This window comes from Schistocerca gregaria, chromosome 6 (assembly GCF_023897955.1).
Source record: "Schistocerca gregaria isolate iqSchGreg1 chromosome 6, iqSchGreg1.2, whole genome shotgun sequence".
Classification (NCBI taxonomy): domain Eukaryota; kingdom Metazoa; phylum Arthropoda; class Insecta; order Orthoptera; family Acrididae; genus Schistocerca; species Schistocerca gregaria.
The window spans coordinates 460770457-460842545 of NC_064925.1; the positions used below are offsets into that span (position 1 = coordinate 460770457).

Below are 72089 nucleotides of genomic sequence, written 5' to 3' on the forward strand. Positions count from 1 at the left end.
GTTATGGGCATTTATGTAGATAAGTACCATTTTGCATGGGCATTCTTGCAGAGACCAGTTACCAGAGGATCACTTTAAAATTCGATATTAAAAAAAAGTTTCAGCCTGAGAGCAAAAACATTTTGGCACAAGTTATAAGCATAAGCAAATGTACAAAGTTGCTATTCGCCATATAACAGAGACACAGATAGGTAGAACAAAAAGACTGCCACAAATAAAGCTTTCGGCCATTAAGGCCTTCATCAACAATCACACAAATGCGCGCGCGCCTGCAGTCTCAGGCAACTGAAACCACACTGCAAGCAGCAGAACCAGTACATAATGGGAGTGGCGACTGGATGAGGTATGAACAAGGCTTGGGAAGGGAGGGGGAGGGATAGTATGGTGGGGGTGGTGGACAGTGCTGCAGGTTGGACAGAGGGCAAGGGGGGAGTAGCGGAAAAGGAGACAAGTAAAAAAGACTGGGTGTGATGGTGGAATGACAGCTGTGTAGTGCTGGAATGAGAACAGGGAAGGGGCTCGATGGGTGAGGACAGTGACTAATGAAGGTTGAGGTCAGGAGGGTTATGGGAACGTGGGATGTATTGCAGGGTGGGAAGCATCCATATGGTAAAGGCTGTGAAGCAATCATTGCAATGAAGGATGTTATGTTTGGCAGCATGTTCAGCAACAGGGTGGTCCACTTCTTTTTGGCCACAGTTTATCGGAGGCCATTCATGTGGACAGACAGCTTGTTGGTTGTCATGCCAACATAGAATTCAGCACAGTGGTTGCAGCTTAGCTTGTAGATCACATGACTGGTTTCACAGATAGCCTTGACTTTGATGTGATAGGTGACGTTCGTGACCGGACTGGTGTAGGTGGTGGTGGGATGATGTGTAGAACAGGTCTTGCATCTTGGTCTATTACAGGGATATGGGCCATGAGGTAAGGGTTGGAAGCAGGGGTTGAGTAGGGATGGACGAGTATATTGTGTAGTGGGCGGCAGGGGGTTTGGAAGGATAGTAGACAGGACACTTCTCATTCCAGGGCACGGTGAGAGGTTGTCGAAACCGGGCGTAGAATGTAATTCAGTTGATCCAGTCCTAGGTGGTACTGAGTTATGAGGGGAATACTCCTCTGTGACCAGGGGTTGAGGAGGACCAGGTGAAGCAAATGGAGAAGTTGTTGAGGTTCTGGAGGAAAGTGGACAGGGTGTCCTCACCATCAGTCCAGATCGCAAAGATGTCATCAGTGAATCTGAACCAGGTGAGGGGGTTAAGGATTCTGGGTTTTTGAAAAGAATTCCTCTAGATGGCCCTTGCATAGGTTGGCGCCATGCGGGTGTTGTGCCTATCTGCGACTTCATCTCCGCTATATGGTGAGTAGCAACTTTCCTTTTCATAATATTGTTACATTCTATCCTGGATTTTCCATTATTTGAGCATATGTGAAAAGTTTTACGAAAATCTGAGATGATGGGTGACACGATAGCTATTGATCTAAAAACAAGGAACTAAATACAGCTGAAGTGGACTATTAATACCCAATAACCATGAGTGAATAGCCAACAGCAGGAGACAACAGACACTAAGTGCACTTCAACCTGGAACAGTTGTTCTTCCAATTTGTTTCATACTTTAGTTACATCTACATGCGTGTCTCAATATTTTGTGGGTAGTATTCGACATATAGTGCACCTTTTTCAAATTTGACCGTAAAGTGCCGAGGCACCAATTTTAGATGTTCAGTCTAGAAGCATACAGAGACATTTAACTAAAAATTTGGTATAAAGTGTAAATTATAGTATTATGTAAAAACAATGATAGCCATAAATTAATAACTAATGCAGTGCCGGGTCATCTTCTTGCATTCTGTGAAATTTTACATCTTGATTATGTATAATAATATACATATCCTTGTCAGACATCTAACACACTAATGTTGAGCAATTATATTTATAATTGCTCAACTTTAGTGTGTTATATGTCTCACAAGGCTCTGTATTTTAGCTAAACGTTTCATGAATTAGTTGTTGAAGTCTGTCATAATTCTAAAGTCTGATGCATGAATGATGGCGGCTGCATTGTTGCTGGTTCCAAGTGACAGTTGTGGTATGAGCATACATGTGCTTTGCACTCGATGAAAGAACTTATCCCACAAATTATGTCTCTCACTTGCTTGTGTAGAATTTGTCACTTAAATACCACCACCAATAGTCCCGATGTATAGCAACAAATGGAATAAAAATTGACAAAATAGCTTCTGTCAGAGAATGTGTGACATAGGTGTGTGGAACAAGCTTAAACTCATCTGCCATCATTCGTATCTCCAACTATAATCAGACCTTTGCAGATACTTAGCACTCTATTTTCATTCTATTTGTGACGATTTGTTCAAATGCCAAGTGAAGCATTCAGCATCTACACAGCAGTACTATTTGGAGGTTTGCAGCTCCTTCACTAAATAAGATACCTATAGATATAGTCTGACTCATACTGGTGGAACAAATGTAACTTGTTTTCTTATTGAACACACAAGTTATCAGTTTACCTCCATCTTGAGTTTTTATCACGATACTTCATGAGGATACACTGAACCACTTGAGAGTATATCTACAACTGTCTTGAAATTATTCACAGTACGATGCATTTTCTGATAACAGCCATGGGGTGGTCAAGTGCAATAATGTTGTGGTCGTGCAGTACAAAGAGTTCAAAATAGTGTGTGTAATTGGAATTCCATGTGCTGTGGATTGGTAGTATATTAAGGGATATCTTACTTGGCATACATAATTGGCCTTTGTTTTACTGTATAAAGGTTTCACATTCTTATTTAGGATTCCATACCAACACTTATGTGAATATAATTCTTTTGGACAGTTATAAATTTTGGCTATTTTTTGAAAAAGTGTGGCTTTATGAGATTCCTATTGTGTGCAGTCAGTATCAAGCCTCTTATGGTTACTCTTGTGTATCCTTGTATTTCTTTGGTCTGGGAGTAGCACTGTGTAGCATACTCATAGCTGCAGTCTGGGGCAGGCCTTCTTTGAAGCTTCTTAGGATCCATTTGCAAACCAGAGGCCCCAGATGTGATTTTGGTGGCATTATGTTAAGTTATGTGAACAATCTTCACCGCTCACAATTAATGTTCAGTTGAGACAGACATGGCTTTAATGTAATTGTTTTCATTATCAAACAATGAAGGCCCAGGTTGGAATATCAACAACATTATGAAAAGGATAGATTGCTACTTACCATGAAGATGATACGTTGAAGTCAAACATTCACACAACCAAGCGCCACCCCTCCCGCACGCACGCGCGCGCACAAACACACACGCACATACACACACACGCACAAACACACACACACACACACACACACACACACACACACACACACACACGCATGCACCGCACGCACGCGCTGCTTAGTGTAGTCATGTCTTGGTCTCCATCTACGATTTTTACGCTCCACGCTACCCTCCAATACTAAATTGGTGATCCCTTGATGCCTCAGAACATGTCCTACAAACCGATCCCTTCTTCTGGTCAAGTTGTGCCACAAACTTCTCTTCTCCCCAATCCGATTCAGTACTTCCTCATTAGTTATGTGATCTACCCATCTAATCTTCAGCATTCTTGTGTAGCACCACATTTCGAAAGCTTCTATTCTCTTCTTGTCCAAACTATTTATCATCCATGATTCACTTCCATACATGGCTACACTCCATACAAATGCTTTCAGAAATGACTTCCTGACACTTAAATCTATACTCGATGTTAACAAACTTCTCTTCTTCAGAAACGCTTTCCTTGCCATTGCCAGTCTACATTTTATATCCTCTCTACTTCGACCATCATCAGTTATTTTGATCCCCAAATAGCAAAACTCCTTTACTATTTTAAGTGTCTCACTTCCTAATCTAATTCCCTCAGCATCACCCGACTTAACTCGACTACATTCCATTATCCTCGTTTTGCTTTTGTTGATGGTCATCTTATATCCTCCTTTCAAGACACTGTCCATTCCGTTCAAGTGCTCTTCCAAATCCTTTGCTGTCTCTGACAGAATTACGATGTCATCAACGAAACTCAAAGTTTTTATTTCTTCTCCATGGACTTTAATACCTACTCCGAATTTTTCTTTTGTTTCCTCCACTGCTTGCTCAGTATACAGATTGAATAACATCAGGGATAGACTACAGCCCTGTCTCACTCCCTTCCCAACCACTGCTTTCCTTTCTTGTCCCTCGACTCTTATAACTGCCATCTGGTTTCTGTACAAATTGTAAATAGCCTTTCGCACCCTGTGTTTTACCCCTGCCACCTTCAGAATTTGAAAGAGAGTATTCCAGTCAACATTGTCAAAAGCTTTCCTAAGTCTACAAATGCTAGAAACGTAGGTTTGCCCTTCCTTAATCTAGCTTCTAAGATAAGTCGTAGGGTCAGTATTGCCACACGTGTTCCAACATTTCCACGGAATCCAAACTGATCTTCCCCGAGGTCGGCTTCTACTAGTTTTTCCATTCGTCTGTAAAGAACTCGAGTTAGTATTTTGCAGCTGTGACTTATTAAACTGATAGTTCGGTAATTTTCACATCTGTCAACACCTGCTTTCTTTGGGATTGGAATAATTATATTCTTGCTGAAGTCTGACGGTATTTCGCCTGTCTCATACATCTTGCTCACCAGATGGTAGAGTTTTGTCAGGACTCACTCTCCCAAGGCCGTCAGTAGTTCCAATGGAATGTTGTCTACTCCAGGGGCCTTGTTTCGACTCAGGTCTTTCAGTGCTCTGTCAAACCCTTCACACAGTATCGTATCTCCCATTTCATCTTCATCTACATCCTCTTCCATTTCCATAATATTGTCCTCAAGTACATCGCCCTTGTATAGACCCTCTATATACTTCTTCCATCTTTCTGCTTTCCCTTCTTTGTTTAGAACTGGGTTTCCATCTGAGCTCTTAATATTCATACAAGTAGTCCTCTTTTCTCCAAAGGTCTCTTTAATTTTCCTGTAGGCAGTATCTATCTTACCCCTAGTGAGATAAGCCTCTACATCCTTACATTTGTCCTCTAGCCATCCCTGCTTAGCCATTTTGCACTTCCTGTCGATATCATTTTTGAGACGTTTGTATTCCTTTTTGCCTGCTTCATTTACTGCTTTTTTATATATTCTCCTTTCATCAATTAAATTGAATATTTTTTTCTGTTATCCAAGGATTTCTACTAGCCCTCGTCTTTTTACCTACTTGATCCTCTGCTGCCTTCACTACTTCATCCCTCAAAGCTATGCATTCTTCTTCTATTGTATTTCTTTCCCCCATTCCTGTCAATTGTTCCCTTATGCTCTCCTTGAAACTCCATACAACCTCTGGTTCTTTCAGTTTATCCAGGTCCCATCTCCTTAAATTCCCACCTTTTTGCAGTTTCTTCAGTTTTAATCTACAGGTCATAACCAACAGATTGTGGTCAGAGTCCACATCTGCCCCTGGAAATGTCTTACAATTTAAAACCTCAGGTCCAAATGTTGTAGAGCTATATTAACTTTTTCAGATCCACAGTCTGACATTACGATTTTCCGCTACAGTTCCAATGCTGGATGATGTCCGAAACATTTCCATTATTGTGTTTATAAATAAGAGGGGGGAAGAATGCAGTGAACAGAAAAATTGGGTTGGAAAGGCTTAAGGGATAAACTGTGTTCAGGAGGGGGGTTAACAGGGTGACGGAGTGGATGTGTGACGTAGAAGCATGAGGGAAGGCAGACCACTGGATTATGTTGATGCAGTTCCCCCGCTTCACATGTCTGCAAACTGAAGATCAAGAAGGTGATACCACACTTTATCTACTCCACCACATCACCAGAAGCAACTACAGGGTGTCTCAAAAAGTTATGCCAACCCTCCACAGAGCATTGTATGAATCACTGGTGATGAAGTGTGCAGAGACATGCCAGCGGAGCTGTTCATTTCCCATAGAATGCATTCATACTACATTGAGCAAGTATATAGTAATAATACTAACACAAGTAACTCATATGGACAGAATCTCCCTAAAGCCCTATATGCTGTTCAACACCGCTAGAGAGGAAATTATTCTTACAAGGGTCACTCCAAAAGAAATGCACACTATTTTTGTAAAAATACAGTTTTCATTCTGCATGTATGTAAGTTTTACAGTGTGTAGATACACCCTTCCCGCTTGTTTTCAAACTTAGTTCAACCTATTCCCGTGAGTGGTGCCGTCACAGCATGTCTTCAAGATGGCTGCTACACTTGACATTCATCAGAAGGAACGTGCTGTCATAGAATTCCTGTGCTGTGAAAATGAGACAGTGGGGAACATCCACAACAGGTTGAAAAAGAAGTATGGAGATGCTGCTGTCGATCGCAGTACAGTTAGTCGGTGGATGAGCAGGTTACATGATGAAAGTGGGCACGACAATATTGAGGATTGTCCTCGCAGCGGCAGGCCTCATGCTGCACACACTCCAGACAATGTGCAAAGAGTTAATGAATTGGTGACTGCTGACAGTCACAGTAAACGAATTGTCACGCTAAGTTGGGATAGGGGAAAGAAGTGTTTGCAGAATACTGAAAGTGTTGGCATTGAAAAAGGTTTGTGCTAGGTGGGTTCCTAGAATGTTGGCAGTGACTCACAAAGAAACAAGAAAAACGGTATGCAGCCAATTTTTGGAACAGTACGAGAATGGTGGAGATGAATTACTTGGAAGAATTGTGACAGGTGATGAAACATGGCTCCATCATTTTTCACCAGAGACAAAGAAGCAATCAATGGAGCGGCATCATGCAAATTCCCCCAAGAAAAGAAAATTCAAAACCACACATTCTGCTGGAAAAGTTATGAATACGGTGTTTTTCGATTCGGAAGAGCTCTTGCTTGTGGACGTCATGCCAAGTGGAACCACCATAAATTCAGATGCCTATGTGACGACACTGGAGAAACTTCAAGCTCGACTGAGTCGTGTTCGACCACATCGGCAAAACCAGGATGTTTTGCTGTTGCACGACAATGCATGGCCACATGTCAGTCAAAAAACCATGGAAGCGACCACAAAACTCGGATGGACAACACTGAAACACCCGCCTTACAGTCCTGACCTGGCTGCATGCGAGTATCATCTCTTTGGGAAACTGAAAGACTCTTTTCATGGAGCAAGGTTTGAAGTTCATAACTCCATTGTGCACATTGTCAAACAGTGGCTCCAACAGGTTGGTCCAGAATTTTACCGTGCGGGTTAAGGCGCTGGTTCCAAGATGGCGTAAGGCAGTTGAGAGGGATGGAAATTATGTGGAGAAATGAAAATATTGTTCCTAAAGGATATATCTACACACTGTTAAACTTTCAAACATGTAGCATAAAAGATGGATTTAAAAAAAAAAAAAAAAAATAGTGCCCGTTTCTTTTGGGGTGACCCTCGAAGTAATCTTGTATGGCACCTGTACTGTTCCTCCTGGAAAGACAACTACCCCCACTATGAGCACTGTTTGATTTTCAGTTTACAGACAAGACTACACCTCCCAAGCAATGCCTGTCCAGTTCTCTTAGGTGAGTAGAGAAAATAACTTCACTGGAATTGTGTTTATATAGTGGAACTGTTCTCAGTTTGTTAATTGAGTATTTATTCACAGCTGTTAAGTTAACTATTGTGTGAAACAGCTCAACAGCTGGAGCAGTCAAATGTGTACAACACTGAAGAACCTGTCCATAGTGTGGCATGCTGTCGATTTCATTGTCCCTACTATTACTGTCTGGAATATTGTTCACAGCATGATGTGTATCCAATGCATCACCTTGGCCCCAGCTCTCCCAACATCTGAAGAGACTCGGAGACTTAAACTGCATCTCTCCACAACAGAAGATCACCTAGGTGTTACGGAACTTCAAATATTTCATCATAAGTAAAACAATACATTACAACAGATAACTGAACATGATCAGTCCCATTCCATCAGACATATTCACACCTATCTTGGAAGATACACTGTTTATGTGTGGCAAGTGGCTCCACTCATTGCAGTGCACCCTACAAGTGTCGGCAATTCCTGGACGGAAAAGATTTATCCAGCCTACACAATTAATGGTGAGTGGGGAGGAATGGCTGCAACAAAATTACATGGCATTACAATACATTGCCAACAACAGACATCAGCAAAGTGTCACATTTACCAGTCCAATCCCTCTCCCAACAACACTATATAGGTCATTTACAACATCACATTTACAAATTAATACACACCTTGGCCATTGTTCACTTGAAAGTATTTTACATAAAAGCTTACTTAACAGCTATAATAAATACTAATAATAAACTGAAAATAACTCCACTATATAGACACGAGCCCACGGAAGTTATTTTGTCTATTCATGTAACAGAATGCATTCTATGTAGTGTTAACATATTTTGTGGGAAATAAACACCCCTGGGCATGTCCCTGCACACTGCATCACCAGTGATTCATAAGGTGCGCTGTGGAGGGTAGGCATAACTTTTTAAGACTCCCTGTAGTTGCTTCTGGTATAAAGTAAGGAATCATCTGCTTGATCTTCAGTTTGCAGACCTATAAAGGAGAAGAGCACTAACACAATCCCTCACACTTCTACCCCGCTCATCGGCCCCTTCATCCTGTTGCCACCTGGAACACAATTCATCCTTTAATAAGGCTATATGGCACGTATACTTGGTACACATATTTAATATCTGTTTTCAGCACACTTTATCTATAAATGAACATTAATAGTATACCATTAAAACAATATTTTTAATAATCTAATGATGGAAATCCCAGGTAGGGACATCAACAATGTAGAAAAAGATCAGTTGCTATGTACCATAAAGAAGAGACATTAAGTTGCAGATAGGCACAAATAAAAGGCACTTGCACAAAGCTTTCGGCCACAGCCTTCACCAGCAAAAGAGAAACACACACCATTCATACACACAAGTAAGCACACCTCATGCATGGGGCACATGACCCCCAACTTCAGCAGCTCGGACCAGACGCCAACTACAATACAACATGGGCAGCAATCTGGAGGGGACGGGGAAGGGGGACAGATAGCAGTGTACAGATTGAGGCTGAGAGAAAGGCTGTCTGGTGGTGTATGCAGGGACTAGAATGCCAACAGGCACAGTGTCAGGAGGTAATAGACCAAGGAGGTGGGGGGTAAGGATCGAAAAAGCAGAAGAGAGGAAAAGATGGGCAGCTGCATTAGCAGAGGGTGGTACCCTCTGTCAGTGGACTCTGCCTTCTAAATCCTGGTGTGGTGGTTAAGCTTTTAGTTTGTTCCTTCACTGATTGAACTAACGAAGATGACAGTGAAAATTCCTGGTGGAAAGATTAAACTGCTTGAGGACAAACAACTCACTTTAGAGGCTGAAATAAGCTGCATAAATATTCAGTCAGGTTTTGATAAGATTTCAAACTGGTGCAAAGATTGGCAACTTGCATTAAATGTTCAGAAATGTAAAATTGTGCGCTTCACAAAATGAAAAAAAAGAAAAAAGAAAATAAATGTGATATCTACAACTATAAAATCAATGAATCACTGTTGGAATCGATGAACTCATACAACTATGTGGGTACAACACTTTGTACGGATGTGAAGTGGAATGATCACATAAGCTCAGTTATTGGTAAAGCAGAAGGTAAGACTTCAGTTTATTGGAAGAACACTGGAAACATGTAATCAATCTAAAGAAGAGATTGCTTAAAAATGACTTGTGTGACCCATCCTAGAATACTGCTCAAGTGTGTGGGACCCTTACCAGATGGGACTAACAGGAGGTATTGAAGGGCAGTGCAAATGGTTACTGGTTTGCTTGATCTGTGGGAGTGTGTCACAATGATTCTGAAGGAACTGAACTGGAAGACACTTGAATATATATGTCAACTACCCGAGGAAGTGTGTTAATAAAGTTTCAAAAACTGGCTTTAATTAATGACTCTGGGAATATACTACAATCCTTTATGTATTGCTTGCATAGGAGTAGTGAGGATAAGATTAGAATAGTTACTGCATGCATAGAGGCATTCAAACAAATTGTTCTTCCTGTGCTCCATACATGACTGGAGCAGGAAGAAACTCTAGTAACTTGTTGTTGTTGTGGTTTTCAGTCCTGAGACTGGTTTGATGCAGCTCTCCATGCTACTCTATCCTGTGCAAGCTTCTTCATCTCCCAGTACCTACTGCAACCTACGTCCTTCTGAATCTGCTTACTGTATTCATCTCTTGGTCTCCCTCTACGATTTTTACCCTCCATGGTGCCCTCCAATACTAAATTGGTGATCCCTTGATGCCTCAGAACATGTCCTACCAACCGATCCCTTGTTCTGGTCAAGTTGTGCCACAAACTTCTCTTCTCCCCAATCCTATTCAATACTTCCTCATTAGTTATGTGATCTACCCATTTAATCTTCAGCATTCTTCTGTAGCACCACATTTCGAAAGCTACTATTCTCTTCTTGTCCAAACTATTTATCGTCCATGTTTCACTTCCATACATGGCTACACTCCATACAAATACTTTCAGAAATGACTTCCTGACACTTAAATCTATACTCGATGTTAACAAATTTCTCTTTTTCAGAAACGCTTTCCTTGCCATTGCCAGTCTACATTTTATATCCTCTCTACTTCGACCATCATCAGTTAATTTTGCTCCCCAAATAGCAAAACTCCTTTACTACTTTAAGTGTCTCATTTCCTAATCTAATTCCTTCAGCATCACCTGACTTAATTCGACTACATTCCATTATCCTCGTTTTGCTTTTGTTGATGTTCATTTTATATGCTCCTTTCAAGACCCTATCCATTCCGTTCAACTGCTCTTCCAAAATTACGATGTCATCGGCGAATCTCAAAGTTTTTATTTCTTCTGTATGGATTTTAATACCTACTCCAAATTTTTCTTTTGTTTCCTTTACTGCTTGCTCAAGATACAGATTGAATAACATCGGGGAGAGGCTACAACCCTGTCTCACTCCCTTCCCAACCACTGATTCCCTTTCATGCCCCTCGACTCTTGTAACTGCCATCTGGTTTCTGTACAAATTGTAAATAGCCTTCCGCTCCCTGTATTTTACCCCTGCCACCTTCAGAATTTGAAGGAGAGTATTCCAGTCAACATTGTCAAAAGCTTTCTCTAAGTCTACAAATGCTAGAAACGTAGGTTTGCCTTTCCTTAATCTTTCTTCTAAGATAAGTCGTAGGGTCAGTATTGCCTCACGTGTTCCAACATTTCTACGGAAGCCAAACTGATCTTCCCCGAGGTCGGCTTCTACTAGTTTTTCCATTCATCTGTAAAGAATTCGTGTTAGTACACTCCTGGAAATTGAAATAAGAACACCGTGAATTCATTGTCCCAGGAAGTGGAAACTTTATTCACACATTCCTGGGGTCAGATACATCACATGATCACACTGACAGAACCACAGGCACATACACAGGCAACAGAGTATGCACAATGTCGGCACTAGTACAGTGTATATCCACCTTTCGCAGCAATGCAGGCTGCTATTCTCCCATGGAGACGATCGTAGAGATGCTGGATGTAGTCCTGTGGAACGGCTTGCCATGCCATTTCCACCTGGCGCCTCAGTTGGACCAGCGTTCGTGCTGGACGTGCAGACCGCGTGAGACGACGCTTCATCCAGTCCCAAACATGCTCAATGGGGGACAGATCCGGAGATCTTGCTGGCCAGGGTAGTTGACTTACACCTTCTAGAGTACGTTGGGTGGCACGGGATACATGCGGACATGCATTGTCCTGTTGGAACAGCAAGTTCCCTTGCCGGTCTAGGAATGGTAGAACGATGGGTTCGATGACGGTTTGGATGTACCGTGCACTATTCAGTGTCCCCTCGACGATCACCAGAGGTGTACGGAGAGTGTAGGAGATCGCTCCCCACACCATGATGCCGGGTGTTGGCCCTGTGTGCCTCGGTCGTATGCAGTCCTGATTGTGGCGCTCACCTGCACGGCGCCAAACACGCATACGACCATCATTGGCACCAAGGCAGAAGCGACTCTCATCGCTGAAGACGACACGTCTCCATTCGTCCCTCCATTCACGCCTGTCGCGACACCACTGGAGGTGGGCTGCACGATGTTGGGGTGTGAGCGGAAGATGGCCTAACGGTGTGTGGGACCGTAGCCCAGCTTCATGGAGACAGTTGCGAATAGTCCTCGCCGATACCCCAGGAGCAACAGTGTCCCTAATTTTCTGGGAAGTGGCGATGCGGTCCCCTACGGCACTGCATAGGATCCTACGGTCTTGGCGTGCATCCGTGCGTCGCTGCGGTCCGGTCCCAGGTCGATGGGCACGTGCACCTTCCGCCGACCACTGGCGACAACATCGATGTACTGTGGAGACCTCACGCCCCACGTGTTGAGCAATTCGGCGGTACGTCCACCCGTCCTCCCTCATGCCCACTATACGCCATCGCTCAAAGTCCGTCAACTGCACATACGGTTCACGTCCACGCTGTCGCGGCATGCTACCGGTGTTAAAGACTGCGATGGAGCTCCGTATGCCACGGCAAACTGGCTGACACTGATGGCGGCGGTGCACAAATGCTGCGCAGCTAGCGCCATTCGACGGCCAACACCGCAGTTCCTGATGTGTCCACTGTGCCATGCGTGTGATCATTGGTTGTACAGCCCTCTCACAGTGTCCGGAGCAAGTATGGTGGGTCTGACACACCGGTGTCAATGTGATAGTTCGGTAATTTTCACATCTGTCAACACCTGCTTTCTTTGGGATTGGAATTATTATATTCTTCTTGAAGTCTGAGGGTATTTCGCCTGTCTCATACATCTTGCTCACCAGAAGGTAGAGTTTTGTAAGGACTGGCTCTCCCGAGGCCGTCAGTAGTTCCAATGGAATGTTGTCTACTCCGGGGGCCTTGTTTCAACTCAGGTCTTTCAGTGCTCTGTCAAACTCTACACGCAGTATCGTATCTCCCATTTTGTCTTCATCTACATCCTCTTCCAATTCCATAATATTGTCCTCAAGTACATCGCCCTTGTATAGACCCTCTATATACTCCTTCCACCTTTCTGCTTTATCTTCTTTGCTTAGAACTGGGTTTCCATCTGAGCTCTTGATGTTAATACAAGTGGTTCTCTTATCTCCAAAGGTCTCTTTAATTTTCCTGTAGGCAGTATCTATCTTACCCCTAGTGAGATAAGCCTCTACATCCTTACATTTGTTCTCTAGCCATCCCTGCTTAGCCATTTTGCACTTTCTGTCGATCTCATTTTTGAGACGTTTGTATTCCTTTTTGCCTGCATCATGTACTGCATTTTTATATTTTCTCCTTTCATCAATGAAATTCAATATTTCTTCTGTCACCCAAGGATTTCTACTAGCCCTCGTCTTTTTACCTACTTCATCCTCTGCTGCCTTCACTACTTCATCCCTCAAAGTTACCCATTCTTCTTCTATTGTATTTCTTTCCCACATTCCTGTCAATTGTTCCCTTATGCTCTCCGTGAAACTCTGTACAACCTCTGGTTCTTTCAGTTTATCCAGGTCCCATCTCCTTAAATTCCCACCTTTTTGCAGTTTCTTCAGTTTTAATCTACAGGTCATAAACAATAGATTGTGGTCAGAGTCCACATCTGCCCCTGGAAATGTCTTACAATTTAAAACCTGGTTCGTAAATCTCTGTCTTACCATTATATAATCTATCTGAAACCTGTCAGTATCTCCAGGCTTCTTCCATGTAGACAGCCTTCTTTTATGATTTTTGAACCAAGTGTTAGTTATGATTAAGTTGTGCTCTGTGCAAAAATCTACCAGGCGGCTTCCTCTTTCATTTCTTAGCCCCAGTCCATATTCACCTGCTACGTTTCCTTCTCTCCCTTTCCCTACTACCGAATTCCAGTCACCCATGACTATTAAATTTTTATCTCCCTTCACTATCTGAATAATTTCTTTTATTTGATCATACATTTCTTCAATTTCTTCATCATCTGCAGAGCTAGTTGACAAATAAACTTGTACTACTGTAGTAGGTGTGGGCTTCGTATCTATCTTGGCCACAATAATGTGTTCACTATGCTGTTTGTAGTAGCTTACCCGCATTCCTGTTTTCCTATTCATTATTAAAGCTACTCCTGCATTACCCCTATTTGATTTTGTGTTTATAACCCTGTAGTCACCTGACCAAAAGTCTTGTTCCTCCTGCCACCGAACTTCACTAATTCCCACTATATCTAACTTTAACCTGTCCATTTCCCTTTTTAAATTTTCTAACCTACCTGCCCGATTAAGGGATCTGACATTCCACGCTCCGATCTGTAGAACGCGAGTTTTCTTTCTCGTGATAACGACATCCTCTGAGTAGTCCCCGCCCGGAGATCCGAATGGGGGACTATTTTACCTCCGGAATATTTTACCCAAGGGGACGCCATCATCATTTAATCATACAGTAAAGCTGCATGCCCTCGGGAAAGATTACAGCTGTAGTTTCCCCTTGCTTTCAGCCGTTCGCAGTACCAGCACAGCAAGGCCGTTTTGGTTAGTGTTACAAGGCCAGATCAGTCAATCATCCAGACTGTTGCCCCTGCAACTACTGAAAAGGCTGCTGAGCCTCTTCAGGAACCACACGTTTGTCTGGCCTCTCAACAGATACCCCTCCGTTGTGGTTGCACCTACGGTACGGCTATCTGTATCGCCGAGGCACGGAAGCCTCCCCACCATGGTTCATGGGGGGAAGTAGTAACTTGTACCATGGGATATATCCTCTGCCATGTATCTCACGGTGGTTTGCAGAGTATAAATGTAGATGACAAAGTCTTGAGCAGGAGAACATATAAAAATAAAGAGAGAAGGGAAACGTAAAAGATATATAACTGTTTCAAAATTATTTACTGAAACTTAAGTATAGTTTTATGATTAGGACATCACTACAGTGGTTTTATTACTCAATACTGTTTAGTCTTTACTCTTATTATAGTTACAAATTATTAAAAAAAATTATTACAAAATGTACATCACACCCTATGTATCCCAATAAAAATGTAGCAGTGCATTGTACACTTACAAAATTTGAATAAAACAGTAGTCGCAACAAAGAACTATCCACTCTTGCACAAATGTAATGAGTTCCAATCATAGTTTTGCCTTCCTTTCCACATAGTTACAATCACTAATTCTCTGCTCTGCTTCTACAAATGTTCATGTTTAATGACATCAAGGCAGGAATGAATTAAAGAAGAAGCAGCAGTGATCTCCCTTTTTCATTCAACAAACTATTCTGTCAGCACTCGTATTTAACAGAACGTCCATTTTCTTCTTTGACATCCTTGCAACATGTTTAACTAAACATTGTTTTGAAAGAGGATACACAGCTTCACACAGTTTCATCAGAATATTAATAGCATCAGTAACACTATCAATGTCCATTATTCCACTTTGGGTGTATTCTGATATCTGCTGATGTGTTGGTAACAGAGTAGCTGTAACTGTACCATGGTTTAAGTTGGTCCCATCTTGAGGAGTTGTGTTGCATAAATCTTCCTCTTCAGCTGTAGGATCAGTGAACTTCAGGTCACCATGAATCCCCTGAAAGAAATCCATAATGAGTAAACAATGCTTTATCAATGTGTAAAAGCTATGCTATAAAAGTTTTACGTCACAGTACAGTAAAGTGTGTAAACTTTTAAAACGATCTAGTTCACAGCAGCAAATTATCATTATACTTTTCTTGGAGCACATGAGAAATTTTGTTTGCACAATAAACAGCAGATCTGGGTCCAAACCTCCAAACATCAAGCACTTAAGCAGCTAAGAAATATGTCAATTGTACTTGCCGCTATTTACTTGAAGCAAAGCATAATGGGAGGACTACTGGGAACACATTTCATGACTAATAGTTCCAAACCAACAGATACTGCTTAATTAAAGTTTCTTTAAATTTATAAGGCTGGACAATTTCTTAGCTGAATAAAACTAGGAATATCTCACCTTGTCGCTAAACTGTATCCCACTTACTCACTCTATTAAGGTTATCAGTTTGTCCTATATAACGAATGAGAATGTAGAGCAAGGCATATGAGAGTTCTTTGATACTTCCAGATTCACAATGTAATGGCAGAATGCATTTTCACTACCTAACTTTAAAAACAAATAAAAAAATAAATAGTAGTTTAGATGACAAAAGAGAGACTAGAAATGAAATAGCGAATCGAACTGCATGAACCATCAAGTATGGTTTTGGCTGCAGTTTGCTCATTTTGGTGGGAGTGGTCATTGTGTTAATAATACAAGAAAACTGCTTTTGAAACATGGCCTGATCAGTTACCTAGGAAGTTCTGCTCATACAGTGTCTTTTAATGCCTTTAAGTATTTATTTTTTGGTATGGCATATAATATAATCAAAATAACTACTTCAGGTCTCCATATCACCAAATCTAAAACACAGCCAGAAATCTGCTATTAGCGATACAAAATAGTTGCACAAAAGTGCACCAAATGTCGCACAAGGTATTGGCAGTTACAATGGTAGATCTGACAATAAGTAGTTGCATGGGTGGAGGATGTGTCAGACAAGGTTAAAAGTCTTCAGCATTCCACTTATCAGAATGGAAAAATCAGAGAGAGATACAAACCACTGGATAAGCTACAATTAGGATAGCAATTGCAGCTGCTGAAGGTGAAATCATTTTTTAAAGATAAACAGGGCAGACTGACAACAAGTCCATGGAAATGGCCTGAAGAATAGGTTGTGGCACACCTGGTGATAAGAATATTGTACTAATGCATAAGGACAGGAAAATTTTGCAAAAACAATAATGTAAAAAGACATGAAACTAGAGGTTTTTATTGAAATAATATGAATCAATGATTTTACCAAATACTGTGAAATATATAATGTTTCTGTAAAAATAGTTAAACATCAAAGGTTCAGGACAATGAGCACAAAGTAATGGGGGGATTACCATTTAAGTGCTGGTTAAAAAGACATTGCCCAGTACGCAACCTAGTTAAAATGATCTCATCGCAGGGAGAGGGTGCAGTTGGCCAAGCAGTTGGGCGAGGTTTAATTCTCTGGAGCTTGTTCCCATGAAGGTACAACCAGTGGTGATGCTAAAGTGACACCACCTGCTCACGATGCCACGATGATGGACTGTATTGAGGCGGCATAAGATGAACGAAATTGCAAATGCGTAAACGAAACACCAATACCCTAGTTTTGAATGGGTAAGGGACTGGCAAAAAAATGCAGGAGGGTGCTGTGATCAGCTCCCCAAGAAGTACTGCTGGGCACATGTAACATCAAGGGACCGCGTACAGCGGTTGGCCAGGTAAGAAGTGGGAGGACGAAGCAAGTTTCCTATTGAGCATGAGCCCCAGAAATTTCGTATTTTCAACGAACAGAAGAGCAACAGGTCCACAATGTAAAGATGGCGGAAGAAATCCACTGCACCATCAGAAAGTCACACAAATGGTTTTGTCAATGGAAAAGCAAAAGCTATTGTCAATGCTCCACGAGTAAAGATGATCAAGACAATGCTGAAGACACCACTCAAGGAAACCTGCAAGAGATGGCAAAATCGTCAACGAAAAGGGAGCTGGAGATGCCTGCTATGAGACAGGCCATAACAAGGTTAATGGCAATAGCAAAGAGGACGACACTCAGGATGGAACACTGAGGCACACCGTTTTCCTGAACAAAGTTGTCCAAAAATTTATAAAAGGCCCACTTAGCTGTGCCAGGCAATCTGTAACAGGTTTCAGATAGCCTAGCACAGCTAAGCAGGCCTTTTATAGATTGTTTAATTTAAGGAAGTGTATAGGTAGGATAAGTGCCATTATCCAATTTAACAGACAGTGTTTAGCAGCAAAGGTCATTCCAAATTACGTCTGGTGTTTGTTTCGTAAAAATGCTCATGGCACTGGAAAATACTTAAGAAATACTATGTTATTTTGCCTGCACAATGAGATTCGTTCCTTGTATATTAAAAAAGACTGTGTAAATAAGGAGCTATATATGGCTCATTTGTATTTAGCTGGCATGTTAAAGGGACAATAATTCCAATGGGTTTCTGACCACATCAATGCGTACCTGGATTCATTTAAGCAAAGTCTCACCGAAAATCAGGGTAAAAAGTTGCAGAAGCTTCAAAATTTGAAGCAACGGGGTCCTAATCCTCAAGTCACTGAATGTGATTTAAAATTTTTTTTTTCCAAAGACGTGTAAACATGTAACTTAATCGACATTGTCTTCGATTGGAAATAGAAACGGTTATTGGATAAGGGTTTATCCTATAATACATCACACAAAATATCGCAGCAGCAACTGGATCGGTTGGTCTCCCACACTGTTTCTGCTTTGGATGGAAAACTGATGATGATGGCTCTCAGTGTAATGAAGTGGCTATAGGGGTAAACAAAATAGCAGAGATTTACTCTAACAGCCAAGGTCATCCTAGTGGTAGTTCTCTTATAGCGTCTGAGGAGAACATTGCAGCACGTAGGATCAGTGAAAAGCTCCGGGATAATGGTGCGATTATAGTGCAAGCGGATGAGTCTAAATCGGTCATAGTTATTTCGGAGGAACAGTACGTTGAAAATGTCAAGCATTTTATTGACACCAACCACGTTGAGAAAAGTTATGACCTAACTGCTAAATACGTAGCGAGTACTAAAAAGATGACTAGGAATACAAGTATCTTTCTAAGACTTTTTAATAAGAGATCAATTATTCTGATGAACCCATCGGCTCCTAGACTTCGTGGTGTAATAAAGCTACATAAGGAAGGTTTGCCTATCTGACCCATTATTAACTGCAGGAATTGCCCAGCTGTTCAACTTAAGAAACATTTGGCTGAATATTTGAATAGAAACCTCAAGCATCCAGTAAACTTCAGTATCTCAAATGAAGAGGAATTGATTAGCAAACTTTTAGCCTTGACAGTACCAAAGGGTACTTCCCTGGTTTCATTTTATGTAAAAAATATGTATGCAAGCATCCCAACCGATCAGCTCCATGAAATAATTAGTGAAATTTTTTTAAAAAAATAGTGGCAGACCATTAGAAGAGATAGAAGAGGTATTGCAGCTTCTCGAACTGGTATTAAGTTATAACTATTTTAAACTTGGGGATAGTACATACATCCAAAAACAGGGCTTGGCGATGGGATCTCTAAAGTCTTATTGCCTTGCCAACATTTTTATGACTTTTTTGAGCATAATATGATGGTCGACTTAAGCAGGTACTCTGAAAGGATAATTTTTTGGGCTAGATATGTGGATGACATAATTTTGCTATATAACAGTTCTTTCCAGGATTGTAACGCCTTCCTAGGTGAACTAAACAAAATACACAAGAGGATCCAATTTACTATGGAACAGAGCATTAATGGCACCCTTCCCTTATTAGATCTATTGGTCAAAATCGATGGGAACTCTGTTAATTTTGATTTTTTCAGAAAGCCCACCACTTCTGATGTCGCGATACACAGATCGTCTAATCATCCTATGCAATTCAAAGAGGCCACTGGATGCATAAGGTCCCAAGAAGCCAGGGATCGTGAATTTAAAGTAATACAGTTTATTGCCTTTTCGAATGGATACGATGCAGATTTTGTTGGTAAGATTAACAGTGGTGTATTACGGAAGATAAACATGAAACATAACACTGCTCACACCCCACTCACACCCGGAACATTCACTTCCCTACAACCAGCAAACAGAGGATTAGCTATTGGGCGTAAACTTCACAGGATACCTTTCTATGGTAACATTTCAAGCCGAATTGGCAAATGCTTAAGTTCTAAGGGAATAAATCCGGCCTTTTATACTCCTAAAAACAATGGGCAGAAGTTCAAACACAAGGAGGCTGCAACATGGAATAGTTTTAAGTCGTTGGGGATATGTGATGATTGTGATGCGGAGTACATAGGCCAGGCAGGAAGAAGTTCTGAGACCTGCTTTAAGGAGCACATCTGCGACCCAGGCTCAAAATCGGCCATAGGTACGTATTTACGGGAAACGGGTCACCATATCACCAATGCGGGTTTTACACTTGGAAAGTAAGGGCAACACCCTTAATGTTTTGGAAGAGGTTGAAATCTTCAGAGTTCTGAAGAAATCCCCTTGCTCCTCACTTAATGCCTAGACTGACCTGAGGCACAAAGGTCTTTTGGAAAATTTTGATTACTTAAACAGGTAGCCTTACCCCTATAGCTTACTTGTAGCAGGTTCTGTCCAATATATTTTTGTGTGTACTCCGGGCCTTACGCATTCAGAACCACCACATTTATTATTCTTACGGTTTTACCTAACTGCCTATTTTTTATATTGGCCACATAGTATGGTGTTACACATTAAAAAAAATAGACATAAGGATTTGTTTATCAAATGTCCAGTACCTCCAACTCTTCACACCTTGTACACGTCATCCAGCCTCTGGCAATTCTTGCACCACTGCGTGAACGATTTCCGGGTTTCGGTCAGTCAGGCCATGCCCGCTGCTCCTCTCAACTTGCACGGTATGTTCTGATATGTGTACATGGCCCTAATTCCGCTGTTTGTTCATGCTAATGTTCCGCTCTTCGCCGTTCGTGTTTAGGGGAGTTTTATAAGCATTGTATTTTATTTTTATTTCCTAAGTCATTGTCGCTCCCACCATTTAAAAAAAAAAATTAAATTTTAACTACCGTTTTCACCAGATGAAAGCATATTGGACGTGAATGGTGGGGAGTGGCTACAGGACATTGTTCAATGTTACTATGCAATAAATAGCGTAAGTGAGTACTTTCTTGTTTCATTAAAAAAACTAGCTATTTAAAAGTTTAATTTACACCTCAGAATTGGGGGATCAAATAGTTTATATGAGCTCTTATTATTTTTTGTACAGATTGCCTGAGGATGCACCGGTAAGTGGTGCAAAATCGGTTGCAGATTTAATAAAAATCATTCATACCGCCAGTGCAGAATTTTCTTTGAAACAAATGTCTAAGTCTGGCTGTGGTTGCCCACCCTGCAAAACAACAAGCTGCACTAAGTCTGCCCTGATGGCACCGAAGGATAGAGCGATGTAAATGGTACAAAGGGAAAAGGTGAAGTGAGGAGGGAAAATGCGGACTGCAACAGCTTGCAGTCAGGTGCCATAGAGATGGTCTGACTATGAACGTCATCCCATGTGAGCAGCACGACTCTCCCATGAGGCGGGGAAGGGGGAATGTCAAAGTGGAGCAGAAAGAAATGCGAGGATGCAATTTTGTTTCCTTGGTTCATGGGGGGCACACTTACATGCAACATCAAATTCAGCATCGCAGTTGTAAAATCGCCCAGTGGCCTTGTAGTATCCCTGTCTCCTCCTCCTCCTCCAGCTGTGCAACAAGCCAGCAACTTTCATCTCATGGGGTGAAGTTACTTGCTACACAACCGACCAGCTGGAAAGGACAGAAGGAGTACTCTACTGAAGACTTTTTATGTCCCTTCAGCCAACAAACATCTGAATTGCCATCTTCTACCCACAAAGGCTGCAAGAAATCAAACAAAGGCAAATGGTCTTCTCCTTTGCCAACTCAGAGATCCTCTTCAATCATGTCACCACGTGATACCCTCACCCGGCCGGCCTCTGTGTTGCTGGTGTGCACTCCCAACCATTTGTCTGCCCTGGACTCTGCAGATCGACATAGGGAGAGTGCGGACACCTCTTTAGATCTCATGGAGCTGGACCCTCCAGCATCTGCATCCTGTAGTAGTGAGTCTTCGAAGGCTGGCACTCAGCATCTGCTGTAGTGACACCCCCTTCTTTTTTTCCCTCCTCCCCTTTCCTCGTCAGACTCTCCTCCAGTGGAACATTCACAGCCATAGATAGATCCAACAAAGAGAAATTATGGCTGCTCTTGGAATTGCAGCATCCTTTTGGTGTTGATGGGGAGGCTTGCGTGCCTCAATGATACAGATAGCCGTACCGTAGGTACAACAACAACGGAGGGGTATCTGTTGAGAGGCCAGACAAACGTGTGGTTCCTGAAGAGGGGCAGCAGCCTTCAGTAGCTGCAGGGGCAACAGTCTGGGTGATGGACTGATCTGGCCTTGTAACACTAACCAAAATAGCCTTGCTGTTCTGGTACTACAAACGGCTGAAAGCAAGGAGAAACTGCAGCCGTAATTTTTCCTGAGGGCATGCAGCTTTACTGTATGATTAAATGATGAAGATGTCCTCTTGGGTAAAATATTCCGAAGGTAAAATAGTTCCCCATTCGGATGTCTAGGCGCGGACTACTCAGGAGGACATTGTTATCAGGAGAAAGAAAACTGGCCTTCTACGGATCGCAGCGTGGAACGTCAGATTCCTTAATCGGGCAGGTAGGTTAGAAAATTTGAAATGGGAAATGGGTAAGTTAAAGTTAGATATAGTGGGAATTAGTGAAGTTCGGTGGCAGGTGGAACAATACTTTTGGTCAGGTGAATACAGAGTTATAAATACAAAATCAAATAGGGGTAATGCAGGAGTAGGTTTAATAATGAATAATAAAAAAAAATAGGAGTACGGGTAAGCTACTACAAACAGCATAGTGAACACATTATTGTGGCCAAGATAGACGCGAAGCCCGCGCCTACTACAGTAGTACAAGTTTATATGCCAACTAGCTCCGCAGATGGCGAAGAAATTGATGAAATGTATGAGGAGATAAAAGAAATTATTCAAATAGTGAAGGGAGACGAAAATTTAATAGTCATGGGTGATGGGAATTCAAGCGTAGGAAAAGGGAGAGAAGGAAACATAGTAGGTGAATATGGATTGGGGCTAAGAAATGAAAGAGGAAGCCGTCTGGTAGAATTTTGCGCAGAGCATAACTTGATCATAGCAAACACTTGGTTCAAGAATCATGAAAGAAGGTTGTATACATGGAAGAACACTGAAGATACTAAAAGGTATCAGATAGATTATATAATGGTAAGACAGAGATTTAGGAACCAGGTTTTAAATTGTAAGACATTTCCAGGGGCAGATATGGATTCTGACCACAATCCATTGGTTACGAACTGTAGATTAAAACTGAAGAAACTGCAAAAAGGTGGGAATTTAAGGAGATGGGACCTGGATAAACTGAAAGAACCAGAGGTTGTACAGACTTTCAGGATGAGCATAAGGGAACAACTGACAGGAATGGGGGAAAGAAATACAGTAGAAGAAGAGTGGGTAACTTTGAGGGATGAAGTAGTGAAGGCAGCAGAGGACCAAATAGGTAAAAAGACGAGGGCTAGTAGAAACCCTTGGGTAACAGAAGAAATATTGAATTTAATTGATGAAAGGAGAAAATATAAAAATGCAGTAAATGAAGCAGACAAAAAGGAATACAAACGTCTCAAAAGTGAGATTGACAAGAAGTGCAAAATGGCTAAGCAGGGATGGCTAGAGGACAAATGTAAGGATGTAGAGGCTTATCTCACTAGGGGTAAGATAGATACTGCCTACAGGAAAATTAAAGAGACCTTTGGAGAAAGGAGAACCACTTGCATGAATATTAAGAGCTTTGATGGAAACCCACTTCTACACAAAGAAGGGAAAGCAGAAAGATGGAAGGAGTATATAGAGAGACTATACAAGGGCGATGTACTTGACGACAATATTATGAAAATGGAAGAGGATGCAGATGAAGATGAAATGGGAGATATGATACTGCATGAAGAGTTTGACAGAGCACTGAAAGACCTGAGTCAAAACAAGACCCCCAGAGTAGACAAGATTCCATTAGAACTACTGACAGCCTTGGGAGAGCCAGTCCTGACAAAACTCTACCATCTGGTGGGCAACATGTATGAGACAGGCGAAATACCCTCAGACCTAAAGAAGAATATAATAATTCCAATCCCAAAGAAAGCAGGTGTTGACAGATGTGAAAATTACTCAACTATCAGTTTAATAAGTCACAGCTGCAAAATACTAACGTGAATTCTTTACAGACGAATGGAAAAAATGATAGAAGCCGACGCCGGGGAAGATCAGTTTGGATTCCGTAGAAATGATGGCAATGCTGACCCTATGACTTATCTTAGAAGAAAGATTAAGGAGAGGCAAACCTACGTTTCTAGCATTTGTAGACTTAGAGAAAGGTTTTGTCAATGTTGATTGGAATATTCTCTTTCAAATTCTGAAGGTGGCAGGGGTAAAATACAGGGAGCGAAAGGCTATTTACAATTTGTACAGAAACCAGATGGCAGATATGAGAGTCGAGGGGCATGAAAGGGAAGCAGTGGTTGGGAAGAGAGTGAGACAGGGTTGTAGCCTCTCCCCAATGTTATTCAATCTGTATATTGAGCAAGCAATAAAGGAAACCAAAGAAAAGTTTGGAGTAGGAATTAAAATCCATGGAGAAGAAATAAAAACTTTGAGGTTCGCCGGTGACATTGTAATTCTGTCAGAGACAGCAAAGGACTTGGAAGAGCAGTTGAACGGAATGGACAGTGTCTTGAAAGGAGGATATAAGATGAAGATCAACAAAAGCAAAACTAGGATAATGGAATGTAGTCGAATTAAGTAGGGTGATGCTGAGGGAATTAGATTAGGAAATGAGACACTTAATGTAGTAAAGGAGTTTTGCTATTTGGGGAGCAAAATAACTGATGATGGTTGAAGTAGAGAGGATATCAAATGTAGACTGGCAATGGCAAGGAAAGCGTTTCTGAAGAAGAAAAATTTGTTAACATTGAGTGTAGATTTAAGTGTCAGGAAGTCGTTTCTGAAAGTATTTGTATGGAGCGTAGCCATGTATGGAAGTGAAAAGTGGACTATAAATAGTTTAGACAAGAAGAGAATAGAAGCTTTCGAAATGTGGTGCTACAGAAGAATGCTGAAGATTAGATGGGTAGACCACATAGCTAATGAGGAGGTATTGAATATAATTTTGAAGAAGAGGAGCTTGTGGCACAACTTGGGATCAGTTTGTAGGACATGTTCTGAGACATCGAAGGATCACTAATTTGGTATTGTGATAATTTCACAGTCTGCTTTGATCTCTGTTGGAAGCACTACTCTATCAAACGTGAGAAAAAAAAGAGTGCATGAGGGCACTAAGGGGGCGTCTATCTTTTTTATCACTCGATGCACTGCAATGACACCCTGATCAGAGAGGTATGTTTGGATATCTGCTTTGGCCAGACCATCAAGCAGCCTAGTGTAAATAACACCACGCAAAGAATTCAGCATTCGATGGGCTTCGGCACAAATATGTTAGCACTGGAGGAGTGAAGCTGCAAGCAGTTGCTGTGCTTTTGAATCAGAAGTAGCCTCCAAAAGAAAAGTGGCATTGCGTAAACGAGAGCAGGATTTCACAGGGCCAGCAATTGCATCAACACCTATCTGAATAATAAATTGAATTACTGTAGCGAAGGACTGACCATCTTCAGCATGTGAAACTACAAGGAACTGTGATAGAGCTGGGAGGGTCTTTGAATTGTTAGCCTCATTCCGGGTAGATTTAGGATATGTGGAACTCTTTGCAAAAAAATCTCACGATTACCAGTGTCTCCGACAGTGCGTTCTTTCCAACTGGGGGGGCTTCTTCAGACTGGGGGCGGGGGGGGGGGGGGGGGGGGGGGGGAGTGCATCTGACTCAGGTCACGCCTCCTGAACACCTGGCAGAGGGACCAACAGCAATTTGAGAAAGTAACAGCTCAGGCAATCACCTCTCCCTGGGCCTCGCCTGTACCAGGGGGGTAGGTGCGAACCCTACCTCTCGATCTGGGGCTAGGAACATTACCCAGTCACCTGTTGGACACATGGGCCAGACTTCAGGAGCACATAGGGAGGAAGTAAAAAAAGAGAAACCTAAATACCAAAGCAGAGGAAAGATAGGAGAAGGGGAATGAAGAAAGAAAACAGGAACGAAAAGCTGTGGAGCGATTGTTCTGATATCAGGCTACTGAAAATGCAGAACAAATTCCTAAAACATCCCAGGCATGTTCCCCAAGGGAGGAAAAAGGGATAGTAAGAGTATAGGGAAAAGATTCTGCAAAGGCTGGGGCCCTGTGGTAGCCAAGCAAAAACTCGCCAAAGAGTGGCACTCCCACTGGGAGGAATCTTCAGGTGACAGTTCATTTCAAGTAACAAACTTTGATGTGACAATGAAAGTAGCACCAAAATTAGCAAAAATAATAGAAACTTTGGCAAAATAAATGCTGAATTTGGTGAAACAAACATCGTCAAATTCTGAACGAAAGAAAGCGACACTGAAGATTGCAAAAAGATAACAACATGCTGGATAAAAAATCTCTGAATATTTGGAAAGAGTGTCAAAAAATTATGCAAAAAAGCTCTGTCTTTGGCAAAAACAAAACTGGCTTCAGCATAAAATGATGCCAAATTTAGAAAAAATAGCAACGAGTCTGGCAAAAGGTAACACCAAACGTGGCCATAAAATAAAACTATCTTTTCTGTGCCTACCAGTGTGTGTAAATGCAGGCAATGGAGTGCCTTGAGAAGAGTTCACCAGCTGTCATCTACAGAGACATAGTATTGTAATTTAAAATGGGGGTCTCAATAGTACCAGAATAAGCAGTTCGCTTTTTACAGGTGCCAGAGTGTGGTTCAAAAGAACTGAATGTACATCTATATCTGTCCACTGTAAATCCCTGTGAGGCATATGCCAGAGGGTACTTCCTGTTGTATCACATATTACATTCTCTTGGCCTCTATTTGTGTATGTAGCACATGAAGAATGACTGCTTAAATGTCTCTATGCATGCTGTAATTAGTGTAATCTTAGTTTCCACAGTCCCTACAGAAGCTGTGAAGTTGCTGTTCTCGCAGCTCATTCAAATATTGGTATGTGCCCTTGTTTATCACTGTGGGCAATAAGAGACAGTTAACAGAGTTGCTGGTGAGCAGTCATAATAGATGATTATATAGGTTGGCTGCAAAAATTTGACTTTGAAGTAATTTGCCTTTGGATGATAAGAAAGCTGGTTGCACAAAATGGCTCAAGGTTTAGTTACACTGCTAAACATATAGTTCATTTAACAGCAGTAGCATGTAGTATTCAGTGTAGTTTGGTCATAATGGAAAAAAAGCTAACAGTAAGAATAAAAAGTTACTATCAACCATAAAACTTGTGTCACACAATTAAATCAATTTCACGATTTGTACCACATCTTGGTTCAGTACAAAAGATAAGGGAGAGATCTATGACACAACGGCAATGATAGTATAACAGCACGGAGATTACAGTGATAAATAATGGGCCGAATATACACCCAGATCCTTTATGTACTACTGGTTCTTGAAAGTCTGTAAGTAGACTCTTGCAGAACATCAGCATCTCTCTTCAAGAATCTGTCAGTTCAGATTATGCAGCATTTCCACCATACTCTCCTGCAAGTCAAACAAATCTGTGAGCATTTGTATTGCCCTTCTGTGTATACATTCAATATCACTCTCGCAGTCCTATTTGGTTTGGGTCACACACACTTTAACAACATTATATACACATCAAAAAAAGTTATGCATCAGCTCGGTTCCGAGAGTTCTGGAACTCTTACAGATAATTGGAATAGAGATCAATATAAACATCATTTATGCTCTTTTTATTGCTCATGAAAACCACACAGTGCATGTTGTACCACCATACAGCGAGAACTTCAGAGGTTGTGGTCCAGATTTCTGTACATACTCGTACCTCTAATACCCAGTAGCACATCCTCTTACACTGATGCATGCCTTTATTCGTCGTGGCATATTATCCACAAGTTTATCAAGGCACTGTTGGTCCAGATTGTCCCATTCCTCAATCGCAATTTGGCACAGATCCCTCAGAGTGGTTGGTGCATCACGTCGTCCATAAACAGCCCTTTTTAGTCTATCCCAAATATGTTCATTAGGGTTCATGTCTGGAGAACATGCTGGCCACTCTAGTCGAGCGATGTTGTTATCCTGAAGGAAATCATTCACAAGATGTGCACAATGAGGGTGCAAACTATTGTCCATGAAGACGTATGCCTCGCCAATATGCTGCCGATAAGGTTGCACTATAAGTCGGAGGATGGTATTAACCTATTATACAGCTGTTACGGCGCCTTCCGTGACCACCAGCAGTGTATGTCGGCCCCACATACGGTCACACCAAAACATCAGGGAACCTCCACCTTGCTGCACTCGCTGGACAGTCTGATTAAGGCATTCAGCTTGACTGGGTTGCCCCCAAACACGTCTCCGACGATTGTCTGGTAGAAGGCATATATGACACTTATCGGTGAAGAGAATGTGATGCCAATCCTGAGGGATCCATTCGGCGTGTTGTTGGGCCCATCTGTATCACACTGCATGGTGTCATGGTTGCAAAAAATGGACCTCGGGAGTGAAGCTGCACATCAGCAGCCTATTGCACACAGTTTGAGTCATAACATGATGTCCTGTGGCTGCATGAAAAGAATTATTCAGCATGGTGGCATTGCTGTCAGGGTTCTTCCGAGCCATCATCCATATGTAGTGGTCAGTCACTGCAGTAGTAGCCCTTGGGTGGCCTGGGCGAGGCATCATCAACAGTTCCTCTCTCTCTCTCTCTCTCTCTCTCTCTCTCTCTCTCTGTATCTCCTCCATGTCTGAACAACGTCACTTTGGTTCACTCCAAGACGCCTGGACATTTCCCTTGTCAAGAGCCCTTCCACACACAAAGTAACAATGCGCAGACACGACTGGACCGCGGTATTGACTGTCTAGGCATGCTGAACTACAGACAACACGAGCCGTGTACCTCCTTCCTGGAGGAATGACTGGAACTTATCAGCTGTCCTACCCCATCAGTCTAATAGGTGCTGCTCATGCATGGTTGTTTACATCTTTGGGCGAGTTGAGTGTCATCTCTGAACAGTCAAAGAGATTGTGTCTGTGATACAATATCAAAAGTCAATGTCTATCTTCAGGAGTTCTGGGAACCAGAGTGATGAAAAACTTTTTTTGATGTATGTAAGATGGGGGCACACAAGTGTCTTGTAGGTAAACTCCTTTGAAGACTGACTGCATTTTCCCACTCTCCTACCAACAAACTGAAGGCTGCCACTTGTTTTACTTATAATTCAGCCTATGTGGTCACTCCATTTGAAATCTACATAAATTGTTACAACTAAGTATTTGTGCGAGTTGACTGGTTCGAAATGTGAGACATTGATATTGTAGTTTTAGCTTACAATGTTTTTGCATTTTGTGAGGTGCACTCATTCCCACCTCTATCTCTCACTCACGCACCCACCCAGTCATTCTACCTCACATATCATAAAACAACGGAGAAAATGTGATAGAGGCTACACCAGGGATTAAAACAGAAGTAAAATGACAGAGGAGCTAAAACAACGAACAAGTGTACATGACCGGCTGACCACTTGCAAAAAAACATGGGTGAGCAAGTCACCCTGTTAACACGTTACGAATGTCTCCTTAAATTTTTTTGGTAACAAGTTTGACAAATCACAAAACCATAAAAGTCTCAGCACATTCATTTCAACATCACTTAAAAGAGAGGGCAGGTCTGCTGGCACATCTGCCTCTGCCTCTGCTCTCTGTTCCAAAAATAAAACACGAGCTATAAAATGTGATCTGTACACTACAGACACCAAATAATGGAGGATTGTTGCGCCAGAGCACGAAGCCATATGTCATAGAACTGTGGCCTCAAGCTGAGTGAGGACGACCTCATCCTGCGTTCATAGCTGAACGGAGGTACGCTAAGACCGAGTAGTGGGCTTTAATCTGTCACTTCAGACACTCATCTTCCCATCGATGCATGACTCTGCACCTCAGCCGCATATGCATGCCTCTGTACCTCAACCGTGAGGAGATAGCATGCAGAGAGGTGGCACACTGACATAACTGAGGATCACGACTTACCTCCTTGGCTGCTACATCTGCCATTTCATTCCCTGCAATACCCATGTGCCCTGGTACCCAACAGACACACACCTCCTTCCCCAACCATAGTAGTTGGAGGAGGGTCTCCTGGATGTTCCAGATTACTTTAACTGCTGGGAACAAATGTTGTAAGAGTGAAGGGCACTCAGAGAATCAGAACAGACAAGAAATTTAGCACTTGAAGCATATCTCATCATCTCCTGTGCCTGTAAGATTGCATATAATTCCATGTCAAAGAGAGTGAAGCCTCGAGGCAGTCTGACCTTGAGGACAAGATCAGGGAAAACGAACAGAGCAACCAAGGGAGTCCCCATTTTCACCCATCCATAAAGACAACTGCAGAATATGGCTGCTCAGTTAAAATGTCAGAAAATATTGTATTTAAAACAAAATCAGGAGTGAAAACATTCCTGTACTGCACAAAATCTAAAATTGCTCTGCCCCTTGGCAGACAGTTAAAACCCTGGATTTGTGGATGTACTTGCTCCACACAAAGTGACTCCAGTACATACCAAACACAGATCCCAAATGGCCTTGTTGCTGCGTGGAACTTACATGCCCGACACATCATGAGGAGCTGCTGCCGGGTGGCGCGTGACAGTTCTGCAGCCTCAGTGCAGAGACTGGGTGTGGGGCTGGTCCTGTCAGCACCTGTGGCCAGCCTAATCCCCTCAAGGTAGATAGCATCAATAATCTTCAAGTAAGAAGGCCTCATTGACCCATACACTGTGCATTCATCATATAGTCGTGAATGCACAAAAGCCTACAAAAATGGAGCAACTTGCCCTGTCTTCTCCCCAACACCTGTGGTTAAGGCAATTTATGACATTCACTGCCGTTGGGTTCTGGCTTTCTGGTCTCTTGGGTGTGGTACCCACAACAGTTTCAAATCAAAAGTGAGGTCCAGAAACCTCACTGGGTCTCTAAAATGTAGAATGGTGTCCCTCATATGCCAGGCAGGTAAATTAAAAATACAACAAAAAATATTAAAATGCACACACACACACACACACACACACACACACACACACACACACACACACACACTTATCTTTACAAAACTGAAAACCTGGCTTTGCAGCCTGCTCCTCCAACATCTACATTGTAATTTGCAACTGATGGGTCCTTGATGCAATTCTGGAGAAGGTACATAAAACAGCAAAATAGTTCACAAATAAGGAGCACTGTATATGACTCCTTACCACACACGACACTTTTTATGGCTATGGTAAAGAAGGTAACACTTAAAACACTGGTGGGAAGAACACCATTCTCCTGCTCAAAACAGTTTGAGGGCAAGCCACCAACTCAGGACCTAAAAAAGCACTTAGACAGGAGAAACCATATGAAGATGATTACGTGGTCACCAAAGTCCCATTGATGGACTTGCACGAGAATACTGTGTCTCCAAGTAGTGTTGTACATCTTACTGATATCAAAGAATATACCTAGAGAATGATGTTTACATAGGAAAACCTGCTGGAAAATGGACTGAAATCTCCAGAATCCACACTGAGAGCAGCTACAGAGATGCCTGGTCTCTAACAACCAGATGACGATGGTTAACCATACACTCCAGGGTCATTCCTACACAGCTCGTTAATGCCCAGCTCTGGTAACTACTAGGACATACGCAGCCCTTTCCTCGTTTCAGGAGAGGTTTCTGAATTGCCTCTCTCCACGAGTTAGGAACTGCCCTGTCTGCCATATCAAATTAAAACATGTGAGGAAGATTTCCTTTACTGCTGTTGGCAAATGTCAAAGCATACAGTACTTGATTAGGTCATGGCCTGGTGCAGTATCACGAGTCTCAGACAGCACCAATTCCAGCTCCCACATGGAGAAAGGCAGTTGTAAGACTCAGAATTATCGGCTCTGAAGTCCTATTTGCCCCTCTCTGCAGTTGCACAGTAGTGGCGAAATGCTGGATCCTGGCTGGTATTGGCAGTAGTCGCTACAAAATGTCTGCTACCATCTGAGCAAAGTCACTGGATGTTGTCTGGAGATACCTTTGTTTCAGTATTGCTGCTATCGGTAAACAACTGTGTTTACTGGAAATCATCCTGATGGCTTCCCATACTTTTGTAGAAGTGGAATAGTTGATGGAGTCCAAGAACACTTGCCATGACCTTCTCTTGCAACTCTAAAGGCTGTGTGGTTGTCCTCTGTTGGCTAGTGCTTAAACCATGAAGAGCTACATGCCAGTTTGGGACTGTTAGGTGAAACTAACTTCAAAATGACTTCAGCAGCAAATGTGCATTGACAAATGCAGGTACTAGTGATGACACAAGCAACCCCCATTTGTGTAGCAGCATCAGGTTTCTACACTGGCTGGTTTTTTTTTATGGTTTTAGGGCACAAAACTGCTATGATCATTAGCGCTTGGTCTGTGACTTAGGAAAAGGTAAAAAGCGAAACTGGAAACCGGGCAGCAATGGGAGCGAAACTCGAAAATTGGGGAAACTAAAAACAGAAGGAAAGCTTAAAAAACCACTATAGAAGGGGGGTTGTTTGCCCCCAAAAAGAGCTTCAAATGACTGACGTCATCTCACTGGCACTAATAAACTCGAGAACGCGATCGGCTGAGCGCGTGTCATCTGCTAAAATGGAAGATATATCAGGCGACAGCTGTAGACGGGCTCGTAACCAAGTAAAATAGGGGCACTCAAGTAAAAGGTATCTGACCGTCCACAGTTGAGAGCAGTGAGGACAGAGTGGGGGAGGATCGCCGGTTAAAAGATGTCGATGACTAAAAAGACAGTGCCCTATCCGGAGTATAGTTAAAATTACCTCCTCCCGACGAGGAGTTCAGGAGGATGAGGTCCAAGCAGATGGAAGGGCTTCCACGTCCCACAATTTATTATTGGGAAGTGTTGACCAATGTGCGTGCCATAAAAGAGCAACACGGTGACATAAAACACTCCGTAGTACACTGGCTGTGAAGAACTGAAGTAAAGGAGGTAGCAAATGTTAGAGGCAGCATGGCTTTATACGTCTTTTTGATTATATGGAATGCATTTCTTAGTCGTAAGCTCTTGTATCTCTTGTTCTTCAAGATACACGCTGCAGTCCTGACTCCAGGCAGGGTGAGCCCTAGACCAATTCACACACTTCAAAGGAGATGAACAAGTGACTCTCCTGTGGGTGCCCTTACTGTAAACATTTGCCAGAAGGGATTTCTCCCTTACACCCCAGAGTAGTACGCCCAAAGTGCTCATAATTGAAATACACAGTGGGTTGGGGACATAAGGGCACATGCTTAGACAAAGGAAGTTTCCCTTAACTTGCTCAGGAAGTTTTGTGCAAATGGATGTCAGGATAAAGGAGTCGGATTTGACAAGATTCTCATCCACCATTTTCATTATTTCTTGCATGTCAACTATAACTTCTGAAGCTCACTCACCTTGCAATTCCTCCTTGGGAGTATCAACCAGATTCCTGCAAGTTACAATGCCTTTGCTGTAGCTCAAGGTGTTGTGCAGTTCAGTTTCTATTGCATACCTCCTGAGGCATCTAGCTTTCTGGAGGTTAGCTGCTTGCTGGGAATTTGATGTTTCCACTAACAGTGTTCCCTCTAATCCCTTTTGGATACAGAAGAGCAAAACCTTCTCAAAACTACCCTTTTTTTTCACTCTTTCAAAGGATCAATCTCGGTCACAGCCAGGGGAATTAAAGTCCACCTAGACAGAGCCCTGTAGGCCTACGTAAGGTGTGGTAAGTTTGTACCATCCTCATAACCCAGACCATCAAGCCACAATTGCTGTTCCCTGTGACACTCAATGTTCCACTGCTGCACCACATGGTGGTCACCAAAGCATGTCCAGAGCTTACAGTGACAGGAGGCAGTGGCACTTACCACAACCCAGGTGAGGAATCCCTGGGTCACCAAGCCGTACGCTGCGGCCGTAAGTTGCCAATCTTTGCTCGACTTTCAAACCTTGTAAATATCTGACTAAACATATGTGCAGTTTTTTTTCCAGATTGTAGTTAATTATAGATAGCTGTGATCTGCAACAAAGTCTAGGTTACTATTAATGTTCATTGCTAGGTAATTCATGGACAATATGAACCGTAAGAGTCCCAACTGGTTCCCTTGTGCACACCTGGGGTTACTTAGGCTGTGCCATCCCACATCAAGAATTCTTTTACCCAGGCACAAATTGTGTTTGACACCTCATATTATGGTATGAGTGAAATGGGCTTTGAATGTCATGAGTACTGCATCTACCCAATTTTCTCTAACTAGGACTTTCATATGTCGGGATGAAAGCATGAGGTGGGTTTTATGCAACTGATGTTTACAGAATACATTAGGCTTGTCATGAAGGACCTGATTATGTTTGAGGTCAGATTATATTCTAGGATTCTACAGTAGATGAATATCAATCACATTGGCAGTAGTTTTGTAGATCACATATGCTACCCTTTTTGTACAACCTGTGTTCTCATACAATCACTGGGCACAGTTTCATTGTCCAGGGGATCAATGACATACTATGGTTAAAACAGAGGCTAACTGATTCTGAATCTTGTTTTTCCATGGCTTTAAATGTTTTCTGTTTTTAGCTCTTACTTCCAACACCAGATGTGGAGCATCCATCTCAACAAATGAACAACTTGGAAATTTGTGGTGAGGTCTTATGGGACCAAATTACTTAGGTCAATGGTCCCTTAGCCTACACACTATTTAAGCTAAATTAAACTAGCTTACACACTATGAACAACACACACCCCCATGCCCGAAGGAGGACTCGAACCTCTGACAGGGGGGGGGGGGGGGGGCGGGGGGCCACACGGACCATGACAAGGCGTCTCAGACTGTGCAGCTAGCAACTTGGCAGACCTTGCATGCAGTCAAACAATGAGACTCCCTGTCTAGCTCCATCACCAGGATGTGAAAGAAGTTACTCTCACATCCTGTTTCTGTAACTTAATCCCATATCAAACTTTCAAATAAAGTGTTTAGTACAATAGCACAAAAATCCATCCCCCTGCAATCTATTCTAACTCCTTGCGTCTTTCAGTCTATAACACGTAATCTGAAATCTTGGCTTATTACTGTACCACAATTAGGAAATTTAAAAGCAGGTTCCTAAAAATTGTAGCTTGTGTGGTCCGCAATTATAGCTACTGAAGCGGGTAGTTTATAAATTCTTCAATGTTCGAAAAATATTTGTTTACCTCCATAATTTATGGCCCACTCAACTACTCTTTCCGAACCACTACACATTATCAGATGAAACAGTATTAACATGTAAATTACTACAAGCCACAGCGGATTTGACAGCCATCTTATCAGAAAACTTTATCATCACAGAACCTAAGGAAAATTCAAAATCTCAATATCAAAGCATAGTAAAGGTACTTTTATCCTACAACAATGGGCCTAATGCTTTTTCACCTCCAATAGATTTTTGTAATATTTTTCTACAAAAATTTTTCAATTAGTTCTTTTTCATAGCTATTAGAGGCATGCTGCTTCCATTTAGCATATCTGACTGGACAGGCTGTTAAGATAATACTTTTAATTCGCTGTAGACACTACTCAACATCCTGAATTCATAGTGATGTGTCACTTATCCTTTTATGGTAACAGACAGAAATACTTTAAACCAGAACATGTAAACATAGCATATAATTGGCTTCTGACTTTTTTAAACTTTCATTTGCAGGACACCCACCATATGGTGCAGTAGTGCTACACACCGCATTGGGCACTGTTTTCTACAGTTTAGTTGAGATGGGAGTGCTGGTCTATGGAACATTACATTGTAGCTGTAGGGTAGTTTATAAAGACAGAGTCTAGCACAGTTGCAAGGCAACTTTCAATGCTGGTTCGTTCGAAGTCGTGCCTCTAGTCACAATACTCTGTTGCTGTGGTTACTGACATGGCATTAAGATGGTCAGTAAACCTGCAGGACATCCTCGTTTGGTATTTACACCACAAAATGTTAATCGTAGTCCTCAACAGTCAGCTTGGTGACAAGCTACCGCACTTGGGTTGGCAGATGCCAGTTTTTGCTGTATTCTGCAAAAAGAACTTCACAGGCATGTGTAACATCCAAAATGTCCATAATATTACTGAAAGGGACAAGATGACAGATGAGGCTCATTTCCACTTGTCTGGATACATCAACAAACACAGCTGCTCGTTATGGGCTGCAGACACCCAATGGCGAACTCCTGGAGCTCCCTAGACGTAGTGCAAGTTTGTGTATAAGTGTCTTAAATGAGGGCCATACTGGAACAGTAAATTCTGAGCACTACACAGCCATGTTGTAAACATCTCTGCATCATAAAGTTGATCCCCATAGCCACCTATGGTTCCAGGAAGATGGACTGACAGCCCAAATTGCACATGGGAATCCTGAAAGAGTCATTTCTCACTTTTGGGACATCAACCCGGCCTACTCATTCATCCAACCTGATTGTACATGATTATTTTTTGTGGGACTATCCTAAACAGAAAGTTTATTAGCAATGTCCAATCATTGTCAACAAGCTGAAAGACTGAATTTGTGAGATTCCAAACATGTTGTGGCAATTTATGTTACCTCGTCCAGAGAGACTACATGAATGTGTTATTCAGCATGGTGGACACTTACCAAATGTTATTTTCAAGAAATAACAACACACACAAATTCTCTATAAAAAAAAGAGAATTATTTTTATTAAAAAGTAAATATTTACATTTTAACTTGATTTGTTGATTTAGTTTAAAAACCATAAGGTGTTTCTGGTGCACCCTATGCATACACATGTTAGAACGGTGCTACCTAAAATTACCTAGAAAAGAGGCAGATTAAAAGGATGACTAATAAATTTATTCATGATACATGTTTGAGAAAACCCAGAAAATAAACAAGACTTCTTGTTGTTGTGGTCTTCAGTCCTGAGACTGGTTGGATGCAGCTCTCCTTGCTACTCTATCCTGTGCAAGCTTCTTCATCTCCCAATACCTGCTACAGCCTACATCCTTCTGAATCTGCTTAGTGTATTCATCTCTTGGTCTCACTCTACAATTTATAGAATGTAGTATCAAATATATGCACAGATGAGGAAAGATGGGGGGGGGGGGGGGGAGGTGTGAGGGAATGACAATAGGGATATGAATTTAGAAAATCATTAACACAAACAGACAGCATCTGCAAATATTCAGAAAGATGACATGAGATCACATGAACATCTTATCTACATCTATAAGTAACATACCAGAGTTGCTGCACACACCAAGTCATACATGGGGACACTCGCATCAGCTAATGCGAGAGCGGCCGAGTTGATAGCAGCTGCTAGTGCACATCCATCATTTTCAAGCACGAGAACGTAGACATCCACTTGGAAATTTGGAAACTCATGCTACGAAAGAAATAAGACACTCATGTTACTTAAATATAAGTAATTAGTTTTAGTGTCAAACCATATTCAGTTTCGATCTCATCAGATTTAAACTATAAATGTACCACTATTACTGCTGCTGCTACTACTACTGCAAACCGTGTAAGTACATGGGAACTTGGAATGACATAAATTAGAAGTTTCTTATGACTCCAATTTATCTTCACCGAGTCTTTTTCAAGACTTTAAATGTTATCCATGACTTTTTTGTCAAGCCATATAAATACAAATATTATACTGTTGCTAATTCTTTACCCCATCACCAACATTTCCAAACAGAAATTTCTTTTCCACTTTTGAAGAAGGAGAAGAAGAAGAAATTACTTCAGAGATAATGTCCTGGAGAGCTGATGAGTTTTGTTTTAGGAGACTTAAAGTCTTTTCCCGCGACACTTGTTTCAAAGGAACTGTAAGGTTCATAATGTAATCTAGGTCTATCATTTGTTTCTTTTAGAAGCTAAAGGGCTACATCATATAAATATTGCACTGTAACTTAACACACACAAAGTGGTACAAATTAATGTGGTGCACTCATCTAAACCAATAAAAATTGCACAGATGTAGGAACATAAACTGTAAACACATGATATTTAAAGATATATTGTGTTCTAGTTTTCTGCCATCTCTTTGCATCCATACATTGCATACAATGTAGATCTGTGTGACAATACAAGATTTCATCTCAAACATTATAGAAGACAGCCATCAGAGTGCCCTCCATCACAGTCCCTTATAATTTATGAAGGCTACAACAACACATGATTTTCCAATATCAGGTGCTGAAAGTAACACAGTTTGTTCACAAAGAGAAGAATTGAGGGCTCTCTAGTTCTGAATCGAGTCTTCTCATGCTCGCGTCCAGCTGCTGCTGACCTCAGCAATATAATACAGAACCTTGTATATGAAGCCATTGTCAGGTAACTTTTATGATATGTAGTAAAGTAATACATCTCTCTCTGAGGAACAAAATAGTTGCTGGCTCATCATGGGCGACACCAGATACTCCTTCCACTCCTCAGAGAAGAGCATTAAGGACTAGAGCAAGAAATATAAATAATAATTTTTTGTCTAAACTGTTTATTGTCTAAGTTTCACTTCCATACATGGTTACACTCCATACAAATACTTTCAGATGGACTTTTTGACACTTAAACCTTACTCGATGTTAACAAACTTCTCTTCTTCAAAAACACTTTTGTCATTTGGGTCATAATAATAAAAGAAAGAGAGATATATGAATGGAAAGAAACTTAATTTAAAGTATATTAAATTTGCATTATTAAAAAATGTTCTGCATGTACGAATTTGGGCTAATCGGACTTCCTCTCTTACATTTTAATTGTAGATGCAGGCAGCTGACTTCAAGGACACCAGTGCATGTCAAATAAATGAAGAAAATCCTCTTTACATGGTTCCACTTCACATCAATAAAAATACTTAACACTGATATCAAGTCTTATCTTATTTCGAAACATATATGATACAAAACACTCTTAGTCCATCATACTCCAAGCAGCACATCTTAACAGAACTTCTACATATAAGAGTGAGAAACAAAATCATGTAAAAGAAAAATGAATGATAACATTTTTTTTTTTTTTTAATTTGCACGCAGCATACCATGCTGACGCTTATGGTCGATTGCTGTTTCATTTTTTGTTTTTCATAAATTTTAACTTCACCATATCTAGGGGGAGGGGGGTTCACCATGTACCTACCTACACACATTGCCAGTCTACATTTTATATCCTCCCTACTTCAACCATTGTCAGTTACTTTGTTTCCCAAACAGCAAAATTCATTTACTACTTTACGTGTCTCATTTCCTAATCTAATTCCCTCAGCATCACCTGATTTATTCCAACTACATTCCATTATCCTTATTCATCTTATATCCTGCTTTCAAAACACTGTCCATTCCATTCAACTGTCCTACCAAGTCCTTTGCTGTCTCTGGCAGAATTAAAATGTCATCGACAAATCTCAAAGTTTTTATTTCTTCTCCCTGACCTTTAATATCTACTCCAAATTTTTCTTTAATTTGCCTTGCTGCTTGCTCAATGCACAGACTGAATAACATCAGAGATACGCTACAACACTGTCTCAGTCCCTTCTTAACCATTGCTTCCATTTCATGTACCTCAACTCTTATAACTGCCAAAAGCTTCCTTTAAGTCTACAAATGCTATAAATGTAGGTTTTGTCTTTCCTTAATCTATCTTCTATGAGAAGTTGTAGGGTCAGAATTGCCTCGTGTGCACCTACATTTCTCCGTAATCCTAACTAATCTTCCCCCAAATTAGCTTCTACCACTTTTTCCAATAATCTACAAAGGATTCTTGTTAGTATTTTGCAGCATCATTATTTTTATTCAATTAATTGTAGCTGCACAGTGTGATACCTAGACAAGTGGTTTCAACAAGTTGATACTTCCCTTGGGGGCTCACTTTGTTACTTATAACAACATGTTCTGCACAGACCTACTTTCTAACATTTATTTTCTCTTTCACTTGGGCCAAGATGTGCTGGGAAAATCCAGTTGCATAATTCTGAGAGGTGTCTGGAAGCAAACAATCTAAAATTTCTACCTGATGGAAAAGACCGCTCCCAGTCTGTGGAAACCTCGACCAATACTCGAAGAAAAGATAAGCTGGACTTGGAGTATTAAATCTCTGCAGATTATTGTGTTGTCCATGGCATTCAAATGCAAAAAATTCAGAATAAGAGGTCTCCACTGCTAAAGCGTCGAAGCATTATTGATTGTCAGTCTGATTTCATTGAAGAAATAAAATATCATAGGGTAGCAGTGACTGAAATATTTCGCGTGGATGAAACTTTGACAGATGGTAATATGACAGCATGTAAAAGTTGGCAGAAGGATGATGTCAGCATTAAGGGGTGGTAAAATACTTATTACTGGAAGTGTTGGATCGAGGAAGGGGTTCATCAATGAGGTCAAATTAAAATTCTGGCCTAAATCCACAAATGTGGATTACCATGGTAAAATAAATTCTGGAAACTTTTAAAGGTGGTTTACAAATATATTTCTCCCAAATCTTCCTCCAAAGACAGCTATTGTGAAGGACAATGCTCTACCAAAATGGAAGATAAAAGTGGACAAAACAACTACATGAAATGATATTAAAAGTGAATTTGATGAAATGGCTGCAAAAGAGGAGTGTTGCCTGCAATGTCAGCATGAGGAAGCAGGTTCTGTTTGCTGTAATTCAAAAACATAGGCTTGTTAAAAAAAAAAACCATACATGATTGATGAAATGGCAAATGAGAAAGCCCACATGCTTGTCTGCCTGTCACCCTATACTTGTGATCCGAGTGTTGTGGAACAGCCATAGGCAAAAGTAAAAGATTGTTTAGGAAGCACAACATTTCAGTGGACATATCAAAAGACAATCTGTTTAAGCTTGCGAATAAATTCCTTCTGTCAGTAACTGCTGCTGACTGGGAAGGGTACTGCAGGAAGCTCCTACAACTGGAAGAAGATTACTGGAAGTTGAAGGTGTTGTCAAACTTTCAGTAGACAATATTAGTTGCTACTCACCAAACAGCGGGTATGCTGAGTGTGAAAACCTTTTCGTTGTGCCTATCTGCGACTCAACAACTCCGCTATATGGTGAGTAGCAACTTTCCTTCTCACTATTGTTACATTCCATCCTGGATATTCCATTGCTTGATTTCAGTAGACAAGAATGACATTTTCAATCTGCAGCAGAGTGTTCACTGATATGAAACTTACTGGCAGATTAAAACTGTATGCGGGACCGAGACTCGAATTCAGGACCTTTGCCTTTCACAGGCAAGTGCCCTGCCGACTGAACTACCCAAGCACAACTCACGACCTGTCCTCACATATTTTATTCTGTCAGTATTTCATCTCCTACCTTCCCAACCTAACAGAAGCTTTTCTGGAAACCTCACTGAACTAGCACTCCTGGAAGAAAGGATCCTATCAGTTATAGGACTATCAGTTTGGCTTTAGGAAAGATAAAGGCACTGGAGAGGGAGCTTTGATGTAGCACTCAATAATGGAAGCAAAACTTAAGGAAGACCAAGACACATTCATGGGTAGCAGTTGGCCTTAGTCTCAGACATAAGGTATATGTAACTTAACGCAAATATTTTATCTTGTGACGCCTATTGCATCATGTGATGTTATAAGGCCAATACTTCTGAAGAATATATTTTTACAAATGTCGAAACCATGGTCAAGGGATAATAAACCTTTATTTGCACCTGGTTGGCTGATTTTACAATCTATTTCAGATCTGAATGTTTCAATTCAGTTACTGTCAAGGAGGTACAAAGATGTGGAGCCAACTTTACAAAGCAAAAACAATAAACATAAAGTCAAGTAAAAAAAAAATGGGAGAGGAGGCAAAATCTTTGAGGCTATGTTACCAACACGGCAACCACTTTGGAAACCCACTATATTCAAAGCAACACACAATTTGAAAATGGAAAGAGGGTCATGTGACATATCAAACAGATACAGAATTGCATCAGAAATCAGTGGTGCTTTTCATTTGAGCACAAGTTTATTCATTCTCAAGAAATGACTGATGTTACTTCTCTGCAAGTGACAGGAAACCTGATGGCATTACATAAGTCAAAGTGAGATTATGCTGATATCATGGACATCATGTAGGCACCTCTTTACGGAGCTACACATTTTAACTGCACCATCGCAATACTTATTTTCACTAATGAATTTCGTCAAATAATAATCCACTACAACTTGGGAAGAACAGTGATGTACATACCTACAATAACAGAGGAAAAATGACCTTTATTACCAACTGTTAAAGCTCTCAGTGGCAGAGGACTTCAACATGCAGCAATAAAATTTGTTGATCATTTGCACAATAACATAAAATTTCTGACAGATAATGAAGCACATTTTAAATCTACTTTAAACTCATTTCTCCTGGACAACTCCTACTATTCCACTGACAAATTTATATTTAAAAAGTGGTATCCCATACAAAAAACAAAAAGACCTTTCATAAAGTGTCGTCGCACGAGTAGGAATAAAATGATAACAATTGAAAATCCTGGATGGAAGACTGTGGTCGCGCGCGTGTGTGTGTGTGTGTGTGTGTGTGTGTGTGTGTGTGTGTGTGTGTCAGTCTTTTTGTTATGCCTATCTGTGACTCAGCATCTCCGCTACATGGTGAGTAGCAATTATCCTTTTCACAATATTGTCAATAAAATGATAGCTTGTTCATTAATGTTAACACTAATCATGTATGCATATCCTATAAACTGGCTCATTCCAATAAAATTGTTCAAATGATCTATGGAACATGTAACTACTTAACTAACCAACAAACATTCTGCCATCGAAACTGCAGAATATTTCAACAAGGCAGCTGCTTATTCAGGAAAAGTAAAGAACACAACACTAGTTCTGTTGGGGACTTGGCTTCTTAGAAGCCCATGTCTCAGTTGCAAAGATCACAGGAGAAGATGATGATGCAGCTCAGAACAGTTTGGAATACTCGATTTGAAGGATACGCACTAGACTAAACATTGTCTGATTTTTTAAGTATCCCAGGTTCCCCGTCATCATTTAAAGTTAGTAACATGTGCCATTGAATTTCAAGAGCTGTAAGCAAATGTGCATGACAAGGCATCACTTGGTCATCCAAAAACCACCCTCGTCTCTTTCACAAAGGCACTGTAACTTACAAAAATAATGGAAAATCCTGTTTGGAGTACCAAAAATTTAATGAGTGGGGACAACCAATCACTGGACAGACTGATTCATTTATTATGTTCAGAAAATCCCCTCAAGAATAACAACTTTCAGGAATGAAGATTAAGGTTCACATCACCTTAATGACAAAGTCATTAGAAATAGAGCACAATCTCTGATTGTGGAAGGATGTCAATGAAATTGGGTCAGCCTACTGCAAATGAACCTGCCTGGGAAACACCTTAAGCAATTTACACAAATCACAGACAACCTGAATCCAGATGGTCCCAGGAATCTGAACCACTGTCATCCCAAATACAACTATTGTCTCTCACCACTGACCACCTAACTTGTTCATTACCTTCAGCACTGTGAAACAAGCAAAGTACACATTAACAAAAGACAAGCAAATTGTAGAAAATTACCCCTTATGCTGTACACAACAAACTATCGCTATACGAACTGAATGATAGTCATGCTTATGCCGGTTAAACCTAACACTGGAACTTTCAAAACTGCTGCTTCCTCTTTCATATTAAAACAGCTGCTATTTAACTCTTATTGTTAGCTTAATATTTCAACAATAAAACTGCTTTCAACTACAAAGTTTATCTTAATTTCTATTCAAGGTAATTATTCTCCAGTACTTTACATGCAGTGATTTTGTTGCCGGTGAGTGTGGAATACTGGTATAGGGACCACATCTTAAAATACTCTCGTAAAATGTGTTGTTTAAACTCATCTAACCATATAAAGCTAATCTGATAATTGTAACAATATTATGAAAAGGATAGTTGCTACTCAACATATAGCGGAGATGCTAAGTCACAGATAGGCGCAACAAAAAGACTGTCACAAAATGAGCTATCTGCCACCACAGGCTTTGTCCATAAATGAACAGACATGCACTCACACTCATGCAAACACAACACACACAAACACTCTACTGCGGTCTCTGGCAGTTGAAGCCAGCTCGTTTTGTGGCAGACTTTTGTAGTGCCTATCTGCAACTCAGTATCTCCACTGTATGATGAGTAGCAACTATTCTTTTCATAATATTGTTACAGTCCATTCTGAATTTTCCACTGTCTAATCTGATAATTGGGAAGACACAAAGTGCTCGTTAAGATTACTGTTCTCATAGCTCATACGAAATTGTTCCATTTTCAAAGTACCCCAGTTACATTTGAAGTTACTACAACATGCCATCAGAATGAATTGCCATGACATAAATCCATAAGAGCCTAGTGAGAAAAAGTGTCAATGAGTTGTTAGAATATGTAAAACCACATAGCTAGCCACACCAATGGTTGTGTTCTGGCTTGTGCATCACAGTGCAGTAGCTGTCATTAGGTAGAGTCATTGGCAAGCTGATGTAATTAATGATTACACAAAATTGTTGCAAGAATAAGACTTTGAGATGATTTGCCTGTGGATGATAAGGAAGCTTCTGATGCAAAATGGTTCAAGAATTGATAAAATTACTGACCAGATAGGTCATTTAAGACTGCAATGTACAGTTCTCTGAAACATTAATTATTCTGTAGGAAGCTTAGAGTACCAATAAACCTTTATTATTAATACAAAACTTTGTGCAAGGCAAATTCAGTTTCCTGACTCGTACCACCTCCTACTTTCGCACCAGAGTAAAAGATGAGATCTATGACACAGAAAGCAATTACTGTATAATGGGAGCAGTTTTACATGCTGAATGATATAAGAGACTGCAGATATTACTAAGTAACTTCCAGAGAGTCATTCAAGAACATTATATCTCCTGCAACCACTACTTTTTTTCCATATCATCAAAAACATCTACAATGTACTGACTATGTAGGCATGTGCTTAATGTAGTCAGTCCTGTAGGTTCATAATCACATGATACCTCCTCATATTGACGCTTCTTGGATTGTAAAATCCAAGTGTGTTGGCAAGCAAACATGAACTACGGTTCTTCCTTTCCAACAAATATAAATGACATTACACTACAGAAGTGTCAGCATATTGTGTTCTAATAATTCTCTTCCAATTAATGCTAATTTCACTCAACTAGTTTTCTTTGCACAGAAAGCAATATGTTAATTATCCGTGTATGAAATGCTTCTTTGGCCTTATGAGGAGTTAAAATCACAACTATTTGTAGAGATGGTAAGTTCACTTCTCAGACAAGTACTGTTGCAAAATTGACAATGACTGCTTTCAGAAGATTTAAGAGGTGTTTTTTAACAGTTGTCTGAATTAAAATTTGATTGTGAGTTAACAGGAAGATACAATACAGAATAAAAGTCATTTGTTAACAGCTACACATCTCCACAAAATATTAATCAGAGGGTAAAGTTACTGGTTGGTACAAATGCTAACAGAAAAATATTCTCTATTAACTATCTATAAATAGATGTCATTAGAGGACACCTTTCAGACAGGAGAAGCAACTGAGCCATTAGAGAGAGAGAGAGAGAGAGAGAGAGAGAGAGAGAGAGAGAGAGAGAGAGAGAGAGAGAAAGGGGGGCATGTAGTCATTGTCTCCTTGAGCATATGTGCCTGCGATTCCGACCATCTTCTGCAATGACCTATCACTACATAAACAATTTCATTCTTTGTCAAACAGTGAATGTGGCTCAGAGACAGACTACGGACAAAAAGGTCTTGGATTCAATTTCCAGCTAGTCCTAGAATTTGTGTGTGTCGTTTTTCCAATTCTTTTATCTCTGCAATGTTTTTTAAAGTGAAAAATGCCGAGCAGTGCCATGGTTCAAAATCCACATTAAGCTGTAGGTCTCCCTATAAACTGCTGGGCAGAAGAGTTTAAAGGTAAAAGGAAGGCAATGGTACACCACCTCTAACAGGACCATGCCTAGTAAAGCACTGTGGTGTTCAAGCCAACTTTCAGGTTGACGATGGCTTTATCTTAATGGAGTCTCATCACATGGGAACCCTAGTCCAATATGTAACCCACACACTTTATGAGTCTGATAATAGAGATTCGTCATTACATTTACACAGATTCTAATACTCTGTGAAATTTCCTTTAGCTCATTATTGGTCTTCACAATAAATGTACCTCTCTCAGTCTTGGCATGAGTTACCTAACTGTAACAAAATTATTTCATTCCCATATACATTGCCTATGAGCATAATTAATCATTGCAATGGTGAATAAGTTGAAACTACTTCATTACACTTCTATCTCTTAAGAATGTTATCATTAGAGGCCAACCTCAATTATACCATGAAAGGCCTTAGAGAGGCAAGTGATTAACATCTAGCCAAGAATGGAATCATTTGAGATGGAGACAGACAAATGAAGGGAAAAGAACTGGTTTTCGTTCTTAAAAGATAATATAGTGGCACTCACCTGAAGAGTTTTAGTGAAATAATGAAAGCCCTACATCAAGATGGGCCAAAGAGATTTTCACCTTGATCCACCTCAACATGAGTTTCCCCCTGGCACACTATCGTGACAGATTAATGAACGAAAACCAATAAGGACAATCAGTAAGCAGCACAATTTTCAAGATAACAGCAGATGGATCAGCACACTGTGGTTTAATAATTATCTAACATTTAATGCTAATTTCATCACATTAACTTCCATTACCCAGAATGCAAGAAGTTAACATATCCAGAAATGAAATACAAACTTTTAGTTACAGTTACTGCCTACCTTTCTTCCAGAAACTTTCTTACAATGACATCCATTAATCAATGATCAGTAACACAAAATATTAAGGCTTGGTTTCATTTGTTATTTGTACATCACTGAGGTCAGCACATCAATTATAAGCTTTCATGATGAAACCAGACTGAACAAAGATTAAAAGTAAATATTTTAACACTTCCTAAAAGATTAAAGGCAAATGTCTGATATAGACTTGAAACAGGGCTGTTTCTACAGTATTAGGGGCGAGGCACTAACCAGCTGAGCTCTTCACACACAGCACACAGACTGGTTCAATACTTCAGTATTCTAGACCTCCCCCTTAGTTTCCTAACAATGGGTTGAGGTTCAAGTTCCAGCCCGCAAACTGTTTTACCATAAGGAAATTCAATACGCTATACTAGAGCACTGAATCTCATTGCAGGTGGGAGGGCAGAACAATTCATCCTACAAACATAATCATTTTATTGTTATGACTAACCCGTTTTCTGCTGTATCCTCCCTACCAGGACGGTACTATTCAAGGACCTGCAGCAGGCTGGAAAGCAGAAGATAAGTATCGGGAAAATGAACCCTTTCGTGGATCACAGTGTATGCTCAGCTGTATGGGGGGGGGGGGGGGGGGTGTTCGTAAAATCTGTTGCTCCAAGTTCGACCGCCGGTCCACATATTATTTAAATCGGTCGGGAAGTTTAATTATTTTGAATAATACGTGTAACATGGGCCACAAAAAATAGTGGCATCTCAGCACAATAAAAATGAGATTTCAAACTGTTAAGTTATACATTATCGTGGGCATACTTCAATAATATAGGAAAGAAAAGGTCTTCGAAAAACTACAAACTTATAATTCTTACACGACAAACTGCTGGTTCTAAGGCTCTACGTAGCATCAAGCTGTATTGTTTCTCTTCTGAATCCTGTTGATGGCCTCTTCTTTTTTTGCACGAAAATGGAGCATATTTGAATTCACAATACAATTCGCCGTTTATGCTGTATTCAGACTTCCTTGGAATTTCTCGGGGATCGAAGACTGAACAGACAACTTTCGTTCTTTCCTGTTCCAAATAGGCTGAACCTTTAGCCTGACTCACCACACCAGTTTTCATGTCTTAAAAAAAAAAAAAAAAAAAAAACAAAAAAAAAAAATCAGATGACAAATTACATCGGCGCTAATTCTACATTCAAAATCCACAGCGTGAACCAAGTTACATACAAACTTTACGTTGTTCGTCCATATGCCTCCCACAGGCTCTGACACCATTGCTTGGACATATACTTTTTATATACTCTGCGTAAGTCAGATCTGGTTTTTCGACGTGCAATAAATATGACGTCGAATTTTCTGGACCCTGAATTCGCCTGCTATCTGTTCCCATGTTTAACCACCAGTAAACAAAACATCCGCGCGCAAAAAAAACACTTCAGTTTACATATGCACACCAGAGATCATACGTACTGACAAGCTTCGACTTGATGAAAGATCGAACTTAAAAAGCTCTTCAGCCCAGTTTCCAGAGGTATGCTTTTCTTTCACATGCATCCCCCCCCCCCCCCCCCCCGATAGTGCCCTTACATGCACCTGTGGATCGTACTCGCTCCAATAAAGGGGGTAAGTCAATAGTTGGCAACGGAGATGAGTCGTCGACGTATTCGGCGGGGAGGACGAGTGGTTCCCCGTACAACACCTCTGCGAGTGAAGCATTTAGATCCTCCTTGACTGCGGTTCGCAAGCCCAGTAAAACCCACGGGAGGGCGTCTGTCCACTGGCCACAATGTGCCATGATTGCTGCTTTTAAGGTGCGGTGGGGCCTCTCCACTAGACCGTTGCTCTGAGGGTGGTAAGCTGTCGTACTGAATCTGTCTACACCGCACAGTTGACAGAGCCGTGCGAAGAGGTTCGCTTCAAACTGGCGCCCCTGGTCCGTTGTTATAGAGGAAGGACAGCCAAAACGTGAGATCCACGACTCGATAAAGGTGCGGACTATCGTTGTGGCGAAAGCGCCGGTGATGGGCGTGGCCTCGACCCAGCGGGTCGTTCTGTCTATCATCGTGAATAAGTAGTTAAATGGGCTCGGAGGGGGTAGGGGTCCCACGATGTCAATGTGGACATGGGGAAAACGTCCGGTACGTACATCAAAGGGGGTGAGAGGAGGGTGGGTGTGATGGGAAACCTTGCAACGTTGGCACGCCACACACGCTTGTGGCCAGGCCACACAAAACGTTCAGTCACAAGGCGGATTGTGGCCCGGACACCAGGGTGTGCTAAATCATGGAGTGCATGGAAAATGGGTTGTCGCATGGACTGCGGGACCCATGGTCGAGGTCGTCCGGTTGAAATGTCACACCTTAGTGTAAGGTCTGAGTCCGGGAGCGGACGGTCTTCAAATCGAAGAGTTGAGGTTGAGCTATCAAACTCAGCATGAGTTTCATGTTCATTCCGCTGGCGGCGTGCAAGTTCGATGAGGGATATGTCAGCTGAGACCACTGCAATCCGAGACCAAAAATCAGTGACCACATGGTCGGAACCGCGAACTTGTCGTGCGTCGGTTGAAAACTGTGAAATGTATTCCAAATGGCGATGTCTGCGAGGGGGTGCGTTGGCACTCGGATTGCGGATCGCCTCCACAAGGGATTTGTGGTCGGTGTAAATGACAAAGGCACGTGCCTCGAGGTCATCCTGAAAGTGGCGAATGTCGCCGTAACCCGCGAAAGGTTCTCTAAGCTGACCATTTAGTCTGAGCAGCTGACAGTTTTTGCGAAAAGAAGTGTGGCGGTTCTACAGAACTACCTAAATGTCGATGGAGCACGGCGCCGATTGCTGAGTCACTTGCATCTGTCGTAAGCGAAAGCTGTGCGTCCGGCATAGGGTGTGAAAAAGTCACTGCTGTCTGAAAGGCCGTTTTGAGTTTGTCGAAAGCCGTCGTCATTTCGTCTGTCCATTGAACTTTCGGCGTGCCTGAAGTATTCTTCCCGCGAAGGGCATCGGTAAGCGGAAGTTGTAATGCCGCGGCGTGGGGAATGTGTCTTCTATAAAAATTAATCATGTCGAGGAACCGTCGTAACCCTTGAAAGTCATTCGGTCGTGGGACGTTGGTAATTACTTCCACGCGAGGGGTTGGTGGAGCGATACCTGCAGCGGAAACCACGTGTCCGAGGGAAGTTACTCGTGAAAGCGCAAGTTGCGATTTGTCCTGGTTGATTCCAACACCTACGTTTCACAAAGTGTCTGTGACAGCACGTTGATGGGCTTGATGATCCTCGCTAGACGGTGAGAAGATTAAAATGTCATCTAAATATGCATACGCAAAAGGGAAAGGTCGTAACACCTCGTCAATAAATCTCTGCCGGGTTTGTGCAGCGTTTTTTTAACCCAAAAGGCATGTATAAGTATTCAAAGAGCCCGATGGGTGTAATAATTAGCGTCTTTTTGATATCGTCTGGTGCCATAGGTATCTGGTGGTAGCCTTTTTTACAGTCTATCACTGAGAAAATCTGAGAAACATGTAACCACTGTGTGAATTCCTGAATATGTGGCACCGGATAGTTATCCATGATTGTTCTGGAATTCAAAGCGCGGTAGTCGCCGCAAAGTCTGTACGTGCCATCGGGTTTATCTATTAAATGAATAGGAGACGACCAACAGCTACTAGAGCGTCTGATGATGTTGGCGTCTAAGACTTCGGATATGATGGCAAGTGCACTCAGGAGTTTTTCCGGATTAAGCCTGCGGGGTTTGTGTCTGATAGGCGGTCCCGTTGTTACTGCGCACATTGACGTGTGGAGTCGTCGACATGGCTGTTCTAGCAGGGCAACACAGGGAGACGCTGGACTGACCTGTATGTGGCGCCCCGAGGGCGTCGGTGTGTATGTGGTGGCGGCGGCGGCATGTGTGGCGGCAGAGCTCGGAACGGGCGTCGTTACTGCAACCGTAGGTCAGTGGTGGAGGCGACGTGCTGACAGCTACAGGTGACGAGGGCACGCGTAAGGCATGCCCAGTGTTGTGGTGGTGTGGTGGGATCTGAGTGGCAACCGGACGCCGCTCGGTAACCCTTGGCACCGCGACGTCATGCTGGGTCGGCGAGGTGTCAGCCAAGGGCGCTGCATCTGTGGCATCAGTAGCCCCGGTGTCGTGTTGAACACGGCGACCAGAAAAGGAGCGATCCGGCGGCAAAACCACGTTGTGGGGCGGAGTAAGAGACGAGATTGTGCGGTCGCAGAGCCGATTTCAGCCTGTAATTCACAAAGACGGCGCTAAAGAGCGCTGTTGTCAACGATGAGTGCTGAGGATTCACATTGAGATGGATGAGAGAAGACGTGGTTGTAGTCAAATCGACGGAGAGTGCCGCACAACGGCGACGTTCCTCGATGATAGAGGATGAGGTGTCGGTGGTGCATGTTGGGAGTGGAATGCGAATGTCTGATTTTGAGAGTAAAGAAGAATCATCGATGCTCACTGACAGCTTGTAGTGACGGAGGAAGTCTATAGCAATGACGGGTTCATCAACTGAAGCTACGCAGAAGGACAATGGGAATGTAGTACCAGTATTGAAATTGAGCTGGATGAGAGCTGTGCTGGTGACAGGGGTGACAGGAATGCGTGTGCGGTTAGCCGCAAAAAGCTCAACAGGTGGAGCAGAGTCAGTGGCAGGGGTCATAGAGGCAGGTAATTTACTCATTTCTGCGCTCGTATCGACAAGAATGAAGAGTGTAACGTATGATCATATATGTACGGGCGCGCAGATGGCATCGGAAGGCTCGCAAAATTAGAGCATGATTGTAGGCATAGAGGTTCATTAGGACAGAGTGGCGCGCCTAAACCGCTCCGTCCGTGGAGTTTAAAGCGTTGCAGGGAGTGTGGCACTTCGCGGCTTTATCACCGAATGTTTCATGGTACCAGCAGATTGATGACAGAGCCCTGTTGCTGTTGGTAGAAGCCGCGGAGTCAACTGTCCGCCGGGCGAATTACCCACTACCGGAATCGGTCGGATTGCTGTGTGGTTTAATGCTGGCGCGTGTAGCCGGTTGTGTGGCTGCGCGTGCGGAGTCGCCAACCTCGCTTGGCGAAGAGTGCGTCACGTCCTGCGTGGTCGCCGGGGGGATGTAGGAAGGTGTAATGATTGTACGATGAAACTCTGTTGGAACCAGCAACTAGTTGATGGGGTTTGAATAGGGTACAAGCTTCGTCTGCTAGGTGCAGTTTAGCATCTAGGGGAAAGTGCCTCTGTGGCAAGAGCCTTAACTGCAAGGTTAAAGGGAATTTATCCGACCATTTAGTCCAAAGAGAGTCGTCTGGCAGGGCTTCCTTAGGAACCATAGCTCATAAGTATCGCCAGTACTGGGATGGAGACTGGTCTCCGGGTGGTTCGTGACAAATTGTTTGGTATAACCACTAAATTTCAATGAATTTTTTCTGCTCACTGTGTTCCGAAAAATTTGCTGGTCCCCATGTAGTTGCCATAACATTTCAACAGAAAGTTTGTTGCTCCATATACACCTCATAAATACATAACTGATATAGTGGCTTCTATTCCATCGAAGTTAATGGTCCAGTCATCATCATAGCCCTTTCAGTGCTCTATTTTCTGTACACTTCATTATACAGGATGACACAGAAAAATGGGAACATTTCCACAATCCAATAAAACTAGAAGTGGTGAATGAAAGAAATTGCATTCATAGTAATTGAAACCTTACAATTTTGCCATTTACAAAACATTGACGGCATTCATCATTTTTAAAAATTACGTCCTTTACATGACGTCCTCCTTTACGAATACATTCGTGAAATCTGCTGTTCAGATTCCTCATTGACCACTGCAACATCTCAGCTGAGATACTGTGAATTGCATCCTGAATTCTCTGTTTTAACTCATCCAGGGTTCTTGGTCTAGTCTTGTAGACTTTGCTTTCGAAGTAGCCCCACAAGAAAAAAATCGCAAACGGATAAATATGGCGATCTAAGAGGCCAGGGAATATTACCGAATCGTGAGATCCCACAGTTGCCAAACATTTCTCGCACACATGCCATTCATTGTTGTGCAGTGTTTGATGTCGGTGTGTCCTATTGAAACCAGCCTTCTTGAACATTTGGAAATTTGTTCAATGCAGGTGTAACAAAAGTTTGTAACATCTCCATGTAATGATCAGCATTGACATTGTGTTTTCCTGGTCCTTTGTGAAGAATGTGGTGCAATAATTCATGATTGTGTTAGGTCTATGTTCTTTAGTTATAAGATCCAAAGTGACTTTTACAGAAAATTTCCAAGATTGGTTTTATGAAGAAGTTTAATCATCAAATCGTAAACATGGAGAATATCAAATTACAGATCAAATAACTCTTTTCTAAATTGTGAACAAAATTAAGGATGACCATATAGAAACTTAAAATGGCATAACTGATAATGCTTTACAAATAGTAGAAGAAATATACAGAGAAATAGATACTTTATTAACTCATGTTGTTCCTCAAATATTAAATCAGAATTTAAGACCAACTTTCGTCCTTTTAAAATTATTTGATGAAAAATTCAAATATAATTATCATATCATTAGAGCACAACAAAGAAATTTACTAAAGTAATTGCATAGAGTCGAAGACAGACATCCAAATTGTAAAGATATGTCAATATTTAATTATAATCGTAGTTCAGTAAATTCATAACCAAAGTGGAAAAACTATAAATACCATTTGTTGACATAATTATTTTAATATTTTATAAATGTACACAATATAGGTGGGCAAAAAACGCAACTGATAGAAATAACTGGTTATTGAGAAGTGGTGGTTGCTGTGGTAACCGCTCGTCTTAGACTAGCAGTTATTTCAAAAAGTGCCAACAGTGCCTCCTGCCATATGTTTCCCAAAGATTGTACTACAGTTTTGTAACAATTCATTGGAGATCTGGCTACAGTGGAGAAAGATAGACCATCTGGAAGGTGTTTTGCATGGGAATAACAGTAAGACTGCGCACCATCTGTTGATAGAACTATGCACTATTTCTTACTTTCTCACTACTTTCAGCAAAAACAATTAAATAAAGTTAATGACAAAGTGGTCGTTGAAGGGAGCAGCTGTAAAGGCATTGCACATGTATGGTCGTTCCCTTGAGTCATCGCTCTGTTTGACAATTTAGTTTGGGTGTGTAATACAAATTGTTATCATAAGGAATTCGAGCGACTATGGAAATAACTGTCAAAAGCCGGTATCTTTCCCTCGTAGTTACCATATTCACTCACAGTTTTTATTCTCCAACAGTTAACCTGCTATCATTACAGGTAACCTGGAGGTTGTTAACTGTGCTCCTGAATCGTGATAATTCCAGAGAGGATAGTTACTGGAATCAACAAAATATTTTCGTAATGCTACAGAAATAGCCGAGCTGACAAAATTTCTTACCTTTCGTTGGATTACAGACTATTGACTTTCGTTTCATGTTCTTGTTTTTCTCTGTGGTGTTGACACTAGACTAGTAATAAATACTAGCACTAGGCATATCTACATCTACATCTACATCTACATCCATACTCCGCAAGCCACCTGATGGTGTGTGGGGGAGGGTACCCTGAGTACCTCTATCGGTTCTCCCTTATATTCCAGTCTCGTATTGTCCGTGGAAAACTCTGAAATATCGTAAAGAGCATGCAATGTGTTAATATTTTTCAGGAGTTTTACGCATACTGAAATATTTGAGTATTGTAGGGATCTAAAACTGCAAAAGAAATGAATATCTTCTCAAAGTATATCACATCCTTAATGCCTAGTGGCATTACTAAGAAAAAAAATGAGTTTTCTCAATATTTACACATCAATCGCAAATGGGCTTTTCCTATTACATTTTTTTGGCCACTGACTTTGAAACATTTTCTACATACTATTGGGCACATCAGTTTTATACTGTAAAATTGTACAATGGAATACTTACACTTCAGATACATGTATGACAAATTAACCATTTGATGGTGACATATATGCAATGAGTACAGGTATGCTTACAACAATAATCACGTCAGATACTATGTCAGAGGTAACTAAATAAAAGTATAGATTTACTTATGTTAGGGTCTACTAGTACTTGTGCATACTACATGAACGTTTTTGAATAATGTGTGCTTCTTTGTTTTCAAAGAGTTCAAATCAGTGCGTTTTCTATTATGTTAAGCAACACTAAACAACTTTCTCAGGTTCACTCATTGCTAAGTTGAGGTTCTGTTATATGCACAACTTACCCCTTCATTTTGATTGATCATGTGACTCGTTCATGAATTAGTTTGTTACATATTCTGACATTGTAAAAAAGGAAAAAAGTCAAAGCAAGCAGGTGCCACTGACAGATGAAGTGTTTACAATTTTCCTCATATGTATGACAGAAGGGGAAAAAAAGCAAAATATGCAGGTAAAGTATTCCTCAGAACAGGAAATTTCATTATTGGGAACTTTCTGAAAAATTAATGCAAATTTGTACTCCCAGCATCAATACTATTAATTCAAACTTTCACAGTCTGGATACCCAAGGAATAATTATACCAACATAGCAAAAAAGGGTTTCATAATGATGTCGGATGTGTTTAAATCTGTTACCCTTATGAAGCAACATACCAATCACCCATTGGAATTCTGCATACAGTAATGGAAACTGTAAGAGGTACATAACAAACTTAAGGCTTGGAGAAATGCAATTTAGTCATTCTCCCACCAAAAATTAAAACCCTCAAGGTTGTTGAAGAAATCAACCAATTTTCCATATCTCACGTAAAAGTTGCATAGGTGTACTCACAATTTCTCACGCAAAAGTAAACTCATCTATCATGTTACATATATTTTTGTGTTGTATTACAAGGCTGTATACTTATTCTATTAAAGTCAATAGCACAAGAAATTAAGCTTTGAGTGTTATGTACAGCATTCAGTTTACGTCCAGGTTCATACTTAAAAAAAACACATTTTTAACATATCACTTAATCAATGCTATGGCGAAGTTCTACGTACTTTCTGACTCAGCTGTGAGGATAATGTTTCTAATAGCAACTGATAACCTACAAACAAATAATATGAAACAGCAATAACCACCCAAACATCAACTGAAATGTTGATTAGCTAAGGTTATGGCATGATTCATATGATATTGCTGCCACTTTGGGCTACTCGCAGTTATAATTATATCAATATGTAAATTGATGGATTCCACCTACATTGTTATTTAACTTTAGCCCCATCTGGGGGATTCTGTCGTGAAAAAAACTGACAGTTATTTATAACTGTTAAAAATAACGGTTATAAAAAAGAACTGTAAGTGTGATAATCGTTACACCAAAACAACCGTTTGGCCCAACTGGTATATAGAAGAACAATTGAAGGGCTTATTTCAACAGTGGTACAAGACCATTTACTCCAAATTTCTGACTATAATGCTTCTGAAATTAATGAGCCAAACAAACAGAAAGAAAGGTTCATCCCTAGCAAAAAGCCATATGCTTGAATATTTCTGGTGTCTCAACTTCAGATTTTTCAACACTCATTATTTTAGTACTCTGTATCTCAGTATGAACAAAAATGGACTTGAACCACTATTGTAATAAACCCTTCAAGTGATTAGTGACATATTCTCTCTTCAAAGTTATGAATCTTTTAATAACGTTTCTACACATTGTAGAAGTAGAATGAACTGAATCTGCTAACAATTCATTAATACATTCTTCATACAAAAAGATTACATTTAGTTTTTACGAACTGATAATCTTGGTTAATCAAGGATATAGAGCAATCTTCTTCAGTAGTAGGTAGGTATTAATGATTCAGATAATTTTTGATACTTTAAAATATTTTCAAGTCAGCTTAATCTGTAAATTCTATTACAAAATATTGGGATAACTTTTGTGTTCTTGTGCATATCATCACAGTTTAATTTATCCTGCAATTCTCTCATAAAATCTTCAGATATTGTTTGATTATATGCCATTTTATCTGAGTCTAATTTATCTTGAAATTCTCACATAAAGCCTTCACATAATTATTGATCAACTAATAAGTTCTCCCAATGTAAGAGATCTAGAAATTCTCACATGAAGTTCGGAAAATTCTTGATATGTTGATGGATTATCCAGTCTACTTTCTTGTGATATTCACTTATAAATTTTTGAACATAATGTTTGACCCCTTCATAGATAAGACCAACCCAATTTATTTTTTAAATTTACTGATGAAAATTTTTAATTAAATTTCGATATGATATTACATACCAATCTAATTTGTCTTGAAATTCTCTCACAAAATCCTCACATAAATTTCGGTGTAATATTAATATAAATGCTCAATCTAATTTATCTTCAAATTTTCTAACAAAAACTTCAGTCAATGCGCAATGTCCTGATGTATTTCCATGCTGTATTACTATACATATTATTCCTTTTAATATAACCAACAATTTTATTTCCAGATGTCTCAGTTGTTGTCGAGTTCCTCAAACAAAGATTTTCAAAATTATTAGTGCTCAATGTAATAACATTTTTCCTCTCTGATTTAGAATACCCTTTAATTTCTAGTTCTTGCACTTTAGCTTTTAGTTCATTTATATTAGAGGCAGTCTTCATTCTGCATGCAGTCTCCAGACCATTGTTAATATCATTAATACGTTTTTGTTTTCTACATTTAGAATAACCTCTTATTACCAATTGTTTTACTCTAGATTTAATTCACTTACTTTTAGGCGGTTCATTCATAACAAACGTTTTTTTAGAAAAAACACAAAACTGCGATTTCTTATTTGTGAACAAATGTATTTATCACTAATGATATTTTTTATTTTATCCAGTATGTTATTTCAACCTTCGGCGATCTAGAGATCGTAAAACTGTAGAAAATTAAAGGACACTTACTAGATTCTTTAAATAATAACAATCTTGACTATACTGAAATAAACAGGTATTTAATTTTACCAAAGGAATATATCACAATAAAGTAGAATACAAATTTTAGTTCTGTTTTTAAATATTCATAAACAATATACATTACTTCTCTATTTAGGCTGCATAAAAAATTCACATTCTAATCAGTTAATTGATCTATGAATGCAGATACATCATCGTCAGAATGACAGACAGACAGAAAGCATAAAACTGTTAATTTTCTTATTCGTACTGCTTGATACATTTGTCTACAACAAATTTTACTAATACGAATAAAAAACTTAATAAAAAAGTTTTTTTATTAAATGGAGCCAATTCCAAGTCCATTTTCTTCAGCTGTCACAGAGTGATGTACTATATTTACCAGTATTGTTTATAACTATAAAGAAGGGCTTGTGATAAATGGTAAAGATAATAGACCTTGGTTTTAAGCTAAGGCTGAAATTTTAGAATTCAAAAACAAAAGGGAAGAAATTTTATATCACGTGAGAGAAAAACATTGAAAAAATTTAAAGATGTGGGGAGTAGCGATTTGCTACCAACTTCAAACATTCAGCCACACACTACTTTTATTAATGAACCAGCCATATTTTCATTAATTATGAAGGCAAAAATGAGATTAGCTGAACAGTTTCATGGTTGGGTTTAGGACGAAATTTCACCATCCACTAGAAAACGTAGTTAATGCAAAGTATAAGCAACAATTAAAAATTTACAAGAACAAATTTTAGACTTCTAAATTGTTAAAGAAATTTCTTTGTGTTTGCCGAAGAAAAGAAGAAATTCGAAACTTAAAAAGACTATAAGAATTAGTTGTAGAAAAAATTATTGTAATACAACCATACATTTTTGTACCAACTGATACTACTCCTTTCAGAAATGTGCTTGTTGTTCTGTATAACTATTTGATAATGAATTTGAGTATGATATCTATGTGATTAGATCTCAAAGAAGATTAAACACGATTAAATATACTTCCAGATACACATCCAAACTTTGCAGCAATATTAAGAATCGAATATAATCCTAATTCAGTCAGTTAGTATAATGAAATGAAAGAAGGGGAGAATCAGAATACTAATGTTTGAAGGAATGACTTTTCATTAGTTAGGGAATAGACTGATCAAAAACCTTTGCAAGATGTAATAAATCTTTATGAAACAATATTGTCCTTACTTACCCAACTATTGCGTCAATTATCAAATCCCTACCATTTAGTAGATACTTTATCTCCTTTCTCTCTTGAAACTTTTTCAACAACACGTATATATGGGTATTTTGTCTTCTATAGTTCAGAATCATAAAAATTTCCTACCATTTTTTTCCATCGAATGCCTGTAATTTATATGTGACTGGATTAGTGTGAATAAGATTTTCAATTTCAAAATTTATGTTCACGTGTCTCCTGACCTTTTCCAAAAATTCTTTTGAGTTACAACTTTAACATCAACTTTATATTTAGATTTAGCTTTGAATATAATTTTTGTCTGTAAGTTCTGTTGGTTTCATTTTTTTGTTGAATGCTTTGTGTTATTGTGTTCATCAAACAATTTTTCATCTAGTTCCATCCATTTATAATTTCCTTGCAAATCAATTTTTTTCCACTTCTTTTCTTGAATTGTTCAGTTAACCTTTCTGTACCATGTAACCTTCCCCTGTCTAATCGGCCTACTAGATTGCAATATACATGACAATGATCGCATATGTCTAATGAAATGTTACAGTGTTTATGGCTATTGTTATGGAAGGAAAATTACATCGGTTAGTCAGAGGAAAGTGTACTACATACCCTTCTGAGGGAAGAATCTGTTCTAAACCTAATATAAGTACTGATGATAATTTTGAAATGGGTAGAATATATTGCAATCGTTCATGAACAACACAAGAGGGAAAAGGTATAACATAATATGTATTATAAAATAACTGATAGTAAAAAGAAAACACTGATTAGCTAAAAAGGGGATAACCAAACAGTCGCCAACCCGCTAGGGTAACGAATATCCAGAATCATAAGCAAAGTAGTGGAAAAGAAATTTAAGCAAATAATCACTGTCGCTGCGACAGAAGGTTGTCACACTTTTCCACAGCACATCAGTTCACAAGAAGATAAATGAAACAGAAAGCACTGAGTTTGCAGTTGCTTATTCTGAAATACTAAATTTTTAAATTAAAGTTAAATGGATTAATGGTTAAATAAATGCATCTAAAACATTGTTATCTAAAAAATATACTTTTAATATCCACAATGTAACATAATGCAAAATTTAGAAATGGGCAAGCAATTTACTTTTGATTATTGAAAGACTGAATTGAATTCCCTTTCAGCAAATACTTTTAATATAGCAGCAATTAAATACATACCCAGCCAGTGGAACCTACTTGCTAAGCTAAAAATAGAATAAATGTAATTGTGGACTCTTAATTTGTACCTTATGCGCAGTTATTACTTTTGCCACAGGAATTTTACATTACTTTAAGTGAATGAAGTTAAAACTTAAAGCTGAAAATTCGTTAAGCATCTGTAATGCCCTACAAGAATGAACAAATACTGAGACAGAAAATTTAGACTGAAACTGGTCATTAGTAAACAAACAAAACTGATGGTATATAGTTAATTAGTTGTCATATTCTTACCAACACTCAGTGATTACAGGGAAAGAAAAGGGACCCTGCTTTGTAATAATGTCTGAGGACAATGACAATGCAGGAGCCCTACAAATTTTAACTCTTTCAGGTTATTAATCAAGTTAGTCATAATTTGTAAAAGCAGTTTAATGCATCTACCATACTATATTTTCCACTTTAAAGTCTTAAGATTTTGTAGCTGTGCAGACAATGAAGAATGTAGCCGATGAGAGTGCTGAGCTGCCACTGTTGCTGCTTCTGGTTGAGGACCCAGAGTCATCTCCAGAGGAATGGGGAATTATGGGACTCGCAACAGTCAGAATTGCAGTTGCCTTCATCTATCACTCTTACCATGCTCTCAATATTTACGGGTTAACAAACTAGGCATGCCTACACTGGAGCGAGCATAGCAGCACACTGCGTTTCTGTGGGAGTGTCCGACAAACAGTTGCCCCCTTTCACCAGTCATGCTGTTCTGCCTCCTCTTTGCTCACAATGTGACAGAGACTCTCCATTCGCAAAGATAAACAATGGCACAGCTACTGCCATTTAGTTGTTGCAATCGATACATTTAAATAAAGTTCCCTTGGCTATTACCCAGCAATTTACAACATTTTCATTATTATTACAATAAAATATATACAGTAAGAAATGAATACACTATTGCATCGACAGGGTGCATCGATAGTGTATTAAATATACTTTCTGTAATAAAGATTAAAGATTCAGACTCAGAAGTACAGTACAAGTTATCAGAGGATATTAAGAGGCAAAAAATTTTGGATGGTGCAGAAGATGTTTTATCTGCATTTTCGGTGTTACAAGCAGATGCTTTAAAATTAGTATAAGTTTAATATTGATAAATATTATATTTTTTCATAATCTCTTGAAAATCTTTACTATTGAATACTTTACCATTATCTGTTGTAAATATCTTGTAGTTCTCTCTTTAAATATGTTTTACAAAAATATCAGCCACATTTTTACCTCATTTATTTGTATTTGGAATATCCTAAGCAAATTTCGAAAAAAACATCACCTACAATAACAAATGTTTACATCCATTATTTATTTTGAAATTCCTTTGAATTTACAATAGTACATTTCTGCTAGATCAGCTTGAAAAAAAGGTTATGTACCTGCTTTTAAAATTTTTTCTCATCACTTTGTGTAGATCGTTAATAATTTCCACAAATATTCAGACCATTGCCTACATTTTTTTTAATTTACTCTTTTAATTTTATATACTGTACAAATTCCTTCAATGCTTTGTCTTCTATTGACTATTGTGACTTTGTAAGGATTATTTGTTTCAGTAAATGGTTCACTGAATTTTGTTAGATGTAAAATTTGCAGTTTATCGACATTATATCTTTTTTCCCGCTATTTTAAGATCAGTAGGTGCCTGGTCATCTTTTACATTTGCTCCAAATCAAATGATTCTCTTGAATTTCGTATCATAGATAAATATGTATTTTAATAGTTCATAACCAGAAACTAAATCAAAATACAGTTTATGTTTGTCACACATTTTAGCTTGAATATTACTGCTTTAAGTTTGGTGTTAAATCTAACTTTCAGAAATAATCTGTGAAAAACCTTTTCTATTTCCTTTTCTGTAAAGTAATTTGTTATAGAGTTATAGTTACCCCTATTAAACTCATTAATTTTTCATTAAGATGTGTTGCAGTGATGTAGTTATTAAATTGTGTTAGAATACTTCTATATTCCTTTTCTAAGTATTGTCTAATAACTGCATCATAACCATTAGTTGTATCTCTTATATCTACTGATCTACCTTTCAAAGCAATGTAACGTTTAGCTGCCTTAAAAATTTTACTCGAATATTTTTGAAATTGTTTAGTTAAATTGTATATTTTTGGATCAATGTTACCTAATTCATTATTTTCACTTTCCATTTGTGTCCAAAAATGTTCTTATTCTTCAGATTTTATTTTGAATTTTGGGTTTAGATAGTCAATGCTTTGTTTCTTTAGCTTATTTCCGAAAATGTCCATTTTCTAAATTCATAATTTCATAAAGTTTTAAATATATTTAAAACAAATATATGCAGTTGCAAATTAAAATGTATTATTTTGTATTCATTGTCTATTGTATTACACTTCACTTGAAGCAAGATACTTAGCCACTTCTTTAGGAGCGTTTCCTCCAAATGAATTAAACACAATTTTTATCTTTACCCTTATAATAACTAATCCAATGTTAACCAGCACAATCAGATGTATCTAAAGTATCTATTCCTGATTCATATTCCTAGGATGATTAAGTAAATCTATAAGCCACCACAAAAGTATTTGATTTTTAATTGTTAAGCAGGTTTGTCTATATCAAATTTGCTTAATGCATTAGGGTGCATATGAATTATTTTTTGCAATTCCTTATATCAGCATCACCTTTCTTCTCCATTGGTAAATTATGTCTTTTTTGTTTCTCTAATTCCTTGCCTTTTTGGTTTTTTTAGTTTATTACTGTGTTTGCTACTTTACTGACATCTGCACTGGCAGCAGTTGAATATGCTAATGCTCCCAGAAGCAATGGAAGGGATCGTCCTTTGTGTTTTGTTAGTCCAGAGCTTTTTTCTTTTTTGTTGTGTATTTGATAATTTTTTCTCTTTGTTTTATGTGCATCAACTAAAAAAATATCAGTACATTATATTAGATTAATACGTGTTCCATAGATCATGAATACAACACTTGGTAATGATGTTGAATGTGTCAGGTTAATAAAAGGTGTCTGTACAAGACATTACAATACACAAATTATTGCATGACTCTAATGTTTAAGTTGGTTTTTTTCCCCTCCCTTAATTTAAATCTAAAAATTTAGCCAATGAGTAGAAGGGGTTGTCATCCAGAAACTTTTTTAATTTATTTTTAAATGTTGGTTGGCTATCTGTCAGGCTTTTGATGCTGTTTGGTTGGTGATCAAAGACTTTTGTGGCAGCATAATGTACCCCTTTCTGTGCCAATGTCAGATTTAACCCTGCATAGTGAAGATCAGCCTTTCTCCTGGTGTTATAGCTATGCACACTGCTATTACTTTTGAACTGGGTTGGATTATTAAGAACAAATTTCATAAGTGAATACATATACTGTGAGGTTACTGTGAGGATCCCTAGATACTTAAATAGATGTCTGTAGGATGACTGTGGGTGGGCTCCAGCAATCATTCTGATTACACGTTTTTGAGCAGAATCGCAGTCGAGCAGACGAACCGAGTGGACGCTGCTCTCTGCACCTGGCGTAGCTGCCCATCTGATAGCTCCTTGGAGTGGTCACAAATAAGCTGCAACTGGCGTAGCAGCCAGTGACGCTCTACTGAGCGGCATGAACCAGCGCAAGCCGCTTAACGCTTTCGGGCGCTAAGTGGCAAGAGTTTCGGCTGAACTTCCTGCAACTTCGGTTGCAAATCTCCCCAGCGGGACTCTCCCGTTCTTTGGTAGGGTAATCTCAGTGTCAGGGGTCCGTTCACATCGGATAACCCCGCGCACTGTAGACCGCTCTCTTCAACCCGCGCTCTCTTGCGCCGCGCATTGCATTCCGCGCAGATAGGTCGTAGGGACACCCCTCTTCTGTAGGGACACGATACACAGCACTTTCGCCGAAAAAGCAAATATTGCCGATTCGTGAAAAGAGCAAAATTGTCGCGCATCCTTCCCTATCCAAATAAAAACTCCCGAAACAGCAAAGATGTTCGATCTTTCCTGTGCTTCCCCACCGCTTACCCGCAGCAAAGCTGCAGCACAAGAGGCGGAGATACCGGCTACTCCCGCCATCATTTCCGTCCCACTGTCCACCTTCCAAGAGCAGGTTGCCTTGAAGGACAAACAGATCGCGGAACAGCAGGAGCTGATCGCAGAGCTGATGAGCAGTGAACACACACAGACAGAAACACCCACACCACACACACAGGCACCTGCTGAAAAACCGAAGGACATGCCCCCTATTTCACCTCTGGCGGCCCAGGCACCGACGGAACCGTAGCTAGAGCCGACGGAGGACACAACCAACACTGACGAAGACGGGCCGTGGCAGCAGGTCGGCCCAAGACGCAAACAGCAGCAAAATACACAAACAAGTGAGTCCACAAACTCACGAGGCAACGGCCGAGTGTTGTTGCCAACAGCATCTACATCGCGTACCAACAACAAAGGCAACACAGGGAGCAACACAAACAACCCTGCGACTGCAGCATCCACAAATATACAAGCAGCTACGCAGAACACAAACAATACCGCGACTGGCTTCCCATTAGTCATCATACACAACTATGGAGACCTAAGTCTCCCAAACAAGGAATTTAACAAAAAACACAGCCCTACAACATACTACTCTAAGCTCACTGGGGAACACGCCGCACTGTACTTGACGAACAAGTCATATTACTCAAATCTACTGGACTTTCTTAAAGAAAGGAAGGTAGAGCACTTCATGTACAGGACAGTCCTGTAAAAAGACACAGCAGTACGTGATAAAGGGGATAGACTCACGAACCCCGACTGACACAGTACACGAAGAACTCTCTGCTCTCAGGTGGGAGTGCATTCGGGTAAACCGAATGTCAGAGTTCGGCACAGCAAGACCGTCTCATAACTACATGGCGGAATTGGCCGACACGGCCAAGTCCCGCGACCTGCTGAAATTAAAGCTATTTCTTCACATAGACGTCAATGTAGAGATCTACAACACGCCGCACACCCCCCAACAATGCCACAACTGCCAGCGCTTTGCGCATTCGGGTATCAAATGCGGTCTCGCACCCCGCTGCCGCATTTGCGCTGGCGGTCACACGACCCAACGCTGCAAACTTCCCCATGCAGCACCTCGCAAGTGCGCCAACTGTGGTGCTGCCCATCCAGCAAACTACAGAGGGTGCATTGCTTACAAAGCAGCTCTGAGGCGCAAAATAGCGAAACATTGCAAACCTACCGCCATCACAGTTCCGAAACCGCCCCCGCGCCCAGTAAGAAGAGGAATATCCTTCACTAGAGTGGTCGCTGGCAGCCCCAGCAGCGCGGGACGGTCAGAGGAGCCCCAGAGCTCAGGACACGCTGAGCAAACACCCCCAACAACAGACACACAACAGACAAACACAGCACCTGACACCACACCCACACCGGGCACACCACACGAAACCAGCAACACCTCCCTACCCCCTGAGATCGCGGACTGCAGCCCATCACAGGCTACAGAAAACGCACCAACACAGGGACGACCACAGCGCCAGAGGAGGAGAAGGAGGAACAGCCGCAGCACGAGGAACACTACCTCACCACAACACGTACACACACAACAGGCCACCAACACTCACGAACACAACCCAGACACCAAGTCAAGAACCCACATAACACACCCTCTCACCCCAGAGAATACACAGGCGCCCACAACTGCAACACGAACAGCCGACACTCAGGCCATCCCTCACCAGACGCCAACACTGGAACAAGCGGCCGCTAACACGACCAATAACTCGCAGGCCGACATGACCAACATTACGACAACATTCCAGAGAATAATGGAAACATTATTCCCCAGACGCACGACCACCGAAATAGTCACGATGTTTATGGGGTGTGTCTCACAACTCTTCCTGTAGTTCATGTCGAGCACACTCAACTGGACTAGCTTCCAAGCTACTATCACACCACTTTTTACACTACTACATGGACAATTCACCACACCAGCCCCGCAACGCAGACTTAAACACAATCTCACAGATCCTCTTTTGGAATGCCAACTAGATCGCAAACAAAAAAGCCGAAATGGCCGCGATCATGGAGCGAAAGGGTATCCGAATCACTCTTGTGAACGAAACACTGCTTACGCCTCGCAAACAACTAAACATCCCAGGGTATTGTGTCTATCGTACTGACCGAGCGGATGGCAGGAGGGGAGGCTGCACGGCAATCATCATACACAGAGACATAGAACACACGAACATCGAGCTCCCAGCATTTGAAAGACTAGAGACTACGGCCGTCAGGGTCAAGTTCAACTGAGCCAACACCACACTGGTATCGATATACAATCCTCCTAAAAACATAGTAACACGCTATGTCACCACAGTAGCACCGCAGGTAATTGCCGCTGGCGGCCTCAACGCAAAACTCCCTGATTGGAACTCACGAATACGAACCTCCAACGGCAAGAAACTGTACGAACACGCACTAGGCCGAAACTACTATGTACTTGGGCCGGACGTTCCCACGTTCGTGCCTACACAGGCACGACATAGGCCAGACGTGTTAGACATAGCCCTTATAAAGGGCATCACACGCACACTCAACCTTATGGTTCAAAACGATCTGGACTCAGACCACATGCCTGTAATACTTCACATGGAAGAGACACTGCAGGACATCGAACCACACAGGATGCTTAACTACAAGCGCTAAAACTGGACACTGTTCAAGGAAACGCTTGATAGTCGCATTCCTGACGCCCATGAAATGAACAACACACAACAAATCGATGAGGCTGTGGAGGCTCTCACAACTGCCGTCCAAGACGCAATGACTGACGCCATTCCATTTACAACACCAATCCAAAACTCGACGGCCCTGCCCCAGGAAATCCTGGGCCTTATCTCAATGAGGAACCGCCTCAGGGGATACTGGCAGCATACCAGGCGCCTGTTCTATAAACTGCACGTCAACAGACTCCAGGTCATAATACGGAATAAAATACAAACATTCAGAAATGGGCAATGGGGACAGAAACTCGCTGGACTGGATACCACACGCCTTGGCCTGTGGCAGCTGGCCAGACACTTCACCAGGGAGAAACATTACATTCCCACGTTACAAGGACCAGACGGCCAAGCCTACTCCACGACGGAGAAGGCAGAGCTTATGGCCACAACACTTACAGCGTCTTTCATGCCGAATCTGGTTCCTTCAGACCCAGCATTCACACTTGAAACGGACCAAGAGGTTACACGACTTGTAGCCCAGCCCTCGCGCAACGAAATAAGATGTACTAGCACAAATGAAATCACATGGGCTATCAAGCACACCAACGCTAGAAAAGCCCCTGGGCCTGATGGCATTCAAAACCATGTCCTCCAGGAGTTCACGGATAAAGCCGTAGAATACCTCACACACTTAACGAATGCCATCCTGACACACCTACACTTGCCTGAAGGCTTTTGGAAGGCGGCCAATGTCCTGATGTTCAGGAAGCCAGGGAAAGACCACCCCCTCCCACAAAATTACCGACCCATCAGTCTGCTGTGTTCGCTCAGCAAGATTGTTGAGAAGGTAATACTAAAACGTATCACTAGGCATTGCATAGCCAACGACCCCCTGAGACCGGAGTCGAACATATAACACATGGCTACATGAACAAAGCCACAGGGGCGGTGTTCCTAGACATCGATCGTCTCTGGCACAACGGACTCATACGCAAACTAAGCGAAGTTGGTTTCCCAGACAGACTCGTACGTCTCATACACTCATATCTCACGAACAGATGTTTCAACGCTAATGGGCAGGATAAACCATCAACACAACATGGTATCCAAGCTGGAGTACCACAAAGAAGCATCCTAGGGCCCATCTTCTTTAACCTGTACATAATGACTTCCCAGCGACACAAAACACGACGTTAGCCGTCTACGCGGATGACACAGCCATCCTCGCGCAAGACTGTAAACCGTCGAACATCAATTCACGAATGCAGACAGCACTCAGAACAGCTGAGCCTTGGTTGGAGCGATGGCGTATTAAAGTAAACGTCGACCAGTGCGAAGCAATTCTGTTCACACGCAGACCGAAACTACTGCGCAAACTGCAAAAAGTCAGGTACCTTGGTGTCTGGCTGGACTGGAAACTTACATGGGGGGACCACATCGAATACGTTGCCAACCGAGAGCACGCAAAGCTCAAACAGCTCAACCCAATGCTCAACAGAGAAAGCACACTGAATAGGAGAGTGTCGAGGCCCATATACATGACACTGATTAGACCTCTGATGACGTACGCAGCTCCTGTCTGGTGATATGCAGCTCCTACATGACTGCGCCGCCTGCAGATCATACAGAACAAGGTGCTACGAATCATTAGCAACGCTCCACGCTACACACGCACCGTGGATCTCCACCATGAATACCGCCTTGATACCCTCAAGGAAGTATTCAAAAAACACGCCATACCACTATACAGGAACTCGAGATACTCGAACAATCCTTTCATCCTCACTCTGGGAAACTACGATCACAATCACAGGTGGAAGCACAAGCGGCCAAAGACGCTGCTAGCTAGGGCATAGCCACCTATGGTAAACTAACATACGCAAACAGCGACAAACGTTGGTAAGCCCCTGCATATCAGCAACAAAGACTGGCATCTACCAGCTGCTATTAGAGCCGACGAAAAGGCCACAGCAGGGACACCGACGAGCTACCGCTACCCTTCCCAGATTTCGACCAATCTATCTCCAGATGAGCGCGTATTAATGGTTAATCCTAACCAGACGTACGCAAACATCGCAGTACCCACATCCTGCGACACCTCACTTTAGTGAATACTAACCCTTATGCAGAGATGGCAGTAGACCTTTTATGTTGGCCATCATGCCGGTGTGGGCGTGGAGGGGCTCCACCTCTATTTAAAAAACGTTTTTGAGCAATGAATACTTTTCTACTCAACGATGAATTACCCCAGAATATGATGCCATACGAAAGCAGTGAATGAAAGTAGGCATAGTAAGCTAATTTACTGAGATTCTTATCACCAAAATTAGCAATAACCTTAATAGCATACGTAGCTGAACTCAGACATTTCAGCAGACCATCAATGTGTTGCTTCCAGTTTAGCCTCTCATCAATGGACATACCTAAAAATTTTGAAAATTCTATCTTAGCTACAGATTTCTGTTCAAAGTTTATATTTATTACAGGAGTTATATTTATTACTGGAGTACTATGTAACTGACCATTAATGAGTTTAGCAGAAGTTCTACATTATGCAGAGCCATGTAGATGTATCTCTGACATTGGTAAATATTTAAAAGCCCTGTTTACTAATCCTTTCCCATGCTCTTCACTTTTCCAAAACGTGTGTGGTTAGTAATTCTTAAATCTAATCATATATGAAATTTCTTTTGGATTGTTGATAATAAAATAACTAAACGTATTTAATACAGTTTGTATTATTCTGACTTCCACATTACGATAATTATTATTTCAAGTTAGTTCTTCTCCTTCAATAACTGCTAATCTATCGATTCAATCTCTAACATCATTCATGCACACATCAATTGGTTTTTCTTTATTAAGCCTTCACCTAGTTTCTCATCTCTTTCTGAATGATCCCTTTTTTATTGTGATCATCTTATTTTTGGGAAGTGGTCATCAACAATTTTTTTGTCAATTCATTACACTTATTATCTTTACTTGATTTTATTTTATTTCGATTCTTTTCAGAATATAGTTCTCAGTATGGTGCAAAATATCTGAATAATTTGATAAATTAACTCAATCAATTTTTTAACAAATATTGTATATAGTAATGTATTTTTAGTTAACAGATTCATTAGTCCTGCTGTACTTTTTTATGTATTATCATCAACTGTTAATTAACCTCCACAAAATTTTACTGTTAATTAACCAATATATTTAAAGTTACTGACAAGTCATAAGTCAGAAACTGTTTCTTCAGTGTGGTTGATGTACTTTAATATCCTTTTGCTGACCTTTATTTTCCTACCATCACCCTCCTTAATTTTTTGACAGCACCCACAGCTTGAGCTATCTTTTTTCTAGATTTAACCTCTTCATAATATTTTGTTAATCAGTCGAGTACTTTTTATTCACTTAGCATATAGTCACATCGAGAACAATCATATAGTTAAATATAGGATATATTACAAAATTCTTCTTGATGATGATGATGATGATGATGATGAGCATAAGGAAAATGTGTTTTTCAATTTCTCTACTTCCTGCTATAGCTTTCAGCACATTATTGACTAATCCTTCAATTCTTTCTTTAACTTTTAGGATTTCATCAATAACAGGTTGATTTTTTTTCACATTATGTACTTGGATGTTTTTTTTCCAGAATTTGAAATTTTTCAACTTCTTCAATTTTCTTTTCTACTTCGTTCAGCTTCTTTAGCAATCAGTGTGTCATATATCAAAAGCATTTAATAAGAATAAAAAACATTATTTAAACTTATTTTTTCAATATGGATTTATAGAATTTAATGAGACAATGCCTTCTGCTTTTACACATATCAAAAAAATAGCTGTCACGAGTACCTGCTTCAAAGTAACTTTCATATTTTTTCACATAATCAAGAACTTCTTTAAATTTAGTAATATGTTCAAATAAAACAATATCATCACAGTCTAACTGATATGCAATATCATCTTTTACAGAACTAATTTAATAAGGAAATCTTTTATACAATATCTGTATTCCATTAGGTTTCCTAGTCATAACTATTGTTAAAAATCGTTAAGTGTTTAAAGTATTAGACTACCCTTTACTAATTGTTTCGTATTTTTGAATATGTTTTATCTAAATAAAAACTATCTATTCCTTTATGTTTTCCTCTAATAAAATATTCTCTAGCTGCATCTTGATTTTCAGGAATGAAATCATCGAACACTACAGATGAATTATCTTGGCATTGATCTAGTCATATAATTTGAATGATGTTCTGAATTATAATTTTTAACATCATCTTCTTTACACATCTGCATAAATTCTTGCTATTTCGGTTGATCTTATTCTAATTAACCATCCTGGAGCTAGAATATAATGGTTAATAATGTTCTTTTGTCACCACCACTCAGTGGTATAATAGCACATAGAACAGAGTAAGATAAAAGCTTACCACGTTAATATTTGCCCTGGAATTCTAATTTTTGTTTTTAAATTGCTTTCATTTATGTAAATAAAATTTTGTTAATATTAAATGAGTCATCAGTTTCAGTTGAGTGGTAAGTAATCTCTTCTCAAAAAAGATTGACTGTACCTATAAGGGAACGTTTTAACAATGCTGCACTAGTTGGTTTGCATACATTTCTAACTCCAAATAGTACACAAAAATAATATTTACATTGTGATGGAGAAATGATATAAATTCCTGTTGGCTAATATAGTTTGAAAAGCTTTGAAAAATTTATTCATCCAAAAAAAATGCAGGTATTCATTAACCCTTTAACTGCTCTGGTTGTGTTAACAAGCGCGCCTTTGTACCTGTCCCTGTGTGCTCTGAACCAGGTAGAAGGACTGGTGGCACGATTAAACACTTTCAGAACACACAGGTACAACTGCGCATCAACACGTCCAGAGCAGTTGTAGGGTTAAGAACATGGAATTTTAAATAGAATTATTGAGTGCTGTTAAATAAGATATGGATATAAAAGATAGTACAGGAATTGTGCTTGGATTTAGTAACCAAATTATTGAAACTGACAAAAAACTGTTGTCAACTGTGTTACTTAATTTTTCGATCTGCATTAATCAATATATATCCAAATCTAGCTGATGAAATATTAGTGAAGCATACTGATCACTCTCATTGAGAAAATAAGATTATTGCTTTAGTCAAGCCTAATGCCGAATTTGGTGGATCAATAATTCGTGAACCACATTATCCTGTTAATATTGCAACTTTTTATACTATACAGGAATTAGAAATAACTGTAACGATAATTTGACTGACTTCAATTGTGTTACTGTAACAGTTATCTTAGAAATGGATTAATACATTTTTATCCTTAACAAACAATGAACACAATATAGAGGTATCAGTTCTACTCATTCCCTGTGAGTGAGAAATCAAAAAATAATCTAAATATTTCTAATAAGGATACAGATATCACCCTATATAGAAGAAATAGATTGCTTCATCCTTATTTCATTGATCTCAGTTGT

General features: G+C 40.4%; 1 protein-coding gene across 1 annotated transcript; it reads right to left on the bottom strand.

The window, feature by feature from the left end:
• Window positions 1-14868: 14868 nt before the first annotated feature.
• Window positions 14869-48115, bottom strand: LOC126278117 (exosome complex component MTR3-like). The gene is made up of 4 exons (XM_049978001.1): window positions 47868-48115; window positions 47509-47762; window positions 37095-37241; window positions 14869-15583 (listed from the first exon to the last, which is right to left on the bottom strand). Exons 1-4 carry the CDS (start codon window positions 48028-48030, stop codon window positions 15263-15265), a joined length of 885 nt encoding a protein of 294 aa, XP_049833958.1. The 5' UTR covers window positions 48031-48115; the 3' UTR covers window positions 14869-15262.
• Between the last annotated feature and the right edge of the window lie 23974 nt (window positions 48116-72089).

Bases quoted from the DNA above. Each gene is read 5' to 3' on its own strand.
- LOC126278117 (XM_049978001.1), bottom strand. From the start codon at position 48,030: ATGGGAACAGATAGCAGGCGAATTCAGGGTCCAGAAAATTCGACGTCA. The intron at 47,763-47,867 runs GTATGTAACTTG...TTTTTTTTTAAG, and splicing joins GGACGAACAACGTAAAGTTT to ACATGAAAACTGGTGTGGTG. The intron at 37,242-47,508 runs GTAAGAATTATA...TTTCTTTCGTAG, and splicing joins TAGAACCAGCAGTTTGTCGT to CATGAGTTTCCAAATTTCCA.